Below are 72,089 nucleotides of genomic sequence, written 5' to 3' on the forward strand. Positions count from 1 at the left end.
AGACTCTAACCTGCAGGGTATCTAAGCAGAGGCTGAGACTCATAGCCAAATTTGGGCAGAGTGCAGGGAACCTTATGAAAGAAGGGATATATAGAAAGACCTGGAGGTAACAGGAACTCCACAAGGAAAAAAATATATATTCCAACCAAGGACATTACATGGAAATAACCTAGAACTCCTACATGGATCTAGTCCGTGGCAACTTAGTGACTAAGTGAGTTCCCTAATAATGGGAACAGGGACTGTCTTTGACATGAACTCAGTGCATGCTCTCTAATATTCTCTCTCTCTGGGTCGGGGAGGGAGGGGGTAGCCTTACTAGGCTACAGAGGAAGACAATGCAGTGAGGCCTGTTGAGACATGATAGACTAGGATCAGATGGAAAGGGAAGTGGACCTCCCTAATCAGTGGATGGATGGAGGGGCCTGGGAGGACAAGAGGGAGAGAGGATGTGATTGTAAACAGATGAGGGAGGATGCTACAGCTTGGATACAAAGCTAAAAAGAGGAGAGAGATTTTAAATGAGAGAATGTGAGGAGAGCTCATCCTTCAGTTCTTCAGGCTATTGTTAGGGTAAAAGGAAGAACCAGGTATAGATAAGGGGAAGGAATAGTTACAAATAATCTATTGCACCAGGCACTAGGATCAAAATGGAGGCCAATGGAATCCTATTCGAATATATAATATATAAGGCATTCATAAGGATTAAGTCAGGATTATCCTTTGGCTAAAATCACTTTAGAACTGAGAACACTGCCAAAATTCCAGACATTTCATTGAATTTGAAAAATGCCAGAAATCTCGATTAAAATAGGTCAAACCTAGAACTAACTTTCTTTTAATTACTAAAATGTTACTTTGAACATTGAGTATTCTGTGATAACATAGATAAAAACATATTCATTTGAAATATATTCACATAGTGATACTCTATGAACCTACCAAACATCTACAAGAGGTTTAGACTTTGTTGTAAATTTGTAGATATCTCTTATAAGGCTGAAGGATGGAATGCTTTTCATAAAAAATGTAAGGTCATTCAACAAATGAATAAAAATACTAGCATGCTTGATTTTTATTATTATTTTACTATGTTAAATACAGGTTTTCCTATATCCCAGGGTGGACTCAAACAATTTATGTAGCTGAGGCTGATACTGAACTCCTTCTTCGACCTCAGTGTTTAGAAAACAGGCTTGAGCCATCCCACACAGTTTATGTGGAGGCTGAGGTTCTGCAAGCTAGACCTGCACTCAGCCAACTGACACACCTCACAATCCACCAAAGAAATGTGCTATTTTTTTTATTTTTTTAATTTAATTTAATTAATTACACTTTATTCACTTTGTATCCCCCCATAAGCCTCTCCCTCCTCCCCTGTCTGTCCCACCCTCCCTTCCCCTTCTTCACACATGCCCCTCTTCAAGTCCATTGATAGGGGAGATCCTCCTCTCCTTCCTTCTGATCATAGTCTATCAGATCTCATCAGGAGTGGCTGCATATGAATCTTCTGTGGCCTGGTAAGTGATCAAAGAGCAGGCCAATCAGATTATGTCAGAGGCAGTCCCTCTTCCCATTACTTTGTAACCAACTTGGACACTAAACTACCATGGGCTACATCTGTGCAGGTGTTCTAGGTTATCTCCATGCATGGTACTTGGTTGGAGTATGAGTCTCTGGGAAGGCCCCTGTGTTCAAATTTTCTGGTTCTGTTGCTCTCCTTGTGGGGTTCCTGTCCTTTTCAGATCTTACTATTTCCCACTTCTTACATAAGATTCCATGCACTCTGCCCAACAGTTGGCCATAAGTCTCAGCATATGCTTTGAGAGTCTGCAGGACAGAGCCTTTCAGAGGCCCTCTGTGGCAGGTTAGTAGGTTGTTTCCTATTTTCTTCTACTGATGTCCATCCCCTTTGCCTTTCAGAATGGGGATTGAGCGTTTTAGTCAGGGTCCTTTCTCTTGGTTAGTTTCCATAGATGTACAGATTTTAGTAGGTTTATCCTATGTTATATGTCTATATGAGTGAGTATATACCGTGTGTGTCTTTCTGCTTCTGGGATAGCTCACTCAGGATGATCCTTTCCAGGTCCAATTAAAAAAAGGGGAACAGAGCTAACCAGAGAACTCTCTGAAGAGGAATATCGAATGGCACAGATACACTTAAAGAAATGCTCAACATCATTAGCCATCAGGGAAATGCAAATCAAAACAACCCTGAGATTTCACCTTACACCCATCAGAATGGCCAAGATCAAAAACTCAAGTGACAACACTTGCTGGAAAGGTTGTGGAGAAAGGGGAACCTTCCTCCACTGCTGATGGGAATGTAAACTTGTACAACCACTCTGGAAATCAATCTGGTGCTTTCTCAGACAACTAGGAATAATGCTTCCTCAAGATTCAGCCATACCACTCCTAGGCATATATCCAAAGGGGCTCAAGTACACAATAAGGACATTTGCTCAATCATGTTTTTAGTAGCTTTATTTGTAATAGCCAGAAGCTGGGAACAGCTCAGATGCCCTTCAACTGAAGAATGGATGCAGAAATTGTGGTACATCTACACAATGGAGTATTACTCTGTAATGAAAAATACATAAATCAGGAAGAGATCATGGGTCACACAGGCACTAGATTGCCAGACCAGAGCCATATGCCTGCATGTCCCAATCACCTTCCCAGGCTGAATGGTGGGCACAAAAACACTAGAGACTGTGAGTCCCAGTCACGAAAAAAAAACCCACAGGGAAGGAAAGTAGCAGGACTGGCCACGGGTCACCCAGTCTTTCCCTGGAAAGTCTCACAGACCAGCGGGTAGGAGCCGCCATCACTGAAGTGGTCTCAAGCCGCCAGAATGGAGGGCTCCATGCCCAGCTCTCAGGCACAGATGGTGCTGTGCACCCCATTGCAACAGAATCTGGGAGTCCCTGTCAGGAGAGGGCCCCAGAGGGAAGAAAGGAAACAGTGCTGACTTGGGCCACATAGGCTTTGCCTGAGGAAAGTCTCTTGCAGATCCTCTGGTATGAGCCACCATCACTGAACTGGGCTCATGCCTCCAGCTCGGAGAGTAGCTGCAAGGCCAGCTCTCTGGCACAGATGAAGCTGTACACCCCAGTGCAACAGAATCTGGGAGTCCCTGTTAGGAGAGGGCCCCAGAGGGAAGGAAGGAAACAGTGCTGACTTGGGCTACCCAGGCTTTGCCTGGGGAAGTTCTTGCAGACTGGCGGGTACAAGCTGCCATCACTGATCTGGCCCCACGCCAGAAGCACAGAGAGTTCTTGGGCACCCAGCTCACGCAGACTAGCGGGCAGTTGGGCGCACTGCTGTCCCAGAGACATGATTTGTACCAACTATTCCACACAGACAGAACTGTGCGACCCAGGACACCAGAGACTTGGAGTCACTGTCTGGAGAAATCCTCACAGGGAACGAAGAAAAGGGGATGGAAATAGACCAACCAGTATATCCCCAGAAAAGGTCCCGCAGACTAGACCAATGCAGGGACCTGCTGTGCACCATATAGCCTGCTTTTACCAGGAGAGCAGTACCCACCCGCCACAGATTACTGCTGCATACTGGGGCACAGAACCCTAACATCAGACCTACAAAAGACTGGGAACCCTGAGATCAACCCCCAGATACTGCTCCAAGGGGCAACCAGTTATCCCTAACAAAACTGACCAAAGGGACACACAGGTTACAGAAGTAGCTCACTAAATTTACAGCAAGAAACCCAGAAGCAGGGCAGCTTGTCTCCAGGACTTCTCCAGGTGAGAGAAGAGCCCTCTCAACTAACATGGACCACAGTTACCACACAGGTCTCTATGCCTGAGGTGAACAGCGGCAACCCCTAAAAAACACCAGCCATCCAGTGACTATACCCAAAAGCTGAGAAGGCTTCCTTCAGGAAAAACCATCTTCCTGCCAAAGAGATTCTCTCCACCACAGGATTCCAGGAAACAACTCCAAACACCTAAGATAGCCCAACGAGTAGAGGCCAGCGTAAAAGTTCAACCAACAAAAGGCAGAGTAATATGGCATTTCCAGAACCCAGTTATCCAGGGGCAAGTAGCCCTAGACACCCCAGCATAATTGAAATTCAAGAAGATGACCTAACATCTATGATCACGAAGAGGATAACAGAGGAAACAAATAAAATGCATAAAGAAATTGAGGAAGATAAAAACAAACAGATTATGGCCATCCATAAAGAAATAGAGGAAGTTGCAGCCAAACAGTTTGTGGCCTATGGAGAGGAAATGCTTAAATCACTGAATGAAATAAAAGAAACAGAGGATTGTTCAAACAAACAGCTGAAGGATTTGATGGAAAAACAGGAAAATACAGTCAGACAGGTGAAGGAAATCAACAAAATAACTCAAGATCAGAAAATAGAATTGGAAAAATTAAAGAAAACACAAATGGAGGAAATTGTGGAAAGAAAGAACTTACAGAAGAAAACTGGAACTGCAGAGGTAAGCATAACCAATAGACTACATGAGATGGAAGAAACAATCTCAGGTGTGGAAGATACAATGGAAGAAATCTATGTACCTGTCACAGAAAATGTTAAATCTAAAAAATCCCTGACACAGACCTTCCAAGAAATTCAAGACAATATAAAAAAACCAAAACCTAATAATAGGAGTTGAGGAAAAAGAATATTCCCTGCTCCAAGGCCCAGAAAATATTTTCAACAAAATCATTAGAAGAAAATTTCCCCAACTTAAAGGAGAGGCCAAAATCAATACAAAAGACCTATAAAACACCCAATAAATTAGACCAGAAAAGAAAATCCTCCTGCCACATAATAATCAACACACTAAGTATATAGAACAAAGAAAAAATACTAAAAGCTGTAAGGGGAAAAGGCCAAGTAAAAAATAATGACAAAGCCATCAGAAACACACCTGACTTTTCAACAGAAACTATGAAGGCCAGAAGGGCCTGGACGGATATCATGCAGAACCTAAGAGAACACAAATGTCAGCCCAGGCTACTATACCCAGCAAAACTCTCAGACCTCATATACGGAGAAAGCAAGATATTCAATAACAAAAACAAATTTCGACAATATCTACACACAAATCCAGCATTACAGAAGACACTAGAAGGGAAAATACAACCCAAGAAAACTAGCTACTTTCAAGAAAACACAGGAAATAATTAACCTTACTACAGTAAAACAAAAAGCAACCAAGCACAGAAACTTATGACCACAGCCAACATCAAAATCGAAGGATCTAACAGCCACTGGTCATTAATCTCTCTCAACATCAATGGACTCAATTCTCTAATAAACAGACGCAGACTCACAGAATGGATGTGTAAACAAAATCCAGCAATCTGTTGCATACAAGAAACACACCTAAAGTCATAAAGATAGACATTACCTGAGGGTAAAGGTTTGGAAGACAGCTTTCCAACCAAATGGACCCAAGAAGCAAGCAGGAGTAACCATTATATTATCTGATAAAATAGACTTTCAACTTAAAAAGGGATGGGGAAGAACACTTCATACTCATCAAGGGAAAATTCCACCAGGAAGATGTCACAATCTTGAATATCTATGCCCAAATACAAGGGTACCCACATTTGTAAAAGAAACATTGATAAACCTTAAACCACACATAGATACCCACACATTAATAGTGGGAGACTTCAACACCACACTCTCAGCAAAGGACAGGTCAATGAAACAGAAATTAAACAAAGAGACAATGTCTCTAATAGAGGTCATGAATCAAATGGACCGAACAGACAATTACATAACCTTACACACAAACACAAAAAAATTTACCTTCTTCTCAGCACCTCATGGAACCTTCTCCAAAATAGACCATATTGTTGGTCACAAAGCGAGCCTCAACAAATAAAAGAAGATTGAAATAATGCCTTGTATCCTGTCTGATCACGATGGAATAAAGCTGGACCTTAAAAACAAGAGAAATAGCAAAAAGCCTACCCACACATGGAAATTGAACTACTAAATGACAGCTGGGTTAGGGAAGAAATATAGAAAGAAATTAAAGTCTTCCTAGAACTCAATGAAAATGAAGTTACAACATACTCAAACTTGTTGGACATAATGAAAGCAATTCTAAGAGGAAAGTTCATAGCACTAAGTGCCTTCAAGAAGAAATTCGAGAAAACTCATTCAAGCAACTTAATGGCTCAATTAAAAACCCTAGAAAAAGAAGAAGCAGACACACCAAAAAGGAGTAGACTGCTGGAAATAATCAAACTCAGGGCTGAAATCAATCAATTAGAAACAAATAAATAAATTCAAAGAATCAATGAAAGCAAAAGCTGGTTCTTTGAGAAAATCAATAAGATCGACAAACCCTAAGCCAACCTAACTAAAAGACAGAGAGACACCATCCAAATCAACAAAATCAGAAATGAAAAGTGGGACAAAACTACTGACACTGAGGAAATCCAAACAATCATTAGGACTTACTTCAAAAGTCTATATGCCACAAAATTTGAAAATCTAAATGAAATGGACAATTTTCATGATCGATTTGACTTCCCAAAGCTGAATCAGGACCAGGTAAATCAATTAAATAGTCTTATATCCCCCAAGGAAATAGAAACGGTCATTGAAAGTCTCCCATCCAAAAAAAGCACAGGACTAGATGGTTTCAGGGCAGAATTCTACCAGAACTTCGAAGAAGAGCTGACTCCAGATCCTTCAAACTATTCCACAAAATAGAAACAGAAGGAACATTACCAAACTCATTCTATGAAGCCACAGTCACCTTGGTACCTAAACCTCACAAAGACCCAACAAAGAAAGAATTCAGGTTGATCTCCCTTATGAACATTGATGCAAAAATACTTAACAAAATACTTGCAAACCGAATCCAAGAACACATCAAAGATATCATCCACTATGACCAAGTAGGCTTCATCCCAGGTATGCAGGGGTAGTTCAATATATGGAAATCCATCAATGTTCTCCACCATATTAATAATCTGAAAAAAAATCACATGATAATTTCTCTAGATGCTGAAAACCATTTGACAAAATCCAACATGCATTCATGTTTAAAGTATTGGAGTGATCAGGGATCCAGGGAAAATATCTAAACATAGTAAAGGCGATATACAGCAAGCTTATAGCCAACATCAAACTGAATGGAGAGAAACTTAAAGCAATCCCACTGAAATCAGGGACAAGACAAGGCTGCCCATGTCTTTTCAACATAATTCTGGAAGTCCTTGCCAGAGCAATTAGACAGTTGAAGGACATCAAGGGGATACAAATTGGAAAGGAAGAAGTCAAATTATCACTTTTTGCACATGGTATGATAGTATACCTGACTGACCCCAAAAACTCTACCAAGGAACTCCTACAGCTGATAAATACAGTCAGCAAAGTGGCCGGATAAAAAATTATCTCAAAAAATCAGTAACCCTCCTGCATACAAAAGACAAAAGCACTGAGAAAGAAATTAAGGAAACAACACCCTTCACAATAGCCACAAATGTCATAAAGTACCTTGGAGTAACCCTACCTAAGCAAGTCAAAGACTTGTATGGAAAAAATTTTCAAGTCTCTGAAGAAAGAATTAGAAGAAGATATCAGAATATGGAAAGAGCTTCCATGCTCATGGCTTGGCAGGATTAACATAGTAAAAATGGCCATCTTACCAAAGCAATCTACATATTCAATGCAATTCCCATCAAATTACGAACACAATTCTTTGCAGGTCTAGAAAGAAAAATTCTCCACTTCATATGGGATAACAAGAAACCCAGAAATGCTAAAACAATCCTCTACAATAAAAGATCTTCTGGAGGTATCTCCATCCCTGATCTTAAGCTGTACTATAGAGCAACAGTAATAAAAATTGCATTGTACTGGCATAGAAACAGAATGGTGGATCAATGGAACCGAACAGAGGCCCCAGAAATAAACCCGCACACCTATGGACACCTGATCTTTGACAAAGATGCCAAAAACATATAATGGAGAAAAGATAGGATCTTCAACAAATGGTGCTGCTCTAACTGGATGTCTACATGTAGAGAAATGAAAATAGATCCATATTTATCACCCTGTTCAAAGCTGAAGTCCAAGTGGATCAAAAACCTCAACATAAAACCAGACACATTAAATCGGTTAGAAAAAAAAAAGTGGGGAATACCCTTGAACTCATTGGCAGAGGAGACAACTTCCTGAAGAGAACACAAACAGCAAAGGCTCTAAGAGAAACAATCAATAAATGGGACCTCATGAAACTGAAAAGCTTCTGTAAAGCAAAGGTCTCTGTCATCAAAACAAAGAGACTGCCTACAGATTAGGAAAGAATCTTCACCAACCGTTATTCTGATAGAGGGTTAATATACAGTATACATAAAGAACTAAAGAAGCTGAAAAGCAGCAAACCAAGTAATCCAATTAAAAAATGAGAACAGAGCTAAACAGAGAATTCTCTGTAGAGGAATATCGAATGGCAGAGAAACACTTAAAGAAATGCTCATCGTCATTAGCCATCAAGGAAATGCAAATCAAAACAACCCTGAGATTTCACCTTACACCCATCAGAATGGCCAAGATCAAAAACTCAAGTGACAACATGTGCTGGAGAGGATGTGGAGAAAGGGGAACCCTCCTCCACTGCTGGTGGGAATGTAAACTGGTACAACCACTCTTGGAATCAATCTGGTGCTTTCTCAGACAACTAGGAATAGCGCTTCCTCAAGATCCAGCCATACCACTCCTAGAAATATATCCAAAAAAGGCTCAAGTACACAATAAGGACAACTGCTCCACCATGTTTGTAGCAGCTTTATTTGTAATAGCCAGAAGCTGGATACAGCCCAGATGCCCCTCAACTGAAGAATGGAAGCAGAAATTGTGGTACATCTACACAATGGAGTATTACTCAACAATGAAAAATAAGGAAATAATGAAATTTGCAGGTGAATGGTGAGACCTGAAAAGGATCATCCTGAGTGAGCTGTCCCAGAAGCAGAAAGACACACATGGTATATACTCACTCATATAGACATATAACATAGGATAAACCTAGTAAAATCTGTACCTCTAAAGAAACTAATCAAGAGAGAGGACCCTGACTAAAATGCTGTATCCCCATCCTGAAAGGCAAAGAGAATGAACATCATAAAAAGAAGAAAACAGGAAACAACCTAGGAACCTGCCACAGAGGGTCTCTGAAAGCCTCTGCCCTGCAGACTCTCAAAGCAGACACTGAAACCTAGGGCCAACTGTTGGGCAGAGTGCATGGAATCTTATGTAGGAAGTAGAAAATAGTAAGAGCTGGAGAGGATAGGATCCCCACAAGGAGAGCAACAGAACCAGAAAACTTGTACCCAGGGAACTTCCCAGAGACTCTTACTTCAACCAAGGACTATTCCTATGAGATAACCTAGAACCCCTGCACAGAAGTAGCCCCTGGAAGTTCAGTGCCCAAGTAGGATACATAGTAATGGGAAGAGGGACTGCCTCTGACATAATCTGATTGGCCTGCTCTTTGATCATCACCCCCCAAGGGGGGAGCAGCCTTACTAGGCCACAGAAGATGACAATGCTGCCACTCCTGATGTGATCTGATAGACTAAGATCAGAAGGAAGCAGAGGAGGACCTCCCCTATCAGTGGACTTGGGGAGGGGCATGCGTGAAGAAGGGGGAGGGAAGGTGGGATGGGGAGGGGAGGAAGGAGGGGCTTATGGGGAGATGCAAAGTGAATAAAGTGTAATTAATAAAAAATTAAATTAAATTAAGAAAGGAAAATACAGAAATCATGAAATTTGCAGGTAATTTTATAGTAAACCTCTGATAGATTGTAGGCATTGCTTTTATGTGAAGGTTGTTACTTGTTTCATTTGTAGCCTAAGTTTAAAAAATAGCAAGGATTGTGAATTATAAGAATCTAAGCTTTTTTTTTCCTTTTGTTGTAAATAAATCACAGGTGAGCACTATGGAAAAATTACAGTTGGATAGTATTATACTCTGATGATTAAAGTTGAAACAAGAGCAACTAAAAACTGTTATTAGAAAATTTGTTTTTAAGAAATCCAAGATGGCAGCGACCAGCATGCACAGTTTCTGAGAGTCAGAGGAGCTGAAGTGCTGGAGTTGGTGATAGAAGGGACAACTAAAGCCAGGGAAACAGCCATGAGGCTTTCTGGCTAAGAAGGAACATCACATGAAACCTTTAGTGTCAGGTCACCTTCTGACTTCTTTGGGGAAGGAGAGAAACGATAATGTGATCCCCCTGCACTCCCCTGTTTCAGGTTCCCTCCTCCTCAACATAGCCAGCTCACAGAAATTCTCGGCACAGAACTCACTGCCTGGAGACTACAACAGCAAAGGCAAGGCTCCTAGCTCCTCAGTAGTAGCAGACAGCTGTACCATTCTTCCTAGTCCCAGTTCTGAGGTACCAACTTCTTTGGGTCCTACATCTACCAGAATCCATACAGACTCAGCAGGTTCTCTCAGCCAGTGTCTGTAAGGCCTGCCCAACCCCCTCAGTGGCAGATAGTCAGCTATACAGCCACCAAAATCCAGCGTCCTGACAAACAAACTAGGCACACCAGGTTCCAGGCCATTCAGGTTTCTGGACCCTTGTTGTGGGCCCCCAGGACTTCCCAGAAGGCATCTGGACAGGTATTCCAGTCTGCAGCTACAGATGGACTCCCTAATGGGGTGGCTCTAGTGCCACCAAGCTGGCAGAGCTCATCAGTCCTCCTGAACAAGGCTCAACAGGTCCAAACCAGAGAAGACAGAGCCCAGATACCCGATCCTTGCCTATGCTACCTGCTGGAGAGTGAGTGCGTCCTCAAGAGCTTGCAGAGCCCCAGTTCCAGGGTCCGCCTAAACTAGCAGCCAGATATCAGGCCCCTCACACCCACACACCCACTATGGGGAAAAGAGGGCCTCTTGAAACATTGAAGCCCCTGCTCTGTGGGTCCAACAGTGGAGTTCAGGCAAATAACACTGGGAGCTCACACAGAACCGAATACCATTACCCTGTAGGCCACTAAGGTATTCAGGGAATTTGCATAATGAAATTGTGCTACAATTATCACTGCCACCTGCTACATTTACAGTGAATGTGTATGTAACCCCTTAGATGACTGCAAGGCAGAGCCCTTCCCACACACCAAGGATTCTACATTCTTTAACATCCTATCCCTCAAGGCACACTTCCACACACATGCACATGCACACACACATGCACATACTCACCTGCATTTGTCTTTCTCCCACAGGTACAGCTGAAACAACAAAGGACATACTGAAGAAGAATTTTCCAGATCCCAGAGAAAGATGGTGCCAGTCTGAACTGTAGAATCCAGAAACCAACAGTGAAGGTTACAGATAAGCAAATGGCCAGGGGTAGGACATAGTGGCTTCAACAGCAACCCCTAAAATTCATGGATACTCCAATTCATCAGAAACACAGGAAAATGTCTTTAAAGCTATGCATAGCCAGTTATTTGAGGCATATAAGGAGGAAACAAACAAATCTCTCATAGAAAATAGCCATACAAATCCAGACATTTAAAGAGGAAACGAACAAATCTTTCAAAGAATTGGCCACCCAAGTGGAGACAAAGAAAGAGGAAATAAACAAAGTTCTCAAAGATACATGGGCAAACAAAGCCAAACAAATAGAGGAACAAGTAGAGATACAATCAGTGGCATATAGGGAGGAAAAAACAAACAAACAAACAAACAAAAATAGAGACCCTCATAGACAGGACTCCACATTCAAACACAAACTGAGAAAACCCTGGAGCTCGAGAACCTAGAGAAAAGATAAGGAGCCACAAAGGTAATCATCACCAATAGAATACAAGAGATGGTAGACAGACTCTCTGGTGCTGAAGACACACTCATAGAAATTGATAGCTATCTCAAAGAAAAAATAAAATCTGAAAAGTCCTAAACAAAATAACCAAGAAATCAAGGACACCATGAAAAGACAAAATCTAAGAATAATAGAAATTGATAAAAAATACGAATTGATGAAAAAGAAGATTCCAGTGTTCAAGGTCCAGAAAATATCTTCAAGAAAATCATAGAAAAAAAATTTTCCCAACGTTAAGAAAGTGATGTCCATAAACATTCAAGAGGTCTACAGAACACTAAATAGACTAGACCAGAAAAGAAAACCTTCACGTCATACCATTGTTGAAACACTAAATATACAGAAGAAAAGATATTAAAAGCAGCAAGGGAAAAGGGCTAAGTAAAATGAAAAGGTAGACCTATCAGAATCACACTTATGCAATAAATGTAAACACTCCCTCAGTGTAAAGAGCTGGAAAAATGTTTTCAAGCAAATGGACCCAGAAAACAAGCTGGGGTAGCTTTCCTAATATCTAAAATAAAATTTCAACCAAAATTAATCAAAAAAAATGAGGAGGGGCACGACATTCTCACCAAGGAAATCCACCAAGAGGACATCATAATTCTGAACATATATGCCCCCAATAGAAGAGTGCCTACATTCATAAATAAAACATTAAAGCTTAAATCACATGTAGATCCCAACACCTTAATACTGGGCGACTTCAACACCCCATTCTCACAAAGGGACTGATAATCTAGACAGAAACCAAAGAGGGAAATAAAGGCACTTACAGAGACTCTAACTCAAATAGACCAAAGAGATGTCTACAGAACTTTTCACCCAAACTCAAAAGAGTATACCTTCTTTTCAGCACCTCCTGGAACCTTCTCCAAAATAGACCATACAGTTGGTCACAAAGTAAACCTCAACAGATACAAGAAGATCGAAATAATCCCTTGTATTCTATCTGATCACCATGGACTAAAACTAGACCTCAACAACAATAGAAATAGCAAAAAGCCTTCACACAGATGGAAAATGAACAACTTGCTGCTCAATGACAGCTTGGTTAAGGAAGAAAGAAAGAAAGAAAGAAAGAAAGAAAGAAAGAAAGAAAGAAAGAAAGAAAGAAAGAAAGAAAGAAATTGAAGAATTACTAGAATTCAATGAAAATTAAGGAACAACATACCCTAATTTATGGGACACAATGAAAGCAGTGCTCAGAGGAAAATTCATAGCACTAAGTGCCTTCAAGAAAAAATTTGTAACATCTCATACAAGCACCTTAATGGCCCAACTGAAAGCTCTAGAAAAAAAAAAAAAAAGAGAGAAGAAGTAAATACACTCAAGAAGAGCAGACCACTGGAAATAACCAAAATTAGGGCTGAAATCAATCAATTAGAAGAAACAAAACTATTCAAAGAATCAATGAAACCTAGAGCTGGTTCTTTGAGAAATCAACAAGATAGACAAACCTTTAGCCAAACTAACTAAAAGGCAGAAAGAAACTATGCAAATCAGCAAATCAGAAATGAATAGAGGGATATAAATACAGACACTCTGGAAATCCAAACAATCATTAAGCCATACTACAAAAACTTATATGCCACAAAATTTGAAAATCTAAAAGAAATGGACAATTTTCTTGATAGATTCCATGTAGCAAATTTAAGTCAAAATCAGGTAGAAAGATTGAATACTGCTATGGTATATCACCCAAGGAAATAGAAGCAGTCATCAATAGTCTCCCTTCGACAAAAGGCCCTGGGCCAGATGGATTCAGCACAGAATTTTACCAAACCTTCAAAGAAGTGCTAACTCCATTTCTCTCCAAACTGTCCACAAAATAGAAACAGAAAGAACATTACCAAACTCACTCTATGAAGCCACAGTCACCTTGATACCTAAACCACACAAAGACCCAACAAAAAAAAGAGAACCTCATTATCTCTCTTATGAATGTTGATGTAAAAATACTCAATAAAATACTTGCAAACTCAATCCAAGAACACATAAAAGATATCATCCACTATGACCAAGTGGGCTTCATCCCAGGCATACAGGGGTAGTTCAACATATGGAAATCCATCAATGTGATCCACCACATAAACAAACTGAAGAAGAAAAACCACATGATCATCTCCTTAGATGCTGAAAAAGCATTTGACAAAGTCCAACACCCATTCATGTTTAAGGTCTTGGAGAGATCAGGGATACAAGGCACATACCTAAACATAGTAAAGGCAATATACAGAAGCCTATAGCCAACATCAAACTCAATGGAGAGATAATTAATCAATCCCATTAAAATCAGGGAAAAGTCAAGGCTTCCCACTCTCTCCATATCTCTTCAACATAGTACTTGAATTCCTAGCTAAAGCAATAAGACAACTGAAGGAGATCAAAGGGATACAAATAGGAAACGAAAAGGTCAAAGTTTCAATATTTGTAGATGATATGATATTATACATGAGTGACGACCAAAATTCAACCAGAGAACTCCTTCAGCTGATAAACACCTTCAGCAAAGTGGCTGGATACAAAATCACGTCAAAAAAAAAAATCACCCTGTCTTTTCTGAGACTGACACTCAACCAAGGACCATCTATGGATATAACCTAGAACTTCTGCTCGGATGTGGCCTGTGGTAGCTCAGTAACCAAGTAGTTTTCCAAAGTAAGGGGAACACGGACTATTTCTAACAGGATCTCAAGGGCAGGCTGTTTGACACACACCCCCCCCCAGGGGAGGAGCAGTCTGTTAGGCCACAGAGGAGGACTTTGCAGCCAGCCCTGAAGATACCTGATAAAACAGGGTCAGATGAAAGGGGAGGAGGTCCTCCCCTATCAGTGGACTTGGAAAGGGGCAGGGAGGAGACCAGGGAGGGAGTGTGGGGTTGGGGAGGGAATGAGGGAGCGGGATACAGCTGGGACACAGAGTTAACAAAATGTAACTAAAAAGAAAAAATAATAATAAAAAATAATAATAAAAAAATCAGTAGCCCTCCTGTACACTAAAAACAAAAAGGGCCGAGAAAGAAATCAGGGCAACAATACCCTTCACAATAGCCACTAATAACATAAAGCACCTTGATATGACTCTAACCAAGGAAGTGAAAGACCCATTTGAAAAATACTTCAGCTCTTTGAAGAAAGAAATTGAAGAAGATATCAGAAGCCGGAAAGATCTTCCATGCTCATGGATTGGTAGGATTAACATGGCGAAAATGGCCATCCTGCCAAAAGCCATCTGCAGATTTAATGCATTTCCCATCAAAGTACCAACACAATTCTTTACAGACCTTGAAAGAAAAATTCTCAGCTTCATATGGAGAAACAAATAACCCAGAATTTCCAAATGATCCTGTACAACAACAGATCACCTGGAGGTATCTCCATCCCTGATCTGTAGCTGTACTACAGAGCAATAGTAATAAAAACGGAATGGTATTGGCATAGAAACAGAAAGGAGGATCAATGGAACCGAATAGAAGACCCAGAAATAAACCCACACACCTGTGAATATTGATTTTTGACAATGAAGCCAAAACCATTCAATGGAAAAAAGACAGCATCTTAAACAAATTATGCTGGTCCAACTGGATGTGTACATGCAGAGAAATGAAAATAGATCCATTTTTATCACCCTGCACAAAACTAAAGTCCAATTGGATCAAAGACCTCAACATAAAACCAGACACACTAAATTGGTTAGAAGAAAAGGTGGGGAAGAGCCTAGAACTCATTGGCACAGGAGACAACTTCCTGAACAGAACACCAACAGCACAGGCTCTAAGATCAACAGTCAATAAATGGGACCTCATGAAAAACTGAAAAGCTTCTGTAAAGCAAAAGACACTTTTGTCAGAACAAAATGACAGCCTACAGACTTGGAAAGAATCTTCACCAACCCTATATCTGACAGAGGGCTGATATCCAGCATATATAAAAAACTAAAGAAGTTTAAAAGCAATAAATCAAGCAATCCAATCAAAAAATGGGGTATGGGGCTAAACAGTGAATTCTCTGTAGAGGAATATAGAATGGCAGAAAAACACTCAAAGAAATGGGATTGTGCTGTGCTATAGGTATAAACATACATCCATCAAATTTTAATTCTTAATTTTGGTATGGGATTTCCTCTGTGCTTTCACTAAAAAGGAAATAATATAACCTTTATACTGCATAGTATAAATCAGGGAGTTTCTGAAGAAGTAAGCCAGACAGAGATTCTAATAACTCAGTGTTACACTGAAGTCCATGATCACTCACCTGCTTTCCATGTCATTTATATCATCTATGTCATTATAAGACAGTAATCACCTCCCCCTGAGCGGGGAGCAGCCTTACCAGTCCACAGAGGAAGACAATGCAGCCAGTCCTGATGAGACCTGATAGGCTAGGGTCAGATGGAGGGGGAGGAGGACCTCTCCTACATTGGACTGAGGGAGAGGCATAGGAGAAGAAGAAGAAGAAGAAGGGAGGGTGATATAGGGAAGGGGTGGGAGAGGGAACTACACCTGGGATACAAAGTGAATAAACTGTAATTAATAAAAATCAAATAAAACTTAAAAAAAGATATATAATCTCAAACCATGTGAAGATGATTATAGTAAGCTTAGACTTTACCTTTTGTTGATGTAAGTGAAGATGTGATGAACATACACAAGAAATGAAAATCAAGTAGATCTGGGTGATTAACCACTCTAAAAGTGTTTCAATATATCACCCATATTAGGGTCACTGTGACAGAAAATTATCATGAATATTACCTTTGTACTTAACAACACTATTCTAGTCTTAAATTTTTGTCAGGATGTATATCTAATGTGTTCTCATACAAATATTCTTAATCTGACTTAATTACAAAAACACTTAGTTTGTTTGTAACAGTAATAATAAGACCGTGATTGAGTAACATAAAAATGACATGTTTTATGCCAGTACCATGCAGTTTTTATAACTGTTGCTCTATAGTACAGCTTGAGATCAGGGATGGAGATACCTCCAGAAGATCTTTTATTGTAGAGGATTGTTTTAGCAATTCTCGGTTTCTTGTTATTCCATACGAAGTTGAGAATTTTTCTTTCCAGGTCTGTAAAGAATTGTGTTGGCAATTTGATGGGAATTGCATTAAATCTGTAGATTGCTTTTGGTAAGATGGCCATTTTTACTATGTTAATCCTGCCAAGCCATGAGCATGGGAGATCTTTCCATCTTCTCATATCTTCCTCTAATTCTTTCTTCAGAGACTTGAAATTTTTTTCATACAAGTCTTTGACTTCCTTGGTTAGGGTTACTGGCATAGAAACAGAATGGTGGATAATGGAATCGAACAGAAGACCCAGAAATAAACCCACACACTTACGGACACCTGATTTTTGACAAAGATGCCAAAACCATACAATGGAAAAAAGATAGCATCTTTAACAAATGGTGCTGGTCCAACTGGATGTCTACATGTAGAAAAATGAAAATAGAACCATACTTATAACCCTGCACAAAACTGAAGTCCAAGTGGATCAAAGACCTCAACATAAAACCAGACACATTAAATCGGCTAGAAAATAAAGTGGGGAATACCCTAGAACTCATTGGTACAGGAGAAAACTTCCTGAACAGAACACCAACAGCACAGGCTCTAAGAGCAACAATCAATAAATGGGACCTCATGAAATTGAAAAGCTTCTGTAAAGCAAAGGACACAGTCATCAAAACAAAGCGACTGCCTACAGATTGGGAAAGAATCATCACCAACCCTCTATCTGACAGAGGACTCATATCCAATATATATAAAGAACTAAACAAGCTGAAAAGCAACAAACCAAGTAATCCACTTAAAAAATGGGGAACAGAGCTAAAGAGAGAATTCTCTGCAGAGGAATATCGAATGGCAGAGAAGCACTTAAAGAAATGCTCAACCTCATTAGCCATTAGGGAAATGCAAATCAAAACAACCCTGAGATTTCACCTTACACCCATCAGAATGGCCAAGATGAAAATCTCAAAGGACAACACATGCTGGAGAGGTTGTGGAGAAAGGGGAACCCTTCTCCACTGCTGGTCGGAATGTAAACTGGTACAACCACTCTGGAAATCAATCTGGTGCTTTCTCAGACAACTAGGAATAGCGCTTCCTCAAGATCCAGCCATACCACTCCTAGGCATATACCCAAAAGAGGCGCAAGTACACAACAAGGACATTTGTTCAACCATGTTTGTAGCAGCTTTATTTGTAATAGCCAGAAGCTGGAAACAACCCAGATGCCCCTCAACTGAAGAATGGATGCAGAAACTGTGGTACTTCTATACAATGGAGTATTACTCAGCAATGAAAAATAAGGAAATCATGAAATTTGCAGGTAAATGGTGGGACCTGGAAAGGATCATCCTGAGTGAGTTGACCCAGAAGCAAAAAGACATTCACGGTATATACTCACTCATATAAACATACAATATAGAATAAACCCACTAAAAGCTGTACATCTAAACAAACTAAGCAAAAGAGAGGACCCTAACTAAAATGTTCAATCCCCATCCTGAAAGGCAAAGAGGATGGACATCAGAAGAAAACGAAAATAGGAAACAACCTCGGAAACCGCTACAGAGGGCCTCTGAAAGCCAGAAGAAAACAGGAAACAACCTTGAAACCTGCCACAGAGGGCCTCTGAAAGCTTCTGCAGTATAGACTGTCAAAGCAGATGCTGAGCCTGATGGCCAACTGATGGGCAGAGTGAATGGAATTTTATGTAAGAAGTGGGAAATAGTAAGAGCTGGAGGGAACGGGAACTCCACAAGCAGAGCAACAGAACAAGATAATTTGAACACAGGGAACTTCCCAGAGACTCATACTCCAACCAAGGACTATTTGTGGAGATGACCTGGAACCCCTGCACAGGTGTAGCCCATGGCAGTTCAGTGTCCAAGTGGGTTACATTGTAATGGGAAGAGGGACTGCCTCTGACATAATCTGATTGGCCTGCTCGTTGATCACTTCCCCCTGAGGGGGGAGCAGCCTTACCAGGCCACAGTAGAGGACAATGCAGCCACTTTTGATGAGAACTGATAGACTAAGATCAGAAAGAAGGAGAGGAGGACCTCCCCTATCAGTGGACTTGGGGAGTGGCATGCATGCAGAAAGGGGAGGGAGGGTGGGATCGGCAGGGGAGGAGGGAGGGGCTTATGGGGGGATACAAAATGAATAAAGTGTAATTAATAAAAAAATAAAAGATTTAAAAAAAATGACATGTTTTTCAAACTTTGAAAGGAAGAACAGTAGGAGAAAATAGGTATGTTAAAATTTTTGTATAGTCATATGTACATCAAAACATTAACTTTTGTGTATAAAAAGAAGCTATTGTCCCAAATGAAAAGCTTATAATGAATCAAGGTTAAAGAAATTGTATGTTTATTTTAGAGCTGCTTTAATAATAGTTGGATTCCCTTTTCTCCATCCAATCCCACCCTCCCTTCCTATTTTCCTCCTATGTCCTTCCTGTAAGTCTACTGATAGGAGAGGTTCTCCTCTCCTTCTATTCTAGTTTATCAGATCCCATCAGGACTGGTTGCATCGTTTTACTCTGTGGCCTGGCAAGGATGCTCCTCCCATGGGGAGGTGATCAGAAAGCCTGTAACTCAGTTAATTCCAGAGACAGATCCTACTCCCCTTATTGGGGACTAAAGGTGGAAACTGAGTCTATGGGCTACATCTGAGCTGGGGTTTTAGGTCTGCTCCATGCATTGTTCTTGGTTGAAGTATCAGTCTCTTCAGGGTCCCCAGGGCTCAGTTCGTTCAGCTCTGTTGGTCTGCTTTTGAAGCTCATGTCCCTTCCAGGTCTTTCTATCTCCTCCTTCTTTCATAAGACTTCCTGCATTCTGCCCAAAGATTGGCTATGAGTCTCAGCCTCTGACTTGATACCTGGATCAGTAGAGACTTCCAGAAGCTCTCTGTGTTAAGCTCCTGTCCTATTTCCTGTCTTTTCCTGCTTCTGATGTCTATTGCATTTGTCCTTCTGAATGAGAATTAAGCATCTTACCTAGGGTCTTCCTTGTTGTTTAGCTTCTTTAGGAGTATAGATTTTAGTATGTTTATCCTGTATTATATAGCTAATATCCACTTAAGAATGAGCATATCCTATGTGTGTCTTTCTGCTTCTGTGATACCTCACTCAGAATGATCTTTTTTATTCCCCAACATATGCCTGCAAATTTCATGATTTCCTTGCTTTAATAGCTGAGTAGTATTCCAATGTGTGAATGTACCACAATTTCAGTATACATTCTTATGTTGATGACATCTAGGTTGTTTCCAGATTCTGGCTATTACGAATAGAGCTGCTACGAACATAGTTGAACAAATGTCCTTGTTTTATACGTTTGGACATGTGTCCAAAATACGGAGTGGTATAGCTGGATCTTGAGGTAGCACTTGTAGCCCATTTTTTAATTGGATTATTTGGCTTGTTGATGTTTAATTTCATTAGTTCTTTATACATTATGGTTATTAGCCCTCTATCAGATATAGGGTTGGTGAAGATCTTTTCCACTCTGTAGGCTGTCATTTTGTTCTGTTGACCATGTCCTTTGTTTTACAGAAGCTTTACAGATCATGCAATTTCCAGGCAAATGGATGTAACTAGAAAAGGTCATCCTGTGGGACATAACCTAAAAGCAGAAATACAGGCAAAGTTTATGCACACTTGTAAGTGGATATTAGCCATATAATAGAGGATAAACGTGACAAAATCTATAGACCTAAATAAGTTAAACAACAAGAAGGACTCTAGAGAAAATGCTTAATTCTTGTTCAAAAGAGAAAACAGAATGGACACCTGAAACAGTAGAAGACAGGGAACAGAATTGGAGCCCTACCACAAAAGTCCTCTACAAGACTCCATACAGCAGGGATCGAGGCAGATGCAGAGACTCACAGCCAAACTTTGGACAGAGGAAAGGGAATCTTATGGAAGAAGGACAAGGATGGGGCAGGAGCCCCACAAGGAGTCTAAAAAAGCAAAGAAAGTCTGCAGAAGAGACTGCAGAGCATGATACATCAATCAAAAACCTTGCATAGAGTAGACGTAAACCCTCTGCTCAGATGTAGCTCATAGACAGCTAAGTCTCCATGGGGGTTCCCTAGTGAAGGGAGAAGAGACAGTCCCTAACATGAACTCGGTTGTCTGCTCCTTGATCATGTCTCCCTGGTGGGAGGACCTAGTCATCCCACAAAGGGAGAGGATCCAGACAGTCCCAATGGGATCTGATAGGCTAGGGTGGGAGAGTAGGAGAGGAGAACTTTTCCTATCAGTGGACTAGGGGAAAGGGATAGGGAAGGAATGGTGGAAGATAGGGTGATACAGGGAGGAGATGAAAGACGGTGCTACAACAGGGGTACAAAGTGAATGTGCACACACACACACACACACACACACACACACACACAACAATTAAATTGCAAAAATTCATCTTTCCCTTTTTTCCATCCAAACGATTCCATACACCTATTTCCACTCTCTTTCAAAGTCATGGTCTCATGACTTTTTAAAAATTATTATTGTAGGCATATACTTATGCATATTTTTCCTATATATACAGTGTTCTTCGGTCAGTATATGCTGTGAAGGTAACTTTTATTTTCCAGATGTTATTGTTGTCTTACTGTCCCTGTTTGTTACCCTAGCCCTAATCCCAGAAGATTCTAGCCTATGTACAATCTGATCTAGTTCTAGAATGTTTTCAGCCTCAGACTTACTGCTGAATAAGCTCCCCCTTCTAGATCACTCTGAACTCTGGTGGACTGGTCCAATTCAGTTCTTCTGGCTCAAACTTTTCTCCAAATTGACTGATTCCAAATGTCTTTTCAACTTGTGAATGAATTGCTCTGCTAGACCTCAAACTAACACTAGCAGTCTGTCCTGTTCTTCTGGCTCCTCATTCTTTTGGCTTGTTTTGTCTTCACCCTGTGTTTATCTTGTTCTTACTTCAACACATCTCTGAAAAACTCTCCCAGTAAAATTGCTGTCTCTCTCTCGCTTTGTGCTGCTCTCTTTTAAATTTATTCTATCCTCTCTGTTTTCAGGAGAATAGGGCATAATCTATTCTGTAAAATCTTTCTCCCACTCATCTTTTTGTCTGCCTCTCAAATAGACATCACTTTCAAGCATGACTCACTCCTTCTACTGATTAACCTTACCTGCATACATTGTTTGTGATTAAAGATGTGTATTAAGGGTATGCTTCTATGTGCATATGTGTGGCTTGTCTGCCTTATGGCTGGATCACACAGACCTGGAATATCTTTGGATGTGATCAGAGCAGTCATGTTATTAGTTGAAAATTCCTTTAAATAGGCTACCTGAATATAAGTTTTCAGGGATGATCATTTTCATTGAACAGTCAGTTAATGGTCTTTGAGTTTCATCTTTTTGTTGGGAGAGAATTGTAAGACAAGGACATTTTTAAAAAAATCACATTCCTTATCTAATTGTTTATAAAAACAAACAAACAAGCAAACAAAAATAATCTACTTCTTCTGGTCCTTCACCTTACTAGAGCTTTCCCGATTGCTAAAGTTCTTGGGTTTGGCTAGTTCCCAGAGGGGAGCAAATAAATAAATAGAAAAGTTTTGTATTACAGTACATATTTGGTACACTACAAATAGCAGGTTTTATAGTGATTCTTCCATTGAAACCTGAACGTTGAAATGTTGTGTATCGTTTGGGTTCCATTTGTGAAAGCAGGGTTAAAAAATTAATAAATATTAATTACATTCCTACCAGCAATGGAAGAGGGCTCCTCTTTCTCCACATCCTCTCCAGCATGTGTTGTCATTTGAGTTTTTGATCTTAGTCATTCTGATGGGTGTAAGGTGAATTCTCAGGGTTGTCCCTGCAAAGACTGATACCCCAACCAAGGACAATGCATGGGGAAGACCTAAAACCCCAGCTCAGATACAGCCCACAGACTCAGCCTCCAATTGGGTTCCCTAATAAGGGGAACAGGGGCTTTTTCTGGCATGAACTCAGTTACAGGCTCTCTGATGACTCCCCCTCTCCCCAGGTGGTGCAACATTGCCAGGCCACAGAGGAAGATTATGAGACCTGATAGGTTAGTGTCAAATAGAAGGGATGGAAGACCTCACCGATCAGTGGACTAGGGGAGGGGCATAGGGGTATAAGAAGGAGGGAGGGTGTGATTGGGAGGAGACAAGAGAGGGAGACACAGCTGGGATACAAATTAAATAAACCAACAAATGATAATAATACAAACGTTCTAAAAATTAACAAAATGATTCTTCTTTTAAATTGAGATTATTTTTAAAGATTTATTTATTATGTATACAGTGTTCTGTCTGCCTGTATGCCTGTACACCAGAAGAGGGCTTCAGACATCATTATAGACAGTTGTGAGCCACCATGTGGTTGCTGGTTGTTGAACTCAGGATCTTTGGAAGAGCAGCCAGTGCTCTTAACTTCTGAGCCATCTCTCCAGCCAATGAAATGATTCTTAATGATATGCCACTATACTCATAGATTGATAACTTGTCCAGTCATCATGAGAGGGTCTTCTTCTGGCAGCTGATGGGAGTGCATGCAGAGACACACATAACCATACATTTTGCAGTCTGTAATGAAGGTTTCTACCAGGTCCCTCCCCTCTGGGACATGGTAATGCCAAAGAAAAGGGCATGGGCAGATTCTAGGACCAGAGAGGCAAGAGAACATGGCCCACTGAAGCAACTAGGCAGAGCTTCAATGGGCTCACAGTGACTGAAGCAGCACTTGGGAACCTGTATGGCTCTGCACCAGGTTCTCTGCCCATGTCATGCCTTTTAAGCACAGTGTTTTTGTGTGACTTGTAAGAGTGGGAGCAAGTGTATCTCTGATTCTTTGGTCTGCTTTGGGACTCTTCCTCCTATTTTCTCACTTGTCCAGTCTCAATATGAGGACTTTTGCCTTGTTTTGTTATATATTCTTTTGTCCTGTTTGGAGATGGTCTCATAGAAATCTGCTCCTTAAAAAAAAATCTGAAGAGGAAATGGAGGGGAAGTGGATCTTGGAGAGACAGGAAGTGGGAATGGCTGGGATTAGTGGAGGGAGGGGAAACTGTGGTCAGGATGCATTGTATGAGTAAGAATCACTAGGGTCAGATGGGAGGGGAGGAGGACTGACCCTATCAGTGGACTGGGAAACAGGCATGGGAAGAGAAGAGGGAAGAAAAGGGCATTGGGGGCTATAGCTGGGATACAAAGTGAATAAACTGTAATTAATAAAATGTAAATAAATTACAAAACTCTCTAAATCCTTAGACATACACTGAAATACCCCAACACATTAGTAACTTCCTTGTGTGTATCAGGGATCTCTCATATTAATTCATGTGTGAATGTTAGCACCACATGGCAGCTTCTAGCTTCATTGTTTACTCTTCTACATGTAAGAAAACACTTCTTGGTTCAAGGATAGTTTGATAATTTACTTTGCATCCCCTCTGTTTTGTTGGTGGTGGTTGTTCATTGTCATTCTTTTATATTAAGAGCTCCATAGCTGGAAAAATGTTAAGATATAAACTTGCTTGATAAAATTTTAGGGTTTAAAATCACACAAAATGACCTAAATCCTGATTTACAGTATGTGGAGGCTGACACAGGAGGAGCGCCAGTTTTAGATCAGCCTTCGGTACGTCATAAGACACTATCTGATGAGACAAAACAACCAAAGCGCAAAAAGAATTGAAAGTCGTTTATTGCTGTTACTATTTTCAGTTAGAGTCAACATTCATAAAATATAGTGAGATGACTCTTTGGAGGAGAAAGTCTAATGAATCTATGCCTAGATTATTCCTTTAGAGACATATGACTCAGGGGCCTTTAAGTCACTTTTATTTTCCTTGAATTAATGATATTGAGAATTTTATGGTCTTGAGTTATGTCACTAGTTTTATGCAACAAATATCTAAGCAAAATATATTTCACATTTCTAGAAATTGTAAAACAGTATGTTGTTTTGTTCTATGAGGATGATGAGCATATTTTGGAGTTTATTTGCATGGTTCCATCATTAATGCCAATCCTGAATCCACACTCATTGAAATCTGCTAATGTAGTAAATTTTCAAGTTGGCCTTTCTCCTTGTTTATATATTATTTTTCTGAATTTCTATAAACTAGTCCATTAAAGCAATCAAAATCACATTACATATAATAATCTTAGGAAGGAAAATTACGGGAATAAAAAAGAAAAGTAAAGCAAATGGTGCTTTCCTTACAGAAGCTGTGTGGAGAATATTTTGGGTTATCTAACAGAATCATCAAAGTTTTTTTTTTTTTTTTCATTCATTGAAAGCAGTTTTTTGGGAAATTTTACAACTGCTTTTAAGACTTCCTTTGAACAAATACGTCATTTTCAAAGTACCTTTAAGAACATATAATCCCTACATAATTTGAAAAATTGCACCTTTCTAAAATAATGGAAAATTTCTAGATAGCTAGTTTATTTAATAAGAAACTGCTGCAGACATTTTCTGAAGGGGAGTACATTACAGAGGGATATCTTGTACCACATGTTGGGTGGAAACTATGCTCACTCCCCCAAAAATACACTAATAAAGCAACAGAAAATGGCAATCTATAATTTTATTTTTTGTTTCTTAGAGAAAATATGCAGCTCAGACAACACCTAGGCATTTTTGTAAAAAAAAGAGGATTGGGTTAGAAAAATAGTCTTAAAGACATGTAAGAAGCAAACGAAACTATTTGGGAGTTATTCACTACAATGGTATTTTAAAGTTTACTTTATACTGTGTATGGTGGCCTACCAAAGTTAGTAAGAAAATCCTGGTTGACTTACCTTGACAAATTATATCTATCCCATTTACAGTGTGTTTTCTACATTATTACCGTGCTACTAAGACACAGAAAAAATATCCGTATTCATGCAAGAGAACAGATGAATCACTATTTGTTAAGATTATAACCCTCCTCTTTAAAAAAGTTAGAGATAATGATATTTTCATTTTTTTTCTCAATGATGTAAAATGAGTGACACGTAGACTGATTTCAGGCACCTTAATTTAAATTGTTTTCATTTACTGGTCACATGATGCCTGCCTCACTTAGTCAGCTTTATATTGGCAAGCTTTTGCAAACCTCTTCTAGAGCACACATTATATTTTTTTTTGAAAATGGTGTTTTTATTTGATTATTTTCTATATTTCACTCATAAAATTTAAGAATGTTATTAATTCACTGGGGAAAAAAAAGATCCTTTATGAGCAAATAGGCAATTAACAGGTGTCTTTACCAAACAAAGTCAATGTTGTTAGCCAAATTGTGGCATTGATACTGATAGTCATTACTATTTACATGCAATAGTAGAACAAGGATTAATGCTTTCTCTAGGGTTATATATTGAAAAATACTTTAGAAAGTGAATTATTCATTATATATTGAAAATGATCTGGAATCATTTGCACAATTTTAATGTCCTCAGGAAAGTATTGTGTGTAAAACCTCAATAAGAACAACTAATTTGTAATGAAGTTTAGTCAAAAGAATGCATATATATGTATATAGAAGATGGGTGTCATAAACATCTAAAAAGTCAATTTAAATGATGAATGATACTCCCTGCTATGATAAATTTAAACCTCAATTATTTCTAGACATCATAGCTATATTACCTAATAAAATTATGTTGCAAAGCTCTGTATTAGAAGCTTAAAAAGAAGCAAAGAAAATATGAAGTCTTGGTAAATGATGTTTAATAAAACAGCTATCTTTTGTTTTTATTCTTTTCTTATACAATATATCCTAACACAGTTCCTCTCCCGTTCCTCTATCCAGTCCCACCCACACTTTCTTTCCTCCTCATATCCACTGTTCCCCCTTTACTTTTAGAAATGTAAGCTTAATTTAAACAAAGCAAATATAGAAACTGAAATGCAAAATAACCTCTAAAACATGTGTCAAGAACTGAAACATTATGATATTTATATGTGCATGTAATACATTCATGATTATAATTTAAAACAATTTTTTATGATGAAGTACAATGGAGGTTTTAAACTTCAGGGTTTTTTTTATATCTAGCAAGAAGCACTTAGTGTAGAAGTAGCTTATATTTTGTTTTCAGAATAGTTTGATAACTGGGCACTTCATAATGTGGAGTTAACAAACCAAGCAGAAATATTAAACATTTTTATATTTTACTCATTCTCTAATAGCTTTGTGTAGGGGACATGGCTAAATCATTTCTTTTAAGGATTCATTTAAAACTAAGGTGAAATTTTTACAAGTCACAATCTCTGTTCCAAGTTTAATAAAGAAGGCACCACAGGAGGTTAAGGCTAATGTCCCAGCAGGACCTTGTGCCTGAGTTGCACAAGGTTATTAATCATGTACTCATATCACTGTAGAGTTACAGAAATGCTAATGGATTTAGATGAAAATAAATAAATATGTGTAAACAGCATCACAATCAAGAGGTGAAATCTTATTTCAGTGAAATCTCTCATCCCTGCAAATGAAAGGCCATTTACAAGTTTAAATATTTTCCTCTAAGTTCATACTTCTCAGCTACCAATTGCTGGGCTTTAGATAAAACAAAAAGCCTGAACTGTTTTAAAATCTAGACTTTTTGCACAGGGTTAGTGTGACATGTGCAGGAATAGGAGACTGAACGATATTTGTAATAGTTCTCTCAGAATTTTTAATTTATTTTTATTTTTATATTAATTACAGTTTATTTAATTTGTATCCCAGCTGCAGCCCTCTCTCTCATTCCCTCCCAATCCTACAATCCCTCCCTAATCTCCTCCCTGTCCCTCTGAAAGTCCACCCAAAATGGAGGTCCTCCTCCCCTTCCATCTAACCCTAGCTTATAAGGTCTAATCAGGACTGGCTGCAATGTCCTCCTCTCGCTATTCCCATCTCTGAGTTACTGTGGGGCCCACAAAGAACAGCATCATTGTGTTTGTCAATATAACTGGGACAACTTGCCCACTTGTCCACACAATCCAATTTAGTAAGCTGGAAGTTGAGCAAAATGACATGAGAGTCAGCTAGTAAATTTTTAAAATGTATTTATTTATTTATTACAATTTAGTCACTTTGTATTCCAACTTCAGCACCCTCCTTGGTCCCTTCCCAATCCCACCCTCCCTTCCTCTTTGCCTTTCATGTCCATCCCTAAGTCCACTGACAGGGAAAGTCCTCCTCTCCTTCCCCGTGACCCTACCTGACCCTAGCCTATTAGGTATCATCAGGACTGGTTGCATTGTCTTCCTCTGTGGCCATGTAAGCTGTTCCCCCCTCAGGAGGAGTTGATCAAAGAGCCACCCACTGAGTTCATGTCAGGGACAGCCCTAAAGAAGCTAATCAAGAAAGAAAACTCTGGATAAGGTGACCAGTCTTCATTCAGAAAGGCAAAGGAGAACAGGACAGGAGTCTACCACAGAGGGCCTCTGAAAAGACTCTACCCAGCTGGGTATGGAAGCAGATTCTGAGAATCATAGCCACACTTTCTGCAGAGTGCAGTGAATGAAAGAAGGGGGAAATGAAAGACTTGGAGGGGACAGGAACTCTACAAGGAGAGCAATAGAACCAAAAATCTGACCCCTGGGTTTTTTTTTTTTTTTTTTTTTTTTTTCTGAGACTGATACTCCAACCAAGGACCATGCATGGAGATAACCTAGAACCCCTGCTCAGATGTAGCCCATGACAGCTCAGTCTCCAAGTGAGTTCCCTAATAAAGGACTAGTGAATTTTGATATATACAGTTTTATTACAGAATAATTTTAGAAATATAGAAGGATGAAAGAGATGGCAGGGGATTCCCACATATCTTAGACCAAGTTTCTTTTGCATAAATAACTTACATAGGGAGGGTACATTCAGCATGATGAATGGACTAAGAATAATTTCTACCCCATGTTTTGTTCTTGATGCCTTTTACTGTTGCATGAACATTACCTAAAATGCCATATCTCATCTACTGCTCCTACCTCCTTGGGATCTTCACAGAAATGACAGACACTTCTATTTAAGAAAAAAAAATATCAATTTGAGAATTTATCAGCTGTTAGAGCTTTATAAACTATGCAATATCTAATGTTGTTCTGTATATGCATTAAGCATATGCATGTGCTTTTGGGAGAAGATTACAAAGGGAAAATCCATTTATTTTAAGATTTTAAAAATGTTTTTATTTGTGTGTATGTGTGTGTCTCTGAGTGGGCACTAATAGAGTTAAAATAAGAGAGTAAAAACCTTGGTTCTAAGGCGACAGGCTCCTGTGATATCCCAGTGTGAGTTCTAGAACCAATTTGTCTTCTTCTGGAAAAACAGCAAACATTCATTGACTGAGCTGTCTCCCTAGTTCCCAAAAGTCATTTGTGTAGCATCATGTTAGGAGAACACTATGGCCAAGAACAGTCTGGCTACTTGTCTCCACACTGGTCAATCTAACTTGAATTGCTTGAGAGGTAGTGTCTCCCATGTTTCTCCACTGGAAGAGTCCCTCATGCACTTTCTGTGAAATACTCTGGACGTAAATGGATTCATGCAAAGCACTCTTAAATAACAAGGAAGGATAAATGCAAATTTAAAAAAAAGAAAAAGAAAAAAAATCTATGTACCGTTTAGACATACCTGTGTAGATGACTTAGACTTCTTCTGTTTGTGAGATACTCTTCCATTTTCTTCATTCATTTGTTTATGTAATTACTTATATAACCTAAATTGATGAATATATATTTTATTATTTACTTTTAATAAAATACTAATATATTTAATATTTTATTATAATGTAATACTAATTTTGTTCACTTCAGTTTTCAACTTTGACCTTGTTTACCATAAACTCCTTTTTTGAGTGAATATTATATATATATGTAATTTAATTATATATAACATACTATAATAGATATAACCGAATATAATATAAGAATGTAAAGCTATACAAGTAATTTACTGAAACCACTGAAACAATGTATGTCTTAGTGAGTGCAGGGCTCTTTCTATAAAAACCCATTTTTATTTATTGGTGTGTTTGAACTTGGGAGCATCTTAATTTTTTCAGATAATATGTTACTAGCTATGTGTATGGAAACTGGCAATAGAATATTTTTATATAAATAAGAATACACACATGTAAAAATGTAATGTAAATATTTAAAAAGAAGTTACAATATTTTGAACAAAATAAGCATAAAGAAAACTAGTATATTTTTTAGCAAAAATTGAAAATACCAGATTTGCAACAGCCAGTAATTTAACACCATATTGGACACAAAGGGAATTTATAAACATAAAGTTGATGGTGTCATCTGAAGCATTGTAGTTTATTATTTTTGCCTATAAAACTTTAAATTTTTCTCTTCCTTTCTTCCTTTTATTCTGAAGAACATTTGGATAAAGTAGAAAACCCACACACTCACACACACACAAATGGAATGGTAAAATAAATTTGCTGAAAGAAATTAATTAACATGCATTTTCTCCCTAAAGAGAATTAATGAACATCAGCAAAGATGACAATAGGTTTACACTTTCTTTGGACAGAATGACATTACACATTTTAGCTACACTGGCTATGAAAACATGTGTCAGCTTGAATGTAATTTCTTAGGAGTGTAAAAGTATTAAATATTGTCTTGCAGATGCTCACAAAATATGTACCCATTTTTGCCATATGGAAAATACAATTGAAAGTCTTCAAGGATCAACTGGAGAAAAACAAACCACCATATGCAGAATTTATTCAATGCCAAGTGGCCTAGTGACCTCCTGTGAAGTGTGTAAATGATGAGAACTCAAAGAAGTGAAATCTAATTTAACAAAGGCAAGAATATCAGAGCATAAATCTGCTTATTTTAAGACAAGTGGTGTGTTATTCAGCATTGTCTGGAGGAGCAGAACTGATAGAATGAGTGAACATATATTATGTATCATAAATATAACATTGCATATACACCATATATATGGTATATAAAAAGCATATACTTCTGTGTTTGTGTGTGTGTGTGTGTTTGGTCTGTAAATGACAGGCTATGGTCCAGCTAGTTCAACAATAGCTGTTTCATAAGAGTAGGTTGAACAATCCTGTAGTGGTTCATTTCACAAGTCTGTGTGACACAGCTGTTTTTCTGAATGAAATGGAATGCCATTGAAGGAATGAACTTGCAAGGGAGAGTGAGGGCAAAAAGGCAAAGAGCAAATCTTCCTCCTTCTATGTCTCTTCTTCCACCAGAAAGCATAGCCCAAGTTTATAGTGAATCATCCAATCTCAAAGCATCAAGATTTCGGGTTGGTCTTCACACCTCAAATGATTTCATTAAGAAAAATCTCCCACAGGTATACTCAGCCCTATGAGTTTTAGTTAATTCCAGATGTAGTCAACTTGACATTCAAGCACATGCATCACAAATAAATAAAGAACACATTTTTATGTTTCTAAGCATCATTAAGCCATGTATTCAGAGGTACCATGGTGATTGTCTCCCTTCATGTTTACATAGATTTTATGAGAAAAAATGTGAATATGCCTGTGTGTTATGTTTTCCAACATAAGAACCTATTAACACCTCAGGAAACACTAAATACCTGCTCTTCCGCACATAACTCAGGCTAGAAAGAAAGCTAATTCTGGCCTTGATGCTGTCTTATTGAAAAATAAATTAATAGCTCACTCTTTACAGCTTTTAGACTGACTTTGTTTCCTGTAGGTAAAAATCAACTGCCACAGAGGGCCTCTGAAAGACTCTACCCTGCAGTGTATCAAAGCAGATGCTGAGACTTATAGCCAAACTTTGGGCAGAGCACAGGAAATCTTAAGAAAGAAGTGGGTAAGACCTGGAGAGGACAGGAGCTTTACAAGGGGAACAACAGAATAAAAAAATCTGGGCACAGGGGTCTTTTCTGAGACTGATACTCCAACCAAGGACCATGCATGGAGATAACCTAGAACCCCTGCACAGATGTAGCCCATGGCAGTTTAGTGTCCAAGTGGGTTCTATAGTAATGGGAACAAGGACTGTCTCTGACATGAATTGATTGGCCTGCTCTTTGATCACCTCCCCCTGAGGGGGGAGCAGCCTTACCAGGCCACAGAGGAAGACAATGCAGCCACTCCTGGTGAGACTTGGTAGACTAGGATCAGAAAGAAGGGTAGGAGGACTTCCCCTATCATTGGACTGGGGGAGTGCAGTGGGTGGAGAAGAGGGATGGAGGGTGGGTCTCGAAAGGGAGGAGGGAGGACCTTATAGGTGGGAAACAAAGTGAATAAACTGTAATTAATAAAAATATAAAGAAAAAAAGAAAAAATCAATTGTCAGCCTTCAGTGTCACCAAATTTATCTTATCAAAGAATCTGTTAACAATCCTTAGGTATTATACTTGCTAGACATAACAGGTATTTAATTCTTGCCCTTCCATATATTTCCATCTTTAGTGTTGTATAAATAATAATTATCAGTACTTTCCATGTGCTTTATTTGTTTTGGCTACTAGTTCCTGAATAAATAGAATTCTTTTTTTTTTCATAGCAATTTAGTTTTAGAAAAATCAAATAATAATTGTAATAGTAATAATCTTTATGATACATTATCACAATTTTCACATGAACAGTGATGCTATATGGGTCCCTCCATTTGTGTGCCACTAGCTAATATATAAGGTAATTTTAGTGAGAGCATACATCTAAAGTTTGAGTTTGAATTTAGCTATATTTTGTGAGTATGCTAAATGAAAAAAAAATGACATTTTTCTTTTTTTTATTTTTCTTTTTAGTTACACTTTGTTAACTCTGTGTCCCAGCTGTATCCCGCTCCCTCATTCCCTCCCCAACCCCACACTCCCTCCCTGGTCTCCTCCCTGCCCCTTTCCAAGACCCCTGATAGAGGAGGACCTCCTCCCCTTTCATCTGACCCTGTTTTATCAGGTATCTTCAAGGCTGGCTGCAAAGTCCTCCTCTGTGGCCTAACAGACTGCTCCTCCCCTGGGGGGGGGTGTGTGTCAAACAGCCTGCCCTTGAGATCCTGTTAGAAATAGTCCGTGTTCCCCTTACTTTGGAAAACTACTTGGTTACTGAGCTACCACAGGCCACATCCGAGCAGAAGTTCTAGGTTATATCCATAGATGGTCCTTGGTTGAGTGTCAGTCTCAGAAAAGACCCTGTGCCCAGATATATTTGATCCTTGTAGAGCTCCTATCCTTTCCATATCATACTAACTTCCCTTCTTTCATATGATTTCCTGCACTCTGCCGAGGGTTTGGTTATGAGTCTTAGTGTCTGCTTTGAAACACTGCTAGGTAGAGTCTTTCAGATGCCTTTTGTGGTAGACTCCTGTCATAAGTTCAATGCACATCCCATTTGTCTTTCTAAATGAGGATTAATCACCTTCGCCTGTGTCCACTTTCTTGATTATCTTCTATAGGTGTGTAGATTTCATTATGTTTATCATGTCTTGTAGGTCTATATAAGCGAGTATATACCAAGTTTGTCTTTCTCCTTCTGGGATACTTCACTCAGAATGATCTTTTCTAGATCCCACCACTTGCCTGCAAATTTCATGATTTCCTCCTTTTTGATTACTGAGTAGTATTCCATTGTGTAAAAATACCACAATTTCTGTATCCATTCCTCCGTTGATGGTCATCTGGGTTGTTTCCAAGTTCTGGCTATTACAAATAAAGCTGCTACAAACATGGTTGAACAAATGTCCTTGTTGTGTACTTGAGCAAATTTTGGGTATATACCTAGGAGTGGTATAGCTGGGTCTTGAGGTAGCACTACTCCTAGTTGTCTGAGAAAGCACCAGATTGACTTCCAGAGTGGTTGAACCAGTTTACATTCCCACCAGCAATGGAGGAGGGTTCCCTTTTCTCCACAACCTCTCCAGCATGTGCTATCACTTGAGTTTTTCATCTTGGCCATTCTGATGGGTGTAAGGTGAAATCTCAGGGACATTTTTCAATGGTTGTAGAAATAGCTGATAATCTGATAATCCCTTAATCATGATTTTCTGTAACCCTTCATATAGTTGATTGTTTTTAACCTTTCTAAATAAACTCATGGAAACTACTTCATATTATCTTTTAATATTTTATTATCTCCTCACTATTTATATAAAGTTTCTCTTTTTACCTATAGCTTTGCCTCATTCTCACATTGAAGATACATATAGGAAAATGTACACAGACACAAGTCTACTACGTGACACACATAGGTTCATATGCCCTATAATTTCAGAATTGTTACTCATTTTGTCATACATTTTAATACAAAATTATCTATATAAAATTTTATTAACGTGATAGGAAAATAGTGTGTGAAAGTGAAGAATTCTAAACCACTTCTTTTTTTTAATTTTATTTTTCTTATTAGTTTCATTTTGTTAATTCTGTATCCCAGCTGTATCCCTCATTCCCTCCCCAATCCCACCCTCCCTCCCTCATCTCCTCCCTGCCCCTTTCCAAGTCCACTGATAGGGGAGGACCTCCTCCCCTTTCATATGACTCTGTCTAAACCACTTCTTGATATACCAAAGGGATGTCTTACAGAATTACCAAACCATTCTATGCATAAACTAATACCATATCATAAATTCATTATTCTTATCTAGATCTGAATATCTGGACCTCTGGATCTCTGCATCATTTATTTAATAATTCACAAATAATACTGAGTCTTGTTTCCAGAAGTGGAGAAGTTTAATATTTTGTGATAGAGAGAGATGGAGAAACAAACAGAAAAAGGAAATAAAGCCATCTAACTTTCATGTTCTATTTGGCATCTAAGACACTGGATAAATCTGACCGGTTACCCTGGATACACTCAGCCCAGCCACATAAACAGTTAGACATTATGTCAGTCTTAATATCTTGGGATATAAATCAAATTTCAACCCATAACAACAAATAATTTGGAATGTTATAAAAGAGCCACATCCAATCTCAACTACCAAGTCAGGACCACCAGGACTGTCAACCCCACAGGCTTTGTTTTCTTCTTCTCTCATACAATACATCTTTACTGCAGTTTCCCTCTCTACACTCCTTCCTGGTCCCCTCCATCAGTTCCCATCTTCCCCAGATCCACTCCTCCTCCTGGGGATACAAAGTAAAACCTGCGTAACAAGTTACAATAAGACCAAGCAGAAACCCTTGTATTAAGGCTGAAAAAGGCAACTCATTATTAGCAAATCCCAAGACTAAGCAAAAGAGTCCCACAAGAACACCAAACTACACAACCATAACATATACACAGAAGACCTAGTTAAGACTCACACAGAGTCCACGATTGTTGCTTCAGTCTATCTGAGTCCCCATGAGCCCTCTTTAATTGATGCTGTGGGCTGTGTTCTCCTGATTTCCCTGTCACCTATATCTTCCACAACTTTTCCTATCCCTCTTCTGTGGATATCCACAGAAGGGGATATCCACCCAAGGGGAGGGACCTGGTGGAGATCTCCAATTTTGCCTCTCTCTCCACTTGATCATTGGCTGTGGGTCTCTGCATCTGATCCCGTCTGCTGCAGGAGGAAGTCTCTCTGATGATGACTGCACTAAGCACCCATCTCTGAGTATAGCTAGCCTCTGCTTCCTGGTCACCTAGACAGAATAGGGCATTGCCTCCCTTTTGTGGCTTAAAGCAGGCATTGGTTAGGCACTCTCACAAGTTCTGTGCCCTCATTACCCCAGTACATCTTTCAGAAAGAATAGATTGAAGTTTGCAGGTTTTGCACTTAGGTTGGTGTGCCTATGCCACCCCTGTAAGTTGTTTTTCTATAAAGGATTGTCTTTCCAGGCTCCAAATCCTCCATTAATAGGAGACTTCACCAGGGTCACCCTCATAGAATCCTGAGTTTCTACCGCACTAGCTTTCCATATTGCCTCCCAAATATCCAACAGTTCCACTCATCTCTTTCCATACTTTCTCCCTTCATCCCCTCAGTATGATCTCTCCTATTTCCGTTTGCACCTGCTCTCAATCCACCTACAAAATCCATTCTCTTTCCCATTCCCATGGAGATCCATGCATCTTAGGTACTTGCTAAATAGGCTCTCTGTGTCTGTGGATTATAGCATGATCATCATTTACTTAATAGCAAATGTCTACTTTTATGTAAGCATATATCATGTTTGTCTCTCTAGGTCTGGGTTGTATCAGAAAGGATGATTTTTCTAGTTCCATTCATTTAATTGTAAATTTCATGATATCTTTTTTTTTTAAACAGCTAAGTCATATTCTAGTGTATAAATGTACCACAGGTTCTTTATTCTTTTTTTTTTTTTTTTTTTTTTTTTTTTTTTTTTTTTTTTTTTTTTTTGGTTGAGAGACAGAGGTTGCTACTATAAACATTTGTAGTGTTTTTGTGGTAGGATTGAGGATCCATTGGGAACTATTGGGTTAGATCAATTTCAAATTTTCAGGGGAACTGCCATATTGATTTCCATAGTAGTTGTACAAGTTTTACTCAGACCACCAAAGGAGGAGTGCTCTCCTTGTTCCACTTACTTTCCGTCATGAGCTGTCACTTGTGTTATAGAACTAACATCCAGTTAGACAAGCACCATAATTGAAGATGCTTTCTTCTCTCTTTTGTGTCTTTCTGGCATCTTTATCAGAAATCTCATGTCTTTGTCTGTGTGTATTTATATCTGGGTCTTCGATTCCATTGATCAACTTGTCTGATTTTTGCCCAAACTGTGGTTTTTATTACTTTAGCTCTGTAGTAGAGCTTGAAATCAGGAATGGTGATACCTCCAGAAATTCTTTTATTGTATAGGATTGTTTTAGTTATCCTTGGATTTTTTTTTTAATAATATAAAGTTGAGTATTGCTCTTTCAAGACCTCTAAAAAATCGTGTTGAAATTTTGTTGGGAATTGCATTGAATCTGTAGACTGCTTTTAGTAGAATGACCATTTTTGCTATGTTGATCTTACCGATCCATGAGCATAGATCTTTCCATCATCTGATACCTTTGTCAATTTCTTTTTTTAAAACCTTAACGTTCTTGTCATACAGTTCTTTCATTTACTTGGTTAAAATTATCCCAAGATATTTTATATTATTTGTGGTGATTTTGAAAGATGTTTTCTTGATTTCATTTTAAGTCCTTCTGTCATGTGTACATAGGGAGCTACTTTTTTTTTTTTTTTTTTTTTTAGTTAATATTGTATCCAGCCACTTTGCTGAAGTTGTATATTAGTAAGAGTTCACTGATAGAATATTTGGTATCACTTATGAATATTTTCATATCATCTGCAAGTAGTGATACTTTGCTCAGCCTCTTTCCCATTTATATCCTCATAATACTAATGTACCTGAACTCATCTGAGCTAAGCAGGGTAGGGCTTGGTTCATACTTGTATGGAAAGGCACAAATTTCATAAAAATGTTAGACAATGTGTTTTAAATCATTTTTAAACAAACATACCAGAAAGACAATAATGATTCTATTTCAATAATATGTTCTTTTTATAGCAACAGAGTAAATTCTGACCTTGAAACAAGATACAAAAGAGTACCAATTCTGAAATTAAGCAGGAAGTTATTACATACTACTTATGTGAGGATGCTATGGGACAGGGGAAAGAATTAATTGTAGAGCTCCTCTCCCCTCCAGGTCACAACGGTCTTTTCTGAGTCTCCATCCAAGGACCATGCATGGATATAACCTAGAAGCCCCGTTCAGATGTAGCCTATTGCAGCTCAGTATCTAAGTGGGTACGCTAGTAAGGGAACAGGTACTATTCCTGATAGAAACTCAATGGCTTGCTCTTTGATCCTCCCCCCCGAGGGAGGAGCAGCCTTGCTAGGCCCCAGCAGAAGACACTGAAGCCAGTCCTGAAGAGACCTGATAAGGTAGGGTCAGATGGAATGGGAGGAGGACCTCCCCTATCGGTGGACTTAGAGAGGGGAAGGGAAGAGATCAGGGAGGGTGGGATTTGGAGGGAATGAGGGAGAGAATGTGATACAAAGTTAAGAAACTGTAACTAATATAAAAAATAAAAATTTTATTAATTGTATTTTCAGCACGTTTGTCTCCCATGCAAATAAAGCCCAGGGCCAGATGGTTTCAGCACAGAATTCTACCAGACCTTCAAAGAAGAGCTAATGCCAATATTCCTCAAATTATTCCACAGAATAGGAACAGAAAGAACATTACCAAACTCATTCTATGAAATCACAGTCATCTTGATACCTAAACCTCACAAAGACCCAACAAAGAGAGAGAATTCCAGGCCAATCTCCCTTATGAACACTGATGCAAAAATACTCAAAAAATACTTGCAAACAGAATCCAAGATCAAATCAAAGATATCATCCACTATGACAAATTGGGCTTCATCCCAGGTATTCAGGGGTGGTTCAATATATGGAAATCCGTCAATGTAATCTACTATATAAACAAATAGAAAGAAAAAAAACCCCACATGATCATCTTCTTAGATGCTGAAAAAACATTTGATTAAATCCAACATTTGCTTATGTTTAAAGTCCTGGAAAGGTCAGAGATATAAGGTACTTACCTAAACATAGTAAAGACAACACACAACAAGCCTATAGCCAACATCAAACTAAATGGAGAGAAACTTACATAAATCCCACTGAAATCAGGGACAAGACAAGGCTGCCTAGTCTTTCCATGTCTCTTCAACATAGTTCTTGAAGTTCTTGCTAGAGCAATAAGACAATTGAAGCAGATCTAGGGGCTTCAGTTGGGAAAGGAAAAACTCAAAGTAAAATTATTTGCAAATGATATGATAGTATACATGAGTGAACACAAAAATTCTACCAGGGAACTCTTAAAGCTGATAAACACCTTCAACAAAGTGGCTGGACAAAAAATTAACTCAAAAAAAAAATCAGTAGCCTTTCTGCATACAAAAGACAAAAAGGCTGAGAAAGAAATTAGAGAAACAACACCCTTCACAATAGCCACTAATAATATAAAGTACTTTGGTGTGACTCTAACCAAGCAAGTAAAAAACTTTTATGTAAAAACTTCCAGTCTCTGAGGAAAGAAATAGAAGATATCAGAAGATGGAAAGATCTCCCATGCTCATGGCTTGGTAGGATTAACAGAATAAAAATGGCCATCTTACCAAAAGCAATCTTCAGATTCAACACAATTCACATCAAATTACCAACACAATTTTATACAGACCTTGAAAGAAAAATTTGCAACTTCATATGAAATAAAAAGAAACCCAGAATCGTTAAAACAAATGTCTATAATAAATGATGTTCTGGAATAATCTTCATCCCTGATCACAAGCTGTACTATAGAACAACAGTAATAAAAACTGGATGGCACTGGTGTAGAAAAAGGCTGGCAAATAAATGGAATCTAATAGAAGACCCAGAAATAAACTCATCTACCTAGGGAGAAGCCAAAACCATACAATGGAAAAAAGACACCATCTTTAACAAATGGTGCTGGTACGTCTGGATGTCAACATGTAGAAAAATGAAAATAAATCCATATTTATCACCATGTGCAAAGTTAAAGTCCAAGTAGATCAAATATCTCAACATAAAACCAGACATGGTAAATTTGCTAAAATAAAAATTGGGGAAGAGCCTTGACCTCAATGGCACAGGAGACAACTTCCTGAACAGAGCATCAACAGCATAAGGTCTAAGATCAACAATTAATAAACAGGACCTCATGAAACTTTAAAGTTTCTGTTAAGCAAAAGACACTGTCATCAGAAAAAAAAACAAACAAACAAACAAAGAAAACCAGCAGCCTACAGACTGGGAAAAACTATCCAGACTGAACAAAGAAGTGAAGAAGTTAAACAGCAACAAACCACATAATCCAATGAAAAAAATAGGGTACAGAGCTAAACAAAGATTTCTCATCAGAGTAATATCAAATGGCAGAGAAATACTTAAAGAAATGCTCAACATCTTTAGCCATTTGGGAAATGAAAATGAAAATGACCCTCACATTTCACCTCACAATTATCAGAATGGCTAAGATCAAAAACTCATCGGATAATGCATGGTGGAGACATAGTGGAAAAAGGGGAACCCTCCTCCATTGCTGGTGGGAATATAAACTGTACAACCACTTTGTAAAACAATCTGGTGCTTTCTCAGACAATTAGGAATAGTGCTTCCTCGAGATCCAGCTACACCACTCCTAGGCATCTGTCTAAAAGATGATGCACCATTCAATAAGGACATTTTACAACTTTGTTCATAGCATCTTTATTTGTAATAGCCAGAATCCAGAAAGAACCTAGATGTCCCTTATTGAAGTAATGGATACGAAATAAAATTGTGGTACATTGACACAATGGATTACTACTCAGCAATTAAAAAAAAAGAAATAATGACATTTGCAGGCAAATGGTAGGAACTACAAAAGATCATTTTGAGTGAGGTAACCCAGAAGCAGAAAATCACATATGGTGTATACTCACCTATAAGTGGATATTAGCCATGTAATATACGATAAACATACTAACATCTATAGTCCTAAAGAAGCTAAACAAGAAGGAGGACCCTAGGGAAGATGCTTAATCCTCATTCAGAAGGGCAAATAGTGTAGTCATTTGAAGTAGGAGAAGATAAGGAACAGGACAGGAACTTTCCACAGAAGACCTCTGAAAGACTCTTCCCACCAGGGTATCAAAGGAGATACTGAGACTTATAGCCTAACTTTAGGCAGAGTGCAGAAACCTTATAGAAGGATTATCCTAAACAGAAATAGAGAGACCTGGAGGGGACAGGAACTCCACAAGGAGAGCAACAGAGCCAAACAAACAAACAAACAAAAAAATACAAAAACAAAGAAACAAACAAAAATCCTGGGCCCACAGGGGCCTTCAGAGGCAAATACACCAATCAAGGACCATGTGTGGAGAAGACCTAGACCCTCTATTCAGAGGAAAGAAATAGACTGCTCTGTTTCCAAGTGAGTTCCCTAGTAAGGGGTACATGGGCTATCTCTGACATGAACTAAGTGGCAGGCTCTTTGATCACCTCCCTCTGGGAGTTGCATTGTTTCTAGGTCACAGAGGAAGATGATGCAGCCAGCTTTGAAGAGACCTGATAAGCTAGGGTCAGATAGAAGGGGAGGAGGTCCTCCCCTATCAGTGTACTAGGGAAAGATCATAGGGGGAGAAGAGGGAGGGTGAGTGGGACTGGGAGCAGAAATAAATAAATAAATAATTTTAAAAAATTGTGTCTTATCTTTTGTGCATTTGTTTGCTTGTTTTTTATTTTTGAGACAGTGTTTCTCTGTGAAGTCTTGCGTGTCCTGGACTTGCTTTGTAGACCAGGCTGGCCTTTAACTCTCAAAAATCTACTTGCCTTTGCCTCTCAGAGTGCTGGGATTAAAGGCATGCACCATCTCATCCAGCTCAATTTTATCTTAAATAAAGGTTCTTGGAATCAAATTGAACTTATCTACCCCATATTTTCTCTTGACTTTTTATTATTATTTCTCATTAAATTTTATTTTTTTGTTTTCAGTTTACTACACCTTCTTTTATATTATGACATTATCTGTATATTAGAAGTCATATTTCAAATTTAAATATTTAGAGTAATTACATATTTGATATTGTGACATTAATGTTACTTTATATTCTAGTACAGAAAATTTATCATTTGAAATATCTCTTTCATTTTTTAGGTTATAACATATTTATAATTCTTTCAAATTCATGGCCTCTTCTTCTTTTAATTATTTTTACATGCATATGTATATGATGTACATGTTTATACATATGTATCTGAAATATCAAATTATAACGTGTCATGTCTGTATTAAGTTCCTTGTATTAGTATTTTCAGGGCTAATAAATTATATTGGAGAGCCAATTGATATGTGGTTCTCTGGGTAAAACTATTTCTCCTGATATCATTATTACTTAATTTTCTGTAGTGTTTTTGATGTTTTGTGTGAGGGTAACGTCTTAGAAAATGTGTTGAGGAGGTATTGTAATATAATTAATTATCAATTGACTAAAGCTTACATTATTCGTATATCTCTCTTTACATTTTTGTTCTTAGATTTTATTTTTTGTAACTAAAACTTAGATGAGTTTAATTTATCAAATTCAAATTTAAATACATTTAACCTCTTAGGTACAGATTGCAGGATTTACAAATGTGCTCAGCAACAACAATGATGCTTATATATGTATTCAGGTTTTAACACTTCTCTACATTGAACTCTTTAACTTTCCAAGGATATATCAGAGATATTTGGCTAGAACTATGTCAGTTTAAATGCATAACACACACACACACACACACACACACACACACACACACACACACACGCACAAGAATCTTAGTTTACACACAGGTAATGTAATGCTAAGCAAACTCTTTCTAGAATTTTCTAAGTAAGGAAGCAGCAAAGGCTGAGACTTGTAATTCAACTTTGGGCAGAGTGCATGGGATTTTATGAAAGAAGAGAGAGACAGAAAAACCTGAAGGAGACAGGAGCTCCAAAGAGAGACCAACAGAGCCAAACACTGGGCCCTGGGAAACCTTGCAGAGACTGATACTCCAACCAAGGACCATAAATGGAGAGGACCTAAAAACCCTCCTTAGATGTAGCCCATAAACTCAGTCTTCTTTGTGTTCCTTAGTAAAGGGAACAGGGGTTGTTTCTGGCATGAACTCAGTGGCAGGCTCTCTGATCACCTCCCCCTGGTGGTGCAGTCTTGCCAGTCCACAGAGAAAGACAATGCACCCAGTCCTAATGAGACCTGATAAGCTAGGGTCAGATAAAAAGGGAGGAGGATCTCCAGTATCAGTGGGCTAGGGGAGGACCATAAGGGGAGAGGAGAAAAGGAATGAGCTTTTGGGAGGACACAAGGGAGGTGGCCATAGCCAAGATACAAATTGAATAAATTGTAGTAAATAATAAATGAATAATAAAGACAATTAGGCTCTTTGATTGCTGTGTTTGTTGTAGTCACTTAGTTCCATGATAGTGTAAGGAAATAGACATTTTGCAATAGCTACAGTGCTGCCAATAAGGAATTTCTCCTAAACCTTCAGTTAGCAGTGTCTTCAGTATGTGTCTCCCACCACTTTCTTGTTTAGAAAATGACTTATGCTTTGGTAATTTATATGTTCAACAACAGAAAAGATAGAAAGGAAGCTTGACTCTTGTACATGACACACTGAGTCCTGTCCTTTCCTGATGGAAAAGTTACTTCCATCCCAAGGAAAATCCTTATGATAAACCTCAAAAGTGGATGGTATTCCCCAAGAATTTTTAGGGTTGAGCTAGCGGCTGAGCAGCTGAGCACCTTGAAATATAGGGTGGGAATAGAATAAACAGGATTAGAGATTGAGGTCAGAGAGTCCGAGGAGCCATGTCAGCCAGGATAACCACCTACTTCATGCTCTCAAGCAAATAAGGACCTTTATGTCATTTGCAATAGAAAGTAATCACTGTGATTGCCAGGGAGAGATGGCTGGCAGCGCAGTAAGCAAAAAGCAGGAAGTATAATAACAGACTTACTGTAGCCATTTAGTTGAGAGCAGGGAATGCTCTGGACTGTAAGTAAGAAGGCAAAGAGATACACATTACCACTACTCAGGGCTAGGCTGAAGGTAGAAAGGGGAGACTTTGCTTTTTGAAGTAGATGATAGCAATGTTAGTGCTTGTCTCAGTGTGAATTTGATTAGTGTATTGAACCGCTGATGATTCCAAGGTCAGTTTTCCATGATATTCAGGTTGAAGATGCCAATGGAAAGAGGAGGAGTTGCTAAGTATGAAGACACCATTGTTAATCAAGCCAGCACTCATGAATGAGAAATGTCTGGGATTAAGATAAAAACTGAGAATTCATCAAGATTAATCAAGTTTTAAAACTAAAGTAAAAAATGCTTTGCTTAATAAGACTGTGTAGGCAGCTAGGAAGTGAATACCTCAGCTGAATCTCTGGAGGTTTCCAGTCGGACAGAAGGCACAAAAACTGGCATGGGAAGAAAGCAATGGCCAAGTTTAGACAATCATGGGCTTATGTATTTCTCAGATACAAAAATATTACTCAGACCTACTCTAAGTTTGGTAATAACCAATTTGGTGGTCACTTAATTTTTCTAAACTCATAAAGTCAATCATTAGAATACTTTTATAATTTAATAACTCCTGAGCCTCAAGACACATGTCCAAATTATATGTAAACAACTGAGCCCCAAAGGTATGGCCTCTTGCTTCCTTGTTAGAATATTAGGACAACCTTCTGAAGTTTCATTTGTCATACACAGTTCTATTTATGTTAGAAAGTCTCTTGCTGCTCCTTATTTTGCCAGCCACAAAATGGTTCACAGCTGGGATATGATCTGCTATTAGTTATTCACTACTTTGTAAGATATTTTATCCAGAGTATAAAAAGAAGTGGATGCGATGCTGGAAAAGAAGACTGTTTATTACTGCATCATTCCTCCCCTGTTAGTTGTATGCCTTCAAATGTTGAGCACCCTCTCACATTTTAAGCATGCTTTATATGTGGAAGGACTAGAGAGCATTTCATTAAAGTTATAAAGCTGGCAACCAATGTCAGCTCTAAATGACTTCCCTTTATAAGCCAATGTGTTATAAGCATTTCTTAGTGTAATATAAAAGTTGAGTGGAATGCATGTGGGAGTCTTACTGAATCTGTAAACTCAGTTTTACACTTTTTGTCTCGTTTCAGCAGTTATTAGAGTTACAGTAAAAGAGTGGAAAATAGAAACAGATTAGAGGAGTAGCAGTCAGAAAGAAGCTCAGTTATTTCTGGGGTATTCATTTAACTCTTTTGACTTACGTTAATGTATGCTTCATAGAAATCAAGATTTATGATTACTACTACAAATAATCAATGACATTTATCATTTGTTGGTGTGTAAATATAACTTAGAATCTTAGCACTAAAAGTTAATATCTAGACCCTTTGTCAGGTATGTACTGCCTCTCTGATAGCAAGTGGATCATTGCAGTGATTACTTTTTGTTCTTCCTAACTCTAGCACCTCTAGTGCTATATAAATACTGTACACTTCTGCATTTTCTGCACTTGAAATCTTTTTCCTGTCAATATTTCTTCTTTCTCTTATTTATTATTTATTACAATTCATTCACTTTGTATCTTGGCAATGACCCCCTCCCTTGTGTCCTTCCAAAAGCTCCTTCCCTTCCTCCTCTCTCTTAATGCCCTTCCCCTAGTCCATTGATACTGGAGGTCCTCCTCCCTTTCTATCTGACCCTAGCTTATCAGGCTTCATAAGGACTGGGTGCACTGTCTTTCTCTGTGGACTGGCAAGGCTTAACCCACCAGAAGGAGGTGATCAGAGCCTGCCACTGTATTTATGCCAGAGACAGCCCTTGTTCCCCTTACTAGGAAACCCACTTGTAGACTGAGTTTATGGGCTATATCTGAGCAGGGTTTTTAAGTCCTCTCCATTCATGGTTCTTTGTTGAGGCATCAGTCTCTTCAGGGCTCCCTGGTCCCAGTATTTCAGCTCTGTTGGTCTCCTTGTGGAGCTCTTGTCCTCTCCATGTCTTTCTCTCTCACCCTTCTTTCATAGGATTCCCTGAACTCTGCCCAAAGTTTGACTATGAGTTTCAGACTCTGTTTCAATACCACATTCATTATAGGCTTTCAGAGGCCCTCTGTTGTAGGCTCCTGTCCTATTCCCTGTTCCAAGGTCTATCACATTTGCCCTTCTGAATGAGGATTGAGCATCTTCTCAAGGGTCCTCCATCTTGTTTAGCTTCTTTAAGACTATAGATATTAATATGTTTACTTGTATTTTACGTCTGATAACTTATGAGTAAGTAGATACCATGTGTGTCTTTCTGCTTCTGGGATACCTCACTCAGGATGATCTTTTCTAGATCTCATTATTTGCCTGCAAATTTCATGATTTCTTTATTTTTAATAACTGAGTAGTGTTTCATTGTGTAAATGTAGCAAACTTTCTGTATCCATTCCTTGGTTGAGGGACATCTAGGTTGTTTCCACATTCTGGCTATTATGTACAGAGCTGTTACAAATGGTTGAGCAAATGTCCTTGTTGTATACTTGAGCATACTTCAGATATGTGCCTAGGAGTGCTATAGCTGGATCTTGAGGAAGCAGTATTTCTAATTGTCTGAGAAAGCATCATATTGATTTCCAAGGTGGTTGTATAACGTTATGTTCCCACCAGCAAAGGAGAGGGGTTCTTCCTTTTTTCACAAACTATGTGTTGTCACTTGAGTTTTTGCTCTTAGCCAGTCTGATAATTGTAAGGTGATATCTCAGGGTTGTTTCATTTGCATTTCCCTGATGACTAAGATTTTGAGCATTGATTTATGTGTTTCTCTGCCATTCGATATTGCTCTATTGAGAATTCTCCATTTAGTTCAGTTCCTCATTTTTTTAATTTAATTTTAATTTTTTATATTAATTACAATGTATTCATTTTGTATTCCAGCTGTAGCTCTCTCCCTCATTCCCTGTCAATCCCACCCTCACTCCTTTACTCGCGCATCTCTTCCTGTTCCCCTCTCCAAGTCCACTGATAAGGGAGGTCCTCCTCCTTTTCCATCTTAGCCTAGCTTGTGAGGTCTCATCAGGACTGGCTGCTCCTCTGTCGCCTGGCAGGGCTGCTCCCCAATCAGGGGCAACGGGATGTCAAAGAGCCTGCCACTAAGTTCATGTCAAAGACAATCCCTGTTCTCCTTACAAGGGAACCCACTTGGATACTGAGCTGCCATGGACTACATCTGGGCAGAGGTTCGAGGTTATAACCATGAATGAACCTTGGTTGGAGTATCAGTCCCAGAAAAGACCCCTGTGCTCAGATATTTTCATTCTGTTGCTCTCCTTATGGAGCTCCTGTCCTCTCCACTTCCCACTATCTCCCCCTTCTTTCATAGAACTCCCTGCACTCTGCCAAAAGTTTGGTTAAGAGTCTCAGCATCTGCTTTGATACACTGCTGGGTAGAGTCTTTCAGAGGCCCTCTGTGATAGGCTCCTATCCTCTCCTGATTTCTCCATCTTCCAAAGTCCATCCCATTTATCTTTCTGGGTGAGAATTGATCATATTACCCAGGGACCTCCTTCTTGCTTAGATTCTTTGGGTATACAGATTTTAGTATGTTTATCCTATATTATATGTCTAATATCCACTTATAAGTGAGTATATACTGCGTGTGTCTTTCTGCTTCTTGGATACTTCACTCAGGATGATCTTTTCTAGGTCCCACAATGTGACTGCAAATGTCATGATTTCCTTGTTTTAATTGCTTAGTAATATTCCATTGTGTAAATGTACCACAATTTCTTTATCCATTCCTCCTTTGAGGGACATCTGGGTTGTTTCCAGGTTCTGACTATTACAAATAAAGCTGCTACAAACATGGTTGAATAAATGTATTTGTTTTGTACTTGAGCATATTTTGGATATAGCTTAGGGGTGGTATAGCTGGATCTTGAGGAAGCACTATTCCTAATTGACTGAGAAATCACCAGATTGACAGAGGTCTAATATCCAGAATATATAAAGAGCTCAAGAAGTTAAATAGCAACAAATCATGTAATCCAATAAAAAAAATGGGGTACAGAGGAAAACAGAGAATTCTCTGTAGAGGAATATAGAATGGCAGAGAAACAGTTAAAGAAATTCTCAATGTCCTTAATCATTAGGGAGATGCAAATCAAAACACCTTACACCCATTAGAATGGCTAAGATCAAAAACTCAAGTGACAACACATGCTGGAGAGGATGTGAAGTAATGGTAACCCTCCTCCATTGGTGATGGTAATGTAAACTTGTACAACCACTTTGGAAATCAAACTGGTTCCCCATATTTAATTGGATTGCTTGGTTTGTTGTGGTTTAACTTCTTCAGATCTTTATTTATTCTAAATATAATCCTTCTGTCAGTTTTAGGTTTGATGAAGATCCTTTCCCAATTTGTAGTTCTGATGAAAGTGTCCTTTGCTTTATATAAACTTTTCATTCTCATGAGGTCCCACTTATTAATTGTTGACCTTAGAGCCTGAGTTGTTGATGTTCTATTCAGGAATTGTGTCCAATCCCAATGAGTTCTAGGCTCTTCTCTCCACTTTTTCTTCTAACAGGTTTTTGTGTCTGGTTTTATGTTGAGGTCTTTGATCCACTTGGACATAAGTTTCATGCAGGGTCATAAATAATGATTTATCCAGTTAGACCAGCACCATTTGTTGAAGAAGCTAATTTTTTCCCTTTAGCTTCTTTGTCAAAAATCAAGTATCCATAGGTATATGGGTTATTTCCTGGTTCTATCAGATGATATGATAATATACATGATTGACCACAAAAATTACCAGAGAACTCTGTCAGCTGATAAACACCTTCAGCAAAGTGGCTGCACACAAAATTAACTAAAAAAAAGCAACAAACCAAGTAATCCAATTAAAAAATGGGGAACAGAGCTAAACAGAGAATTCTCGAAAGAGGAACATTGAATGGCAGAGAAACACTTAAAGAAATGCTCAGCCTCATTAGCCATTAGGGAAATGCAAATCAAAACGACCCTGAGATTTCACCTTACACCCATCAGAATGGCCAAGATGAAAAACTCAAGTGATAGCACATGCTGGAGAGGTTGTGGAGAAAAGGGAACCCTCCTCCATTGCTGGTGGGAATGTAAACTGGTACAACCACTTTGGAAGTCAATCTGGCGCTTTCTCAGACAACTAGGAGTAGTGCTACCTCAAGACCCAGCTATACCACTCCTAGGTATATACCCAAAATTTGCTCAAGTACACAACAAGGACATTTGTTCAACCATGTTCGTAGCAGCTTTATTTGTAATAGCCAGAACTTGGAAACAACCCAGATGTCCATCAACAGAGGAATGGATACAGAAATTGTGGTATTTTTACACAATGGAATACTACTCAGCAATCAAAAAGGAGGAAATCATGAAATTTGCAGGCAAGTGGTGGGATCTAGAAAAGATCATTCTGAGTGAAGTATCCCAGAAGGAGAAAGACAAACTTGGTATATACTCGCTTATATAGACCTACAAGATATGATAAACATAATGAAATCTACACACCTAAAGAAGATAATCAAGAAAGTGGACACAGGCGAAGGTGATTAATCCTCATTTAGAAAGACAAATGGGATGTGCATTGAACTTATGACAGGAGTCTACCACAAAAGGCATCTGAAAGACTCTACCTAGCAGTGTTTCAAAGCAGACACTGAGACTCATAACCAAACCCTCGGCAGAGTGCAGGCAATTATATGAAAGAAGGGAAGTTAGTATGATATGGAAAGGATAGGAGCTCTACAAGGACCAAATATATCCGGGCACAGGGTCTTTTCTGAGACTGACACTCAACCAAGGACCATCTATGGATATAATCTAGAACTTCTGCTCGGATGTGGCCCGTGGTAGCTCAGTAACCAAGTAGTTTTCCAAAGTAAGGGGAACACGGACTATTTCTAACAGGATCTCAAGGGCAGACTGTTTGACACCCCCCCCCTCCAGGGGAGGAGCAGTCTGTTAGGCCACAGAGGAGGACTTTGCAGCCAGCCCTGAAGATACCTGATAAAACAGGGTCAGATGAAAGGGGAGGAGGTCCTCCCCTATCAGTGGACTTGGAAAGGGGCAGGGAGGAGACCAGGGAGGGAGTGTGGGGTTGGGGAGGGAATGAGGGAGCGGGATACAGCTGGGACACAGAGTTAACAAAATGTAACTAAAAAGAAAAAAAAAAAGAAAAGAGAGATCTCTTCTTTATTAGCTACAAAATATATATATATATAAAAATAAAAATTCAAAAATTCAAAAAAAAATTGAGGAAGTCCTAGCGAATGTAGTAGTGGCCAAAAAATGAGAAAAAGCACATTTAAGTTCCACACTAAATGTTGTCTGGAATATATTATTCGTCTATGATGTCCACTCTATTGTTTCCATTATTCATATCAGTAATAAGAAAACTGTTATGAACAATACGTAACTCAGAAACCACACATAAATTTACGTGTGTGAGTTCAAATTAAACTGCAAGAATCTGAACAATTTTTGGCTAGTATAAATACCAAAAATTAGTTGTGATACTATGCTATGCATTGACAATGCCCTAGGGACACTGGTTAAAAATACCTGTGACTGGGGAGTTGGATTGCTCTCTGTGACAGAATGCTAGAATATTTACCTAGTATGTATGATGCCCTAAATTCAGTTTCAGTACTGAATAAAATGAGTTTGCTGCTATTCACCTGTGAGTCTAGAACTACAAATTTAAGAACAGGAACATCAAAGATCAAGGTCATCCTCTTTTGCTTAGGGTTTGATGTCAGCCTATACCATGGCCCTCTGTCTCCACCAGTACCACTACTACAAGCCAGTCTTTTCTTTCTCTTTTTTTTTAAATTTTATGATCGCTTATGAATCTATAGTCATGTTTTAATTAAAATACTGTTTTAATTAATTGTTTTCTAAATCAAAAAGACTGTTCCAATATAAAGAACCAATTGTTTAGCAAAGAAATTTAGGGTTTTATGGTTGGTATAATTAGAATTAAATGTTAATATATACATGTTTGGTATGATTAGAATCAAAATAAGTAGTTTTTAAAACAAGAAAAGCTATCTAAAATTTTATTATTAGGATTTTGATCTTGTTATGACATGCACAATGAAGGAGTTGTTAATGTGTCTGTGTTTCTGAAAAACAGCATACCTTATAATCATGAAGAATTTATTTTCAGAAATATGGTTTATAACTTCATCTCTTTATTTTGGGAGACTGAAAAAATGATTGATTTGTTATCAATCTTTATCCATTAAAGCCCCTATTTCTGACTTAATAATGAATGTGTTTTTTGCTAATAGTTTCTTAGTCATAATTCTAAACAGAAAAAAAAATCAATGGAATAGGATGCCATATAGACTACATAGAAAGCCGAGAATTAGTCCATATTATTGTTGAATGCAAGAAACCAGAGGAGAGCATCAGAACCAAAAAATCTGGGCACAGGGATCTTTTCTGAGACTGATACTCCAACCAAGCACCATTCATGAATGTAACCTAGAACACCTGCTTACATGTAGCCAATGGCAGCTCAGTATCCAAGTGTGTACCGAGTAAGGGAAACAGGACTGTCTCTGGCATGAACTCAACAGCTGGTTCTTTGATCATCTCCTCCCCCTGAGGGGGGAGCAGCCTTGCCAAGCCATGGAGGAAGACAATGCCAGTCCTGATGAGACCTAATAGGCTATAGTCAGATGGAAGTGGAGGAGGACCTCACCTCTCAGTAGACATGGAGAGGGGCAGGGAGGAGATGGGGAGTAAGGTTGGGAGAGACTGAGGGGGGGTTATAGCTGGGAAACAAAGTGAATATACTGTAATTAACATAAGAAATAAAAATTTAAAAAAGAAGCCACACTGTCTGCTAACTGAAAACAGGAAAACTTAGAAAAACATGGGCCTTATTTAGTTTGAGAAAGAAATGGCTATGATTCTGTGATTCAGGGAAACCAGTCAATGTTAATTCCAGGCTGAGATGTGAAGATAAGATGATCTGTGAAAGTTCAGAAAAGCAATCAGGAAACAAACAGCAAACTTCTTTATTTTCTTTGCTAATTAGGGACTCTGTACTGTGGGGGTTTGTCTGTTGCTATATATTCTGGTTCTAATTATTAACCCCTAAAATCTGGTTGCTGCCCAACCAAGCAGACACTCACATACCCCAAAATTATGTTTGTAACCTTGCCTAAAAATGTATTCCTGTTTGACCAATAAAAGGCCAACACATCTCTGCCCTTTATTGATTATAATACTGGGTTATATAATATCACCATAATACTTATAGAGATAATAATAAATGTCATTAGTGTCTACCTTACATTTACCACAACGCTGTAGAGTGAATGCCTCTCATTAACACCAGGGAACAAAATCTTCATGATCAAATCCACCAATCCTAGTGCTGTTCTCATCTAGAAAAATCGTCAGAGGCATAATCAGAAATACCTATCCTGAGCATCCATGACAAGTCAACCTAAAGCACAAAAGGAAAAACTACGTTTCTTTAGTTGTTTTCATATATTTTTAATAATGCTTTTCACTCCCACAACTCTTCCCAGATCCTCTATGCCCCTTTACCCACCAAACTTTATTCCAAATTCATGCCTCTTTCTGTCTCTTTCAAAAAGAACCCCAAAATGCAGAAATCTACAAACTTACAAACATGTAAGACAAAAATGTCAAAAATTAAAATATAAACATTCATAGTATTCAAATTTATGCATTGTAAACATTCAAAAAGTATAATAAAGTATAAGTCAATACTCCATCATAATTACATATCTTCTTGGTGAGTATAAATATAGTTCCTATGACCAGATGATAGAAGTATGGAGAAAGATGCAATACCTATGACAGTGTAAACAGGTCACTGGCCTTCGATGACATTTAAAAAGATATGCCCTCAATGGACAAATTTATGTGGGGAGCCTCTGTATTCATAGATGAAGACATTTAGTCATGATCACTGCCATGAAAATCATCCATTATTTATACATTTTGAGCATACTCATTTTCATGTCATAGATCAAGATAAACCCAGGAAGCCACATGGCTGACATGCTTAGTTCTGTTAATATACATATATATTTTTTTTTCAAAATTCACATGATAGAAGGAACAATTCTGAGCATTGTTAGATTAAAGTTACAGGTAAGGCAGACTGGAAGACTATTCAGCAAGACTGGCTTCCTATCTAAGTCACCTGTAGCTAAAACACAAAGGAAGGATGCTTTGATGCCATGAAATACAGGAGGTTACCAGTGAGGAGCCTTTTTCTCTCAGCTGCAGGAAGCAAAAGGTCCCATTCCTGAAATAGGTCACTTTCATTTTTCAGGAGGTCTAGACACAGAGGTTTTTCTCCATAAATTGTTTCATATTGGAGATTGCCTGCTATGTCTCGCTATATAAAAGCATAAAGTAGTTTCCTACTTATACGAAATGAGTGTTTGGACCACTAAGGACAGTACAGGAGAGCAACAGTTAGTTCTGAATTTGTTAACAGCATATTTTGTAATTCTTGGTGGATTAAGCAATCATTTCACTGGCAAAGTACACTCACAGCTGTTTTACTAAGTTTTAAAGTGCATTTCATTAAGATGTAATTGATAAATAGTATCTGTAAAATAGACACTATTTAGTAGACAAAAAGCAAAATACAACAACAACAACAAAAATACATAGACTTTCAGCTGTAATAAAACCAGGAGAATAATTATGAAAATAATTTCTTCATGAGATTGTGAGGGATACCTATTGATGCCAGACCCTTATCTGTTAGTCTTTTCATGATCCAGGCTTTAGAGAAACATTAATATCTGCACAATAGAAGATATGTATAACACATCTTCTCCACTTAGCTGGAATATGATCTAAACTTGTTCTGTAATCAAGCATTACTTTATCCAAGAATTCCATCAACATTTCTTGAAAACGTGGCTCTGGACATGTCATGAAGTTATTTCTTTTCCCTCGGACAAGTTTCCAATAATATGTAGTTGGGCCAATGTCATCTGCCAAGAATCCACCTTGCTGATAGCGAGAGAATAGACATTACTCTCTTCATTTTCACGCAAATTTTGCTTAGTTCATACAATTTATCTTTCTTCAATCTGGTAAACAGAGTAGAAAAGACACTTTCTGTGCCCATCACTGTTGGGGGCTAGCGTACTTATAGGAGGACTGCAAATTTTATCTGAATATTATTCTGTTGGCAATGCACGTCCTACTTTATTAACTGATGGCAAAGTTCTTTTAAGTTAGAGTTATACCACTCCAAAAAGTCACTTTAACACTTCACTTTTTCAACAGTGAATTGGATGATGTGCAAATTAAATAATCACCAAAGTTACCTTTTTGACAAATGGATTGATCTGTGTTTTTCTTTTCTGTGAAAGAATCTTGGAAATAAAAGATGGACGGAATCTGTTTTCCTTTCTTCCTCTCTCTCTTCACTTCTGTGTTTTCCTCTCAGTAGGATGGAATAATTTTTAGAGAGTCAGGGAGAATATCTGACAGCTGGGGATTCTCTTTATAATGTTTCCATGGTGTCAGCTGCATAGTTTCCTTTTATTATTTCTGAATGGTGCCTATGATGGCCATTGAAATGTAAAACCGGAATCTGTATATGTAATTAATTCCCCTTCTTTTCTTTTTCCATTAACTCTGGGTTTTTCACCTAAAGTTCTGAGGGAAAGGACATACTCCAGTAGTTTTATGGGGAAATACCACTGCAGAACCAGCTTATTGTTGGCCAGTGATTATAGTTCCTCTAAGCACAAATGCTGCTTTCTCAGCAACTGGCATACCTCACTCTAGATGCCCTTTCTTCATGGGCAAGCCCTGTTTACTAGTTCTAAGCAGTCATTTGTTTATGCAGGCACCAGAACCGCACTGAGTGGCAGGAAGGACATTAGATTCAGATGGTATCTTAGTTTCTCTTCAGCTTGCTGTGATAAAATGCTCTAGCAAACCATCTTCTCGAGAAACAGTTTATTTTAGCCCATATTTCAAGGCACAATGGTTTGTGGTGGGCAATTCAAGGCAGCAAGAGCTTGAAATAACTAGTCACATCACAGCCCCAACTCAGGAAGCAGAAAGGAGTCAGTGTGTGCTAATCTTCATCTTAGTTGTTTTTTGTTTGTTTGTTTGTTTGTTTGTTTACTTTGTGCTGTCAGGCATTCTCAACCCAGAGAATCTTCCTAAATAAAATGGATCTTTTCTCAACTAACATGACCAAGTCAGCACTCATGCCTGGATATCCTTCTCCTAAGTAATTCTAAACTGTACGATGTTAACAATTAACAGGAACCATAACAGACTTTTTTTTTCTAATAAGTGAGCTATTAATTGTAATTGGCTGCCTGTCAGTCAATTATGCCTTTTTTTCTACAGTACTGAAGTCCTGATGTAGAGACTGATGCCATTGGCTTCCCAGAAGATTTTTCTGCCTTTTGATTAACAGACAATTTGCTGCAACTTTCCTTCAGCACAATAGCCAACTCCAAGACACAGTGCTTGATTGTTTAGAGAAATAAGCTACAACCTTGCCATCTGTGTTAATGCACCAGTTATAATCCCTTGTCTTTTATGCACATATAAATCAAGTGGCTTATTTATATTTGGCAGTCCTAGTGTAGAGGGGTGCTCATTAGCAGTCTCTTGAGCTAATTAAAGGCTTCAATAAATTATCGTTCCAATGCAAACCGTTCCCATATTCATGCAGCTTGTCATATAGACTCTTTGCAAAGAACCCAAAATTTGGAAAGTAAAATAAGCAGAATTCTGGCATGCTTCAGAACCTTTGATGTTACTTTGACGTTTGTGCTCTTTTCAAGTGATTATAAAAATTCAAATATTTTTCAATTTATTTATATGCTGTCACTTTTCTTAAAATATTATAAGTAAGCTAATTTAAAAACATCTTATAGTAGTTTATATGAAGTCTTTATAGATGGTCTTGCAATCTATATGTTGTAACAATGTCCCATTTATTTATTTATTTACCTTCATCTTTCTTCTCTCTCCAGCACCAGCTTTCTCATTAAGGAAGATTAGTCTGTGAATCTATAATCAATCTTTAGAATATGCTCTAGATATTACCTGGAGCCTGATATGTCACTAATTATCTGTCTGTCACTCAAATCAACAGTCCTGTATGTTTTAGGAGGCATCCCTTTAACCTTCTACGAAGACTGGATTTCCCTATTTGCTCCAGTTTGCTGAGCTTTTGGTACACATATATTTATCCTGTGAAGGATCATATCCCTATATGTCTACTGAGTTCAAGAACCAGGTGCTACTCACTGGGTCACCGAACTATGCTGTGAGTTTGACTGCCAAGTTGCCCATCTATTCTTTCCTAACATCTGCCTTTGTAGCTGACTTTATATTCTCATTAGAAGTATATTATTCTGGTGAGGGTATGGAGAAAGGAGAACACTCTTCTATTGCTGGTGTGAATGCAAACTTGTACAACCACTCTGGAAATCAATCTGGTGCGTTCTCAGAAAACTGGGAAGGACCCTACCTGAAGACCCAGCTATGTCACTCCTGGGCATATACCCAAAATATGTTCCACCACACAACAAGGACATTTTTTTTCCAATTACACTTAATTATGTAACTTTATTTTTAATAGATAAAATCTGGAAACAACTTAGATGTCCCTCAACCAAAGAATGAATAAACTGTGGTACATTTACACAATGGAATACTACTCAGTTATTAAAAAGAAGGAAATCTTGAAATTTCAAGGCAAATGGATAGAACTAGAAAATATCATCCTGAGTGAGGTAACCCAGACCCAGAAAGACATATATGGTATGTACTCACTTATAAGCCATGTGGTACAGGATACACATAGTACAGTTGACAGATCCAAAGAAGATAAGCAATAATGAGGACACAAGGGAGGATGCTTAAATCTCACTCAGAAGAGGATATAAAATAGCCAGCAGAAGCAGTTGAAAATGGGGAAGAAGGTAGGAAAGGGAATGCAGAGAGAAACAATAGTAGAGAACAGACCTGAGAAAAAGGGGAAGGGCAGGAAGACAGAGGGCTTGCAGAGAGAAGAGAAACTGTAAGCAGGGGCACCTCTGCAACAAGCTGGAGACCCAAGACAGGGTAGAATTTTGGGAGGATATGGTTGTTTCTATAGCTGAGACTCCTAGTAACAGCTGTCACGGAGACTAAAAAGGACACCCTCTAACTAGACAAGACTCCTAGTGGAAAGAGGAGATCACTAACCCACCCACGAAAATACTTTTTTGACTCAAAAGTTACCATGCCTACGAGGTGGGAAGGGATAAAGATAGAGCAGAGTTTGAGGGAATGTCCAACCAATTCCTGGCTCAATGTGAGACCCACACCATGGGCAAGAGCCAACCTCAGACACTATTAACAATACTCTCCTCTGCTTGAAGACAGGAGTCTAGCATAGGCTTTCTTTGACAAGCTTCATCCCACTACAGATCAAAACACATGTTGAAAATCACAGCTGAACATTGGGAGAAAGATAGGGAGTGTTGTGGAAAAGTGGAGGGAAAGATGAAAGGACGTGGAGGTGACAAGAACTCCACAGAAAACCAACAAGGCCAACTAACCAGAGTCTAAAGGGGCTTGGGAAGACTTAAGCACCAACCAAAGATCATGCATGGACTGGACTTAGGCCTCTTACACAGACTTAGCGCATGGGCAGGTCAGGCTTCATGTGGGTTCTCTAGTCAGGGGAGTGGGAGCTGTTTCTGACATGGACTCTGGTGTTTGCTTTCTGATCAATTCCCCCTGGCAGGGTTGCCCAGAGAGGCCACAGGGAAAGCAGATGGGCTCAGTACTAATGTGACTTGATGAGCTGGGGTGGGTTAGCAGGGGGAGGATCCCCTCTTCTGAGAGGTAGGAGAGGTAGGATGGAGGAAGACAGAGAGTGAGTTATGATCAAGATGAAAAATAAATAGATTAAATAAATAAATAAATAGATAGATAGAATTAGAACAACAATGACAACAAAAAAGTGTGCAAGTGTTAAAAAAGTTTGCCTTCAAGAGAGACACCACCCAAATCAACAAAATCAGAAATGAAAAGGGGGACATAATTACAGACACTGAGGAAATCCAAACAATCATTAGGACTTACTTCAAAAGTCTATATGCCACAAAATTTGAAAATCTAAATGAAATGGACAATTTTCTTGATCGATTTGACTTACAAAAGCTGAATCAGGACCAGGTAAATCAATTAAATAGTCCTATATCCTCAAGGAAATAGAAGCAGTCATTGAACATCTCCCATCCAAAAAAAAGCCCAGGACCAGATGGCTTCAGCACAGAATTCTACCAGACCTTCAAAGAAGAGCTAACTCCAATTCTCTTCAAACTATTCCACAAAATAAAAACAGAAGGAACATTACCAAACTCATTCTATGAAGCCACAATCACCTTGGTACCTAAACCTCACAAAGACAAAACAAAGAAAGAGAATTTCAGGCCAATCTCCCTTATGAACATTGATGCAAAAATACTTAACAAAATACTTGCAAACCGAATCCAAGAACACATCAAAGATATTATCCACTATGACCAAGTGGGCTTCATCCCAGGTATGCAGGGGTGGTTCAATATATGGAAATCCATCAATGTGATCCACCATATTAACAAACTGAAAGAAAAAAAAAAAACACATGATAATCTCCCTAGATGCTGAAAAAGCATTTGACAAAATCCAACATCCATTCATGTTTAAAGTACTGGAGAGATCAGGGATACAAGGCACATATCTACACATGGTAAAGGCGAAATGCAGCAAGCCTATAGCCAACATCAAACTGAATGGAGAGAAACTTAAAGCAATCCCACTGAAATCATGGACAAGACAAGGCTGCCCACTCTCTCCATATCTCTTCAACATGTGCTGGAAGTCCTTGCTAGAGCAATAAGAGAGTTGAAGGAGATCAAGGGGATACAGATGGGAAAGGAAGAAGTCAAATTATCACTATTTGGAGATGATATGATAGTATACATGAGTGACCCCAAAAACTCTACCAGGGAACTCCTACAGCTGATAAACACCTTCAGCAAAGTGGCCGGATACAAAATTAACTCAAAAAAATCAGTAGCCCTCCTGTATACAAAAGACAAAAGGGCTGAGAAAGAAATTAGAGAAACAATACCATTCACAATAGCCACAAATGACATAAAGTACCTTGGTGTAACCCTAACCAAGCAAGTCAAAGACTTGTATGAAAAAAATTTCAAGTCTCTGAAGAAAGAATTAGAGGAATATATGAGAAGATTGAAAGATCTCCCATGCTCATGGCTTGGCAGGATTAACATAGTAAAAATGGCCACCTTACCAAAAGGAATCTACAGATTTAATGCAATTCCCATCAAATTGCCAACACAATTCTTTACAGACCTGGAAAGAAAAATTCTCAACTTCATATGGAATAACAAGAAACCGAGAATTGCTAAAACAATCCTCTACAATAAAAGATCTTCTGGAGGTATCTCCATCCCTGATCTCAAGCTGTACTATAGAGCAACAGTTATAAAAACTGCATGGTACTGGCATAGAAACAGAATGGTGGATCAATGGAAACGAACAGAAGACCCAGAAATAAACCCACGCACTTACAGACACCTGATTTTTGACAAAGATGCCAAAACCATACAATGGAAAAAAGATAGCATCTTCAACAAATGGTGCTGGTCCAACTGGATGTCTACATGTAGAAAAATGAAAATAGAACCATACTTATCACCCTGCACAAAACTGAAGTCCAAGTGGATCAAAGACCTCAACATAATACCAGACACATTAAATCGGCTAGAAAAAAAGGTGGGGAATACCCTAGAACTCATTGGTACAGGATAAAACTTCCTGAACAGAACACCAATAGCACAGGCTCTAAGAGCAACAATCAATAAATGGGACCTCATGAAACTGAAAATCTTCTGTAAAGCAAAGGACACCGTCATCAAAACAAAGCGACTGCCTACAGATTGGGAAAGAATCATCACCAACCCTTTATCTGACAGAGGACTCATATCCAATATATATAAAGAACTAAACAAGCTGAAAAGCAATAAACCAAGTAATCCACTTAAAAAATGGGGAACAGAGCTAAAGAGATAATTCTCTGTAGAGGAATATCGAATGGCAGAGAAGCACTTAAAGAAATGCTCAACCTCATTAGCCATTAGGGAAATGCAAATCAAAACAACCCTGAGATTTCACCTTACACCCATCAGAATGGCCAAGATGAAAAACTCAAGGAACAACACATGCTGGAGAGGTTGTGGAGAAAGGGGAACCCTTCTCCACTGCTGGTCGGAATGTAAAGTTGTACAACCACTCTGGAAATCAATCTGTCGCTTTCTCAGACAACTAGGAATAGTGCTTCCTCAAGATCCAGCCATACCACTCCTAGGCATATACCCAAAAGAGGCGCAAGTACACAAAAAGAACATTTGCTCAACCATGTTTGTAGAAGCTTTATTTGTAATACCCAGAAGCTGGAAACAACCCAGATGCCCCTCAACTGAAGAATGGATGCAGAAACTGTGGTACATCTATACAATGGAGTATTACTCAGCAATGAAAAATAAGGAAATCATGAAATTTGCAGGTAAATGGTGGGACCTGGAAAGGATCATCCTGAGTGAGTTGTCCCAGAATCAAAAAGACACGCATGGAATATACTCACTCATATAAACATACAACATAGAATAAACCCACTAAAATATGTACATCTAAACAAACTAAGCAAAAGAGAGGACCCTAACTAAAATGTCAATCCCCATCCTGAAAGGCAAAGAGGATGTACATCAGAAGAAAAATAAAATAAGGATCAAAGCAGGGAATCATATGAAAGAAGGGAAGTTAGTATGATATGGAAAGGATAGGAGCTCTACAAGGACCAAACATATCTGGGCACAGGGTCTTTTCTGAGACTGACACTCAACCAATGACCATCTATGGATATAATCTAGAACTTCTGCTCGGATGTGGCCCATGGTAGCTCAGTAACCAAGTAGTTTTCCAAAGTAAGGGGAACACAGACTATTTCTAACAGGATCTCAAGGGCAGGCTGTTTGACCCCCCCCCCCCCGGGGAGGAGCAGTCTGTTAGGCCACAGAGGAGGTCTTTGCAGCCAGCCCTGAAGATACCTGATAAAACAGGGTCAGATGAAAGGGGAGGAGGTCCTCCCCTATCAGTGGACTTGGAAAGGGGCAGGGAGGAGACCAGGGAGGGAGTGTGGGGTTGGGGAGGGAATGAGGGAGCGGGATACAGCTGGGACACAGAGTTAACAAAATGTAACTAAAAAGAAAAAAGTAATAAAAAAATAAAAAAAAAAAAAGAAAGAAAGAAAATAGGAAACAACCTCGGAACCAGCTACAGAGGGCCTCTGAAAGCCAGAAAAAAACAGGAAACAACCTTGGAACTTGCCACAGAGGGCCTCTGAAAGCTTCTGCAGTATAGACTCTCAAAGCAGATGCTGAGCCTGATGGCCAACTGATGGGCAGAGTGAATGGAATTTTATGTAAGAAGTGGGAAATAGTAAGAGCTGGAGGGGATGGGAACTCCACAAGCAGAGCAACAGAACAAGATAATTTGAACACTGGGAACTTCCCAGAAAATCATACTCCAACCAAGGACTATTCGTGGAGATGACCTGGAACCCCTGCACAGGTGTAGCCCATGGCAGTTCAGTGTCCAAGTGGGTTACATAGTAATGGGAAGAGGGACTGCCTCTTACATAATCTGATTGGCCTGCTCCTTGATCACTTCCCCCTGAGGGGGGAGCAGCCTTACCAGGCCACAGTAGAGGACAATGCAGCCACTCTTGATGAGAACTGATAGACTAAGATCAGAAAGAAGAGGAGAACCTCCCCTATCAGTGGACTTGGGGAGTGGCATGCAAGCAAAAAAAGGAGGGATGGTGGGATCGGGAGGGGAGGAGGGAGGGGCTTATGGGGGGATACAAAATGAATAAAGTGTAATTAATAAAAAAAAAGAAAAAAAAAACGTTTGCCTTCAGACCTTGTGTGCACATTTGTTTAAACCAAGGATACTGAAAAACAAATACACAGAGAATATACTCTTTTTAATTTAGAAACAATGGCAAAGGAAAACATTCTGTCTCAGAACTGCTATTTGTATCACACAATGAGGTGATAAAAGTTAAATGTGAAACTAATTTGTGATCAAAATTTCATTCCCAGGACCGGGAATTGAGCAGAGCAGAAACTTTATGAGGAGGCCAACTGTACAGATCACCCAGTGCCTCGGCTCCATAGAGCCTTCATAATTCTACACAACAAATCTCACAGGGAACTCTTGGCTTGCCAACTGCTTTGATGCTTAGTAACTCTACTTGCTTCCTTTTGTATTTTTAATTTATTTTTTTATTAATTACAGTTTATTCACTTTGTATCCCAGCTCTAGCCCCCTCACTCATCCTCTCCCAATCCCACCATCCTTCCCTCTTCTCCTCCCATGCTCCCCATGTCCACTGATAAGGAAGGTCCTTCTTCCCTTCCCTCTGACCCTAGCCTATCAGTTCTTATCAGGACTGACTGCATTGTCTTCCTCTGTGACCTGGTAAGACTGCTTCTCCCTCAGGGGGAGGGAATCAAAAAGCCAGCCACTGAGTTCATGTCAGAGACAGTCCCTGTTCCATTTATTAGAGCAGCCACTAAGAGACTGAGCTCCCATGGGCCACATCTGTGCAGGCTACATCTGTGTATGTACATCTACTTTCTTCCCATCATATAAGTTATTGTCTTTTAACCTATAAGAGTAAGTACTTTCTAAACTGTCTCTTCTGTTGCCTGTATAATTTATTCTTTTACGTTTTCTAGAAAAAGGACCTGGACACCTGAAGGAGGAAAGACATTAACTACCTTAAGAACTCTCCTCTCACTTCTGTCCCACATTAGTCATTCTTTCAAGAAGAAGTGAACATTTATGTAATGGGATAATCTGTGTATAAGGCAATGGAGTAAAACCAAGGAGATGGAGGGAATGGATCCTGCAGCTCTTCAGAAACAGAAGGAGATTTGGGACTCCCCCTTCTCTGCCTCTCTCTCTCTCTCTCTTGTACTCTCTCTCTCTCTCTGTCTCCATACATGGATGATAAGGCAATATTTTTTTCTAGAGATATTTCAAATGTCTGAAAGAACTGTCTTTTTTGATTAAAAAGGTAACTATTTTGCTTAATTCACATTACTTCCTCTGACTCTCACTGTGACATAAAACATTTCATGTAAGTAATTCTATCCCATTATTCTTCTATTTGGCAGAAGAGATAAAGTTGTATATAATGTCATTTAAAACTCATGGTACATCCTTCTTTTCTACTTTTCTGGGTCATAATATACTTATAATGTGTTGTTAGTTATGACTACCTATTTCAAAACTATTGTTGATTGAGCAATCAATTTGACATTTAGCCATGGAATGTATCTTAGAAATGAAGGGATATGGCTGCGAAAATTTTCTCTATTGTTTTTACAAATATAAAAATTTACATATATAAATATTGATTTTGCTATTTTAAAAGATTGAATTGAAGTAAAACACCTGTTATTAAGAATATGAAACTGACATAAGTAATGGGTAAACAAATATAGCGCTGTTCTTATGTTTCTTTTTTGTCTTTACATCAGTGTAGAGCTGCAGAATGGGCATACAGTTTAACTCAGTAAACATTAACTTAGAAGTAGCTATTATATCCAAAATCAATTATTTTCCTGGTCCTTTTTAAAACTCTTTATATTTGTTTATAAGTAATCAGACTCCCTGTGGGATGAGGAATCCTTTCAATCACCCTTATCTTCTGTACCTTCTAAGTAAGTTGAAACAGAAAATATCTGCTTAATTCAGAGCCAAGATAGAATTCCAGAGCAAATGCTAGTCTCTCCACACTTCTTAAAAAGCTTCAAGCCATCATTATCTCATTAGATTTAGAAATGGCCTTTGACGAACTACAATGCCTTTCATGATAAAAGTCTTGGAGAGATTGAGGATACAAGGAACACACCTCAACATAAAAAAAAAACAATTTATTATAAGCCCACAGTCAACATGAACTTAAATATACAAAAACTCAGAGCATGCCTACTAAAATTAGGAACAAAAACGGTTGTTTACTCCCTCTATAACTATTTAATATAGTAAATTCTTAGGACAGTGAGACAACTGAAGGGAATCAGACGAATACAAATTGGAAAGGAATAGTGAGGTTTTGTTTATTAGAAGTTGATATGATAGTATACATGAGTGAGAATAAAAATTCCTCTTCTAGAGTTGCTAAATACTTTCAGAAAAATATCTAGATAAAAAAAATTAACTCACAAAATTCAGTAGCCCTCCTATATACAAATGGCAAATGGACTGAGAAGGATATCAGGGAAACAATGCTTTCACAAGTAGCCTCACATAATAAAAAGTATATTGGGGTAACTCTAAAGAAGAAAGTATAAAATTTATATGTTAAAAACTTCGGGATTTAAAAAAATAAATTGAAGAAGACAGAAGATGAAATATTTCCCATGCTCATGGATCATTTGGATTAAATTAGTAAAAATGGTGATCCTACCAAAAAAAAAAAAAAAAAAAAACCAAAAACAAAACAAAACAAAAAAACAACAACAACAACAACAACAAAAACTTACAGATTCAGAGCATCCCTATGAAAATTCCAATACAAATCCTCACAGATCTGGAAAAGAAAATTTTTAGCTTCCTATGGAAATAACACACACACAAACACATACACATATAAAAAAAAAAAACAATAAATACAACCATACTAAAACAACCACCAAAAATATATATAGGACAGCTAAAAAATTTCTTTATAATAACATAATTGCTGGAAGAATCACTACACGTGATTTCAAATTTTACAATAAATCTATAGTACTACTAACATGATAATCATGTTGGTGATCATGATAGTGATCAGAGTAATCAAACTGAAGACCCAGCAAAATTTACACACTTTTGGGCACATGATTTTTGATGATGAAGCCAGAAATATACACTGGAAAGTGACAGAATTTTCATCAGACTGTGCTGGTCAAACATGATGGTTGCATATAGAAGAATGTAGAGAGCCATACTCACCAACCGGTGCAAAGTTCAACTCCAAATGGATAAGTGACCTCAACATAAAGCCCTGTACAATGAATCTGATAGATGAGAAAGTAAGGAATACCCTTGAAGTCACGGACACAAGAGAAGACTTTCTGAACACAATATCATTAGCAAAGGCTCTAAGATTAAAAATTACACAATAGGACCTAATGGAATGAAGAAGCTTCTGTAAGGCAAAGGATATCATCATGCTGACATAGTAGCAACCTATAGAAAAAAAAATTTAAACAACTTGACATTTGATATAATATCAGTATCTAAAATATGTAAATAATTCAGAGACTAAATATCGAAAAACAACCTAAATATAGTATGTTCTAAACGGAATTCTCATTAGAAAACTCAACTACTTCAGAAGTACTTTAAAATATTCAATATCCTTAGCTGTCAAAAAAATACAAATCAAAACTACTTTAATATTTTATCTTCTACTTGTCAGAATGGTTAGGATAAACAAAACAAGAGACAGCTCATGCTGGTGAGGAAGTTGAGTAAGAGGAACACAGATATGGAGCTGATAGGAACTCAATATTATACACCCGCTATAGAAATCATTGTGGCAGATTTTAAGAAAGATGAAAATCAATCTACTTCAAGATCCAGCTATACCACTCTTTGGCATATACCCAAAGGATGTTTTACATACCATAGAGACACTAGCACAAATATATTCACAGCAGCTTTATTCATCAATGCCCAAAACTGGAAACAACCTAGGCATCTCCAACAGAAACATGGGTAAAGATGTGGTATGTTTTCACAGCAGATATTACTTAGACTTATAAAAAACAAACAACAAACAAACAAAACCAAAAACCAAAAAATGACATCATGAAATTTGTAGGCAAATGAATGGAGGCACTGGGTATATCAACTACTCCAAGACTGATCTCAATTTTAGAAATAGTTGAGTAACATATACTAGAGTCTACTTTTTTGTTTTGTTTTTTGTTTTTTATTTATTTATTTTCCTCTTTGAGACAGGGTTTCTCTGGTAGCCTTGGTTGTCCTGAACACACTTTGTAGACCATCATGTTCTCCAACACACATAGATTCACCTGCCTCTCCCTCTCAGAGTGCTGGGATTACAGGTATATTCTACAGAGCCCAGCCCTGAGCCTTTATTTAATTACAGTTGTTTGTTTTTCTGTTTGGATGTTGTTTTCTTTTTTTTTTCAGGATTTTATTTATTTATTTTTAAATTAAATTTTTATTTTTTATATTGATTACAGTTTATTCACTTTGTATCCCAGCTGTAGCCCCCTCCCACATTCCCTCCCAATTCCATACTTTCTCCCTCATCTCCTCCCATTCCCCTCTCCAAGTCCACTGATATGGGAGGTCCTTCCCCCTTTTACATCTGACCCTAGTATATCAGGTCTCATAAGGACTGGCTGCATTGTTTTCCTCTTTGGCCTGATAAGGCTGATTACCCCTCAGGGGGAGGTGATAAAAGAGCAAGCCACTGAGTTCATGTCAGAGACAGTCCCTGTTCCCATTACTAAGTATCCACTTGGATACTGAGCTGACATGGGCTACATCTGAGTAGGGGTCCTAGGTTACATCCATGAATGGTCCTTGGTTGGAGTATCAGTCTCCAACCTTGTAGAAATACCCCCGTGCACAGATATTTTGGTTCTGTTGCTCTTCTTGTGGAGCTCCTCACCTCTCCGGGTCCAACTATCTCCCCCTCCTTCCATAGGATTCCCTTTTGTTTGTTAGTTTATGTTTTTTGAGAAAGAGCTTAAAGTGAGATAGGTAGTTAGGGGAAAAGTATCTGAAAGGACTTGGGGGTAGGGAAAGAATATGATGAAATATATTCAGATTAAAAAAAAAATGTTTTAGATTTAACATTGACAGGAGCTCTACCAGAAGGCCAACAGGGCCAACTAACCAGGGACAAGAAGGACTGAAGCATCAACCAAGAAACATGCGAACTAGCCTTAGATGCCTTACAAAGATGGAGCAGATGAGCAGCTTAGGCTTCATGCGGTTTCTCTAGTAAGGGAAGTGGGGACTGCAATGGAGACAGACTCACTTACAAGCTTTTTGATCACTTCCCCATGTCAGGACTGGATTACCATGAAAGAATGAAGTTGTCATTGCTACAACACTTATGTGAAATGTTTTTAAGCTTCTGCCTTTAACAGAAGATAGACATACAAGAAAAATGAGGAGGAAGAGGAGTAGGAGAAGGAAAAAGAAGAGAAATTTAGAAGTGAGCATGGAAAATTATGTAACAGCACCGTATATTAGAAAGGAAAGCTTCTGTGCATGCTCATCTGGCACGATAAATGCCAGAAACCACGAGAACCCACAGAGGTTGGGACAGGGGGACTGTAAACCCAGAGACTGCGTACTGGTCTACATTCACATCAATATACTATCTGAATTGTCTTTCACACAAAAGAAAGCAACAAGATTGCTAAACGAAATTCTGTTACTCTACTTACTTATTTATTTTAATTTTACCTGAAACAGAGAATGTATAAATGAATATATGCTAATGTAATATAGGAGTTTGTCCTGAAGAGCACCTACTTCTTTTAATGGCTGCATTTGCGGTATACTCATAAAATACATATATTATTCTATTGTATTAATCAAATATTTACCTTGATAAATATTTACCTATTAACTTAAAATGAAAATGACTCAGATTATCACTGAGTATTTCTGCTAGACTCTTAGAGAAAGAAAATCATGAGTGTCAAGTTAAAAAATATGAATTTGAATTGATTACTAGAAGTACAATTAAAAGTACAGCAATATGATAAATGCTTTCTAAAGAAAAATATAAAAATTGGCTTTCAAGTGGCTCTGCAAAGAGCTTAATTGTTTGCAAATGTAAGTGCTTCATTCTTCCTTTCACACCTTGCTAATTACAATTTACATAGCTCAATCAGTGACTAAGCTTGAACTAACTATTTAATTTGATCAGAAAATCACAGTGCTAAAAGTTTGTCTCTCAAGTTATAAGGGTCTTGAATTCATGAAGAATAAACAGGAAATCATTAAATGTCCTGCCCATAGCACTGATACTGGATAGATTTAAATTTCCAATCCTTTCCAGTCAGCTTATTAGGACCATGGCTGCTATTATAAGTAGTAAATGCAATATTAGGAAAAATAAATGAATATGTAGAATCAGTATTATTTTGTACTTCTCTTACATTTGTATTTATATAAACTTAATCTATTCATACATAAAATTTGTACTTAATTTTTTATCATTGCATAAGTGTTTTAAGAAGCCATCCTAATTTTCTATTGAATTATATATATATATATATATATATATATATATAGTTTGATTAAAAGTATACACAATTTGGAAAATAAAATACTATTTGAGCTTGAAATGAAAATCTCTTGTGTATATTAGTAAGCTTTTCATACTTTCATTTAACTAAGCCTTGTGGTCATTTCCTATGAGGGGACTTGAAGTACTATACCCTAGACAGAGGAGCAAAGCTCAAAGACCCAAGATTCACAAGGCCCCATCCAAAAGTTATATACAAAATGAAGACGGAAGGGTAAAGGACATTATACCCTTCTAGAAAGTTCTGAAGGGAGCTCTAGAAACACAATTTGCTGACTGCTCACATGTGTGTGGGATGGGGTTGATTTTACCGGGATACAACTGCCACTGAGACAATTTTAATTATATATAATGAGGCCTACTCCTTTTGGGAAGCATTAACTGTAGCCATTTCTGTTTCAGGCCTACCAGACACATCATACTGCTTGTTCCTGATGTAGACAAAAGAATCTCTGTTACAAGGACTGGTTGACCAAAAACTATGTTCATATTCCACATACTCTGTGGCCTTGATTTTTGCAGAAATTCCCAAATCATCAGCACAGCTGTCCATAACATTATTTGGGACCAATCAAAAAAGGGCTCAGCTAGAAATGCTTGTCTAGCTAGCATTAAAAAGAAAAAAAAAAAAAAAAAAAACTTAAGTCAGAGATGAGATGACTACCCTGTTCCACTGTGCCCCCCCATCCACCTGCCCCATTGGGAGGTAATTGCTGTTTTCACCCTTTAAATAAGAAGTATGGCTTTCCCTCAAGGACACGGTTCAGATTCCAAACCTAGCACCTCCCTGAGCTCAGATAAAAAGCTTTCATTTTATGTAACCCACTTGGACACTAAACTGCCATGGGCTATGTTTGTGCAGGGGTTCTAGGTTATGTCCATGCCTGGTACTTGGTTGGAAGATGAGTCTCTGGGAAGACCCCTGTGTTCAAATTTTCTGGTTCTGTTGCTCTCCTTGTGGGGTTCCTGTCCTCTCCAGCTCTTACTATTTCCCACTTCTTACATAAGATTCCATGCACTCTGCCCAACAGTTGGCCATAAGTCTCAGCGTCTGCTTTGATAGCCTGCAGGGCAGAGTCTTTCAGAGGTTCTCTGTGGCCGGTTCCTAGGTTGTTTCTGGTTTTCTTCTTCTTCTGATGTCCATCCTCTTTGTCTTTCGGGATGGGGATTGAGTGTTTTATAGTAATGGGAAGAGGGACTGCCTCTGACATAATCTGATTTGCCTGCTCTTTGATCACCTCCCCCTGAGGGAGGAGCAGCCTTACCAGGCCACAGAAGATGACAATGCAGCCACTCCTGATGTAACCTGAAGACTAAGATCAGAAGGAAGGAGAGGAGGACCTCCCCTATCAGTGGACTTGGGGAGGAGCATGCGTGAAGAAGGGGAAGGGAGAGTGGGATCGGGAGGGGAGGAGGGAGGGGCTTATGGGGGGGATACAAAGTGAATAAAGTATAATTAGTAAAATAAAATAAAAATAAATATATTTTAAAAGTTTAAAATAAAATTTAAAAAAAAGCTTTCATTTTAAGCTTCTGTATCTAAAATAAGTTTTCTTGGCCTCCACTCCGCACCCATCAATAAGGACAGACTTTTCTTGCACTAAAAAATGGGAAACTCCGTTTAAGATACCTTAAGACCAAGGGTAGGAATTGAGGGACTAGAAATGTTACTTGAAAGAGCAATTTTTGTACTTATTGCAACTGTGACCACCGTACTAAATCCCTTGCTACTTTCACTTGTGATCTTTATTTCTGTCTCAAAAAAGATAAAAAAAAAAAGAAAAAATAGCTGTACAAGAACATTTAGCTATGATAATACAAAGGCTTGAGCTACAAGAGAGAAAGGAAGTAAGAAGTCAATAAGTTCTTAATTGTGAATCTATGGCACATAGTTAAAATCAGGATCAAGCTAGGATCAGTGCATTGAACTTAGAGCACCACATCTTAATGAAATTGAGAAAAGATGACCACCCCAACTAATTTTCCCAGTTAGCCAGGAATAAATGCCAGAAAAATGCTAAAAATTCACAAAATAAACAACTAGCCTGGAATCGTGTTAAAAACGCTAGATCTCAATTACAATGACTGGCTTGGTGGTGAGAAACTGTGATTATGGAAAATTGTAATAGGTCATTATGCTGATTTATGAAAGCAGATGCAATTTGATGACTGTATTATTATACAAAGTAATTTAGTAGCTTTAGGAGTCTAGGAAAAGTTAAGCGAACAAGGAGAAGAGTCTATGCCATTCAGAAAGATTATGAAAAGCCCCACAGAGACTTTTTTTTTCTTACATAGATTAACATCCTTTATAAAGAGGGAAATATCAAAGCCAGATGCAAGACAAGTATTAACTAAAACTTTGACTTTCAAAAAGGCAAGTACAGGGTGTAAAAACATTCTCAGATCTTTAAGGTCTCAATCAGCATGCACAGATGAATGAACTAGAACTATTGCTGATCTTGACCCTAATGACTAAATGGACAGGCAATATCTGATAATCCTAGATATCAAAAATGCAGTTTTTTAAATTTGATTTTATTTATGTATTTTTATTACAGTTTATTCACTTTATATCCCCACTGAAGCTCCCTCCTTCATCTCCTCCCAGTGCCACCCACCCTCCCACTTCTCTCTCATACCCTTCCTGTAGTCACCTGATAGGGAAGGACCTCTTTCCCTTTTATCTGACCCTACTTTATCATGTCTCATCAAGGCTGGCTGCATCATGTTCTGTGGCCAGGGGGAGGTGATCAAAGAGTTCGCAGGGCACTGAGTTCATGTCAGAGACAGCTCCTCTACCCCTTATTTAGAAACTGAGCAGCCAATGGGCTTCCTTTGAACAAGAGGCTAGGTCCTCTGCATGAATGGTCCTTGGTTGGAGTATTTTTCTCTTCACACACCCCTGGGCCCAGGTACTTTAGGCTCTTTTGTTTTCCTTGTGGAGTTCCTGTCCCCTCCAGTTCAGTGAGAAAAGAAGCCATTTGAAAAGCAGTTGTAGCAGATATTCTTAAAATCTTCTCAAGGCATCCTCAGCCTTCTGGGATTTATAGCTCTAGCAAGAGTATGCATTAGACTAATGAATGAAGATCAGCAAGAGATATGTAAGGTAATCTCTTACCAATAGAAAACTCTTCAGTAGATAATCCTGTAAATATGGGAAACTTTCTAAAAGGGTTTTGTCTCATACCCTGGTAACAAACAATAGAAGCCAGGCATTACCTGTAAGCAATGGAATAGCTCATCCAAACTTGGTATTGGAGATCTAATGAATGCTACAGAAGGAGGTGCTGCCCTAGACTCAACCAGAAGTAAAATTCTTACACTATCGCTAAAAATTCAATGCTGTGAAATAGCCACTGGAGTTCATGGACCACTCCCCACATAGAGGGAATGGTTTTAAGGAGAAGAATCCTAACACAAGGATTCATTGTGTATACAGGAGTTATAGATGAAGGCTTCACGAGAGATTGAAATCATGGCTTCTGTAAAGAGAAATGTACAGCTGAGCTTCTGCAGTTCAGCTTTGGAGTTCAGAGGCAATTTTCCTGAGCAGAGCAATCCAGTGAGAAGCAGAAAGAAGCCAGTTTGAATCAATCTGCTTGGAAAGAATTTTTGAGCCAGAACAGCTGAACTGAACAAGCCAGGCAGAGTTCAAAAAGAAGTAGGAAGGGTGAGCACATTCAGCAGTAAGTCTCAGAAGCTGAAAACATTCTAGGCCTATGTTAGTAAATCGAGGCTGGAAGCTGAAACCTTAAGGTCCAGGATTGAGAAAAATTAGATTGTATGGAGGCTAGAAACTTACAGGCTCAAGTCTAGGGATAGTTAGACACAAATATTCTGGGCTCTGCCCAAGTCATGCATTCATAAAGCATAGGTATGACTCTCATCTCATCCCCTGATGAAATAAAAGCTATTATAGATATTATAATTTAATATGTAACGTGCAATATAGTGTTTAACATAGAACAAGACTGTCTGGAGCAAAGCAAAGGCAATAAATAAAATATCATGATTTACAGACTAGGGATTTTCTCCACTTCATTGAATTATTAAATATTTGCATTAAGGCTTATACAAAGAATGGAAGAGAGTACAACAATTGATATTTTAATAAAATTTGAATCATGAGGAAGAGCCTAGGGAATGTTAAAGCCACAGATTTTCAACAGGCATGGTTTCAAAGTATATTCCTTCCATTGTAAGTAGTGAAAATAAATAATTAAATATACATGTAT

The sequence above is a fragment of the Psammomys obesus genome, unplaced genomic scaffold (genome assembly GCF_907164565.1).
Source record: "Psammomys obesus unplaced genomic scaffold, mPsaObe1.curated_primary_1811, whole genome shotgun sequence".
NCBI classification, from domain to species: domain Eukaryota; kingdom Metazoa; phylum Chordata; class Mammalia; order Rodentia; family Muridae; genus Psammomys; species Psammomys obesus.